The sequence below is a fragment of the Malaclemys terrapin genome, chromosome 4 (assembly GCF_027887155.1).
Source record: "Malaclemys terrapin pileata isolate rMalTer1 chromosome 4, rMalTer1.hap1, whole genome shotgun sequence".
NCBI lineage: Eukaryota > Metazoa > Chordata > Testudines > Emydidae > Malaclemys > Malaclemys terrapin.
This window is the reverse complement of record NC_071508.1, coordinates 3,808,258-3,879,308: the sequence shown is the minus strand read 5'-3', so window position 1 is coordinate 3,879,308 and position 71,051 is coordinate 3,808,258. Positions and strand designations below refer to the sequence as shown.

General features: G+C 49.4%; 2 protein-coding genes across 4 annotated transcripts; both read right to left on the bottom strand.

Moving 5' to 3' along the window:
* Positions 1–14,903: 14,903 nt before the first annotated feature.
* Positions 14,904–51,198, bottom strand: LOC128836868 (NACHT, LRR and PYD domains-containing protein 1b allele 2-like). 3 transcript variants are annotated; one of them, XM_054027547.1, is made up of 13 exons: positions 50,889–51,198; positions 45,613–45,828; positions 44,455–44,703; positions 41,323–41,466; positions 34,765–34,830; positions 32,059–32,138; positions 30,550–30,614; positions 28,657–28,880; positions 26,269–26,528; positions 22,712–22,837; positions 19,219–19,260; positions 16,997–18,694; positions 14,904–15,968 (listed from the first exon to the last, which is right to left on the bottom strand). In XM_054027547.1, exons 1-12 carry the CDS (start codon positions 51,169–51,171, stop codon positions 18,671–18,673), a joined length of 1,779 nt encoding a protein of 592 aa, XP_053883522.1. In that variant the 5' UTR covers positions 51,172–51,198; the 3' UTR covers positions 14,904–15,968; positions 16,997–18,670. The 3 variants fall into 3 exon arrangements, with proteins under 3 accessions (XP_053883522.1, XP_053883521.1, XP_053883523.1); XM_054027546.1 differs by having other exon boundaries at positions 14,904–15,965; XM_054027548.1 differs by having other exon boundaries at positions 14,904–15,965; positions 32,059–32,135.
* A 7,518-nt stretch (positions 51,199–58,716) lies between these two features.
* Positions 58,717–60,814, bottom strand: LOC128835570 (apoptosis-associated speck-like protein containing a CARD). Its single transcript, XM_054025113.1, is given in 3 exon segments — positions 58,717–59,558; positions 59,753–59,818; positions 60,799–60,814. Coding segments are annotated over 3 exon segments (339 nt in total). The 3' UTR covers positions 58,717–59,301.
* Between the last annotated feature and the right edge of the window lie 10,237 nt (positions 60,815–71,051).

Here is a 71,051-nt window from a genome sequence, read left to right as displayed (position 1 = left end):
CAGGCTTGAATTTGGGAAATCACTTGTACTTTTAGAAACTTATCATCCTGAATAAAAGCTCTGTCTACCCCGTGGTGCAGTATGGAACCTATAAAGGGAACCCTCTGAGCTGGGCAAGGATTTGATCTTTTGCTATTCACAAGTAGCCCCTAGTCTGAGAAGAGGGTGATTGTAACTTCAGTGAGACTCAGAGCGTAGCAGCTTTCAGCCGCCAATCAGCCAAGTATGGGCAAACAAAAAATATCTTGCTTTCTCAGCAATGCTGCTACCACAGAAAGCACTTTGAAATTTTCTAGGTGCTGTAGACAGACCAAAATGGGAGCACCTGGCATTGGAAATGGCACTCTGCCACCATGAACCACGGGTACTTGTGATGACTGCCCTGGATAGGAATATGACAATGTGTGTTCTTTAAGTTGAGAGTGGCAAACCAATCCATAAGTGTAAGTGAGGAAATTGTAGACACGAACATTAGTATTTAAATCCAGAATTTTGGGATGTACTTATTTAAATTCCATCAGTCTAAGATCAGATGTAACCCTCTCACACACACACACATCTTGTTTCTGTATCATTATGCACACTGATCTGAGGGCAATCTGAACATTTAAAACCAACTCCTTAGTGTGAGTAGGAACAAACCTCTTAAACGAATGCCCCTAAACTTGTATCAGTAACTCTACCCCACCTCTATTATGGCATACCAATGTTCAAGATCATCTCGTTATCCACATAGATTTTATGGGACTTTGAAAATTATGATCAGCTCAGTGGTGACTGAGTAGGGGTGGGGGAGTCTGGACGTTTGGAAGCCCTTTAACAAACACCTCCAAATTTGCTCCACAACCTCTATCTTAGCTGCCATTGCAGAATACCAATTTACAAGACAATCTCCCCACGCAAGTGGATTTTAGAGCATCATCTCTTCATTGGGGGAGTGGCATATGAGGTAACCATTGAGTCGATGAGCCCAGACATGCACCGCCTACTCCACTAGCCTCAGAAGGCATATCAGTTTTCAAGACAGTCTGAGTATGTGTGCTTAGAGAGCTTTGAAATACACCTCTACCCCGATATAACGCTGTCCTCGGGAGACAAAAAATCTTACCGTGTTATAGGTGAAACTGCGTTATATCGAACTTGCTTTGATCCACCGGAGTGCGCAGCCCCGCTCCCCTGGAGCACTGCTTTACCGCGTTATATCCGAATTCGTGTTCTATCGGGTCACGTTATATCGGGGTAGAGGTGTATCAGCTCTTCAACACCAAAGAGCTCTGCTCTCAGGAAAACCTTCCCCAAGGAGCTGTGTTTTAGCCAAAGTTGCTGGGCCTATTCTTGTCTGGTTTCCCCGCCTCCCTTTGTTTCCTTCCCTCTCCCATGGGCTTTGTTGAGATTTTGTTTGTACAGCAGCTCATCTTATGACTATCGCGTGTCATTTTCTCACCCTTGAATGCTCTATATCGCTCCCCATAAAAGCTTATCTATGCTGATAAGAGATGAACAAACACGTTCTGTCTGGGTCGCTCCCGGCCCCAAGGGCCTCTGCTCAGCTTTCACTCTCGTTTCATGTGTTCTTTGGCTGAAGAACTGCCAGGTTATGATGAATGCTCCAATGTAATGCTCATGCAATGGATATTGTGCAGCCCCCTAAAGCTCCTCTTCCTTCTTCCATCCACCCAAGAGCGTCTCTCAGTAAGTAGCTCCCAACACGGGAACGTTCAAGTCTTTTGAAAACCTCTTCATCTGCAAAGAGTTCTGGTCAGACAAATATTCATTGATCAATACCTTACGGCGGGCTAACAAGTAATCAGCAGATGTTTTCGCTAACCAGTTGTGATAGATTAGAGTCCAATAGGTAGCCTATAACCATCTACAATACTGTCCATTGATGGCCTTATTGTCATCTATAACACACACTGCTCATGTCGAACATGCTTAGAGCATCTGTTAATGACTGATTAAGCTATTTCTACACGGCACCTTCATATAACGTGTGATTGAATTTTTAAATCTACCTTGATGTGCCTGTATGTACACATGGGGGTATATAGTCACTGCCCATAAAACTTCACTACTGCAGAGTTAAGGTTGGCCGGTTCTGACTTGTGTCCTTCCAGATCATCAAGCGCACCTATGCTTCAGCCTCTGAAAACCAGGAAATACAGGGTTACAGTAAGACAAACAAAACTTTGGAAACCAGTAAATAAAGAGTTAGAGTACACTGCAGCGTCCTTACTAACAAACGGTCGTCCATTGTCAGTCCTTGCTATTTTAGGAATCCCAAACCTGGCAATATTAACTCCCAGTCATGAAGGAGGACCCCATTGTGCCAGGTGCTGTACATGATTTATTAGGTGTATTACATAGCACCTAGGAGATCCAGTCATGAGCCAGGACCCCCAGTGTACATACAAGAGAAGAGACACCAGTTGGAGACAGATGTGGGAGCTCAAGGAAACAATGAGGCCATCCGGTCAGCATGACGGGCAGTGGTGTCAGCACACCAGCAGCCTCATGGATTTCTAGGTTTTTTGGAGAGTTTTAAGGCAGGATTTGAAGACACTGAAGTGGGTTTGCAGATGGTTACAGGGAGCGTCTCTCAGGAGTGAGAGGCAGCAGGGGAGAAAGCATGAAGGGGGCTTGTTTGAGGATTCAAGAAGTGGGAGATGGAGGCTGGCATCGTTGGTGGAAGAACTCAACATTGGGAAAGTGAATGAGAAATGATAGGTCAGGTGGGGATAGGCCGGGAAGGGCCTTGAAAGTAAAGACAAGCAGTTTATGTTTGATGCAATACAGAAAGGGGGTGCATGGAGAGATGCAAAGCGAGGGGTGACGTGGTCAGAGACAGGCTTGGAGAATGATGGGCAAGACTTCCCCAGCAGGGCCCATCTCGCCTGTCCCCACCTGGGCAGGACTGGCCCTGACCATCTGTTCCCCAGCAGAGATGGAGCTGCCCCATTAGGGCCCATCGAGGATAAAGGTCAGGAGAACATGACAAAAGCGGAGACTTAGTGGTGGACTTGGCTCTTTTTTCAGCAAGCTACCGAGGGGAGACATCAAGGAGCCCATGGGACCCACTGCAGTGGGCGTGGGAGCTTTTCCCTGCCTCACGGGGCTGAGATTAGAGCAGCAGGAGTCGCTGAGGAAGCAGAAATTGTCTATTCCCCGCACAGCCCTGCTCCCTGCCACAGCAGCACTAAACCCAGAGCAGGAACCTGCCACATGCATAGTAATTACTTTGGGGGCTTATCCCCATGTCTTCCGACCATCTTGCACACAATGACATGAGCCCCCCGGTGATGTAGGAAGGATTTTTTCCCTATTAGAAGAGGGCAAACGGTGGTACAGAGACGTACCCAGGGCCTGAGGGCAGAGCTGGGTATAGAACCCAGGAGTCCTGACTCCCAATCTGTGCCTTTCTCTGTTTTTAGTTGGTTCACTGTATGCAAATAGTTTGTGAAAAAGGGTGACGGTCCCACCCTACATTGTCTGGTGGTGACCCTCCTATGTCTTTCCTCCACCCACGCACGGGAGACACTGGGTGAAATGTTCAGAAGCACCTAAGTGACTAGGAGCCTAAATCCTGTCCTTGTCCCACCTTCCTTCAGTGCTGGGCGCTGCCAGAGACCAGATGTGGCCTCTGGGCCTAGTCCACCCAGTCACACAGATGAAATTTAATGTTGATAAAGTACAAAGTAATGCACAATGGAAAAAATAATCCCAACTACACATATACAAGGATGGGTTCTAAATTAGCTGTTATCATCCAAGAGAGAGATCTTGGGGTCACTGTGGATAGTTCTCTGAAAACTTCTGCTCAATATGCAGGAGTGGTCAAAAAGGCTAACAGTATGTTAGGAATTATTAGGAAAGGGACAGAAAATAAGACAAACTATATCACAATGCCACTATATAAATCCATGGGTATGCCCACACCGTGAATGCTGTGTGCAGTTCTGGTTGCCCTGTCTCAAAAAGGATATAATGGAACTAGAAAAGGTTTAGAGAAGGACAACAACGATGATCAAAGGTATGGAAAAACTTCCCGCTGAGGAGAGACTGAAAAGATTAGGGCTGTTCTGCTTAGAAAAAGAGGCAACTGGGGGAGATGATAGAGGTCAATAAAAGCATGAATGGTGTGGAAAAAGTGAATAGATAAGTGCTATTTATCCTTTCACTCAATACAAAAAACAGGGGTCACCCAATGAAATTAATCTGCAGCAGGTTTAATAGAAACAAGAGGAAAGAATGCACTACTAACCTGTGGAATTCATTTCCATGGGATATTGTGATGGCAAAAAGTGGTTCACAAAAGAACAGGATAAGTTCATGGAGGATAGGTCCATCCACTTGCCATCTAATATGTTAATTGCCCCTTCTTGCCTGCCTTAACCCCTTCTGGGCAAATGTGGGAAGGACATCCCATCATATTGGTCCATCAATGTCTATTAGCCAAGATGGTCAGGGATGCAACCCTGACTTCCGGAATCCAGGAGCGGAAGACAGGGGTGGCTCACTCTATAATTGTTCTGTTCTGTACACTCCCCTGAAGCTCTGGTATGGGCCACTGTCAGAGGACAGGGTACTGGGCAAGATGAACACAGTCTGACTCAGGAAGGGGACTCTCATGTTCTTAGCTATGGTCCATTCAAATCACCATTGCTACCATTAAGTATTACCCATTGTCCCTGATCTGGGGAAGATATGACACAACCTTGCCAGCTCATGGTGGATGCACATACAGAGGTTGTCCATGATACAGCAATTTCATGATCCAACTTCCTCATGTCAATCAGAATTAATCCGATGTAGACACAGCACTAAAATCGCCACACTGTCTGATTCAGAAAGTGCCTCTCAGACATGCCGTCAATACAATAAGATGAAGACCATCACCCCAGTGTGAGAAGAGGTCATTTGTTGTGAAACTAGCAACAGAGGAGCTTGGTGGCATGTGCAGTGGAGTGCAGAGAATAAGCCAGACAGGCTACCTAAGTAATGCCCAGGGTACGCTGCGATGGTCGTGGGAGGGCTGTTTGCAATATTAGGGTTATTACACTAGAACCTCCCTCTGCACTCTCTGGCACTGCACCATGTTGCAGGACTGCACAGTGACTGGCTTTTCAAAACAAGTCTATTGCAAGGAGTTCATTTAATGCCTGTGAACAATTGGGGGCACTTTTGTACATGGACATACAGCGTGTTACATATGATGTAGGGGGGGTCTCATAGTGTGTTAGCCTGGCAGATTTCTCTAGCTCAGGTGAGGAGAGAGAGAGACAGCTGTGATGGGCAACTTCTCCCACATCTCCAAGGTGGTCTGTAGTCCCACAGGGTGTTAGGGGGCCCTCAGGATGGATCTGTACCTAGTCTTTGATTAGATGAGTTCTCCATGGCAGATTCTTAGTGCCAAGGGAGGTCTTTATGCCTGACCCCACTGAGCTAATCAGAGATGGTTTTACTGAAATAGCTAAATTTCTGGGTTCAAGGAACCTAGTTATCAGATCAGGATAAAAGCTAAACGGGTTTCACACGGGAAATGTCGTTGCTGAACCAGCACACAGCGACTGTCAAAGCAATAGCACGGCAATAAACTAGCAGAAAATGAAACAATAACTAGTGTGACCGCTCTTTCTCTTTGTTTTCACAGGTATCTAGAGATTAGAACATGGTATCACAAGTAGTGAACCATGGGACGTGTCAGGTCACTCTCCAGCCCGATATGGTTATCAAAATCTCTCTCTTTCTCTAATCTGTATTTCACTCACGTTCTTTGTGCTGGTAACTCTCTGCTTTCTCTTTCATGTTTAATGCCCCTCGGCAAGTTTGATATGAAGATGACCCTTCTGCACACACCTCCAAGGAACCTCTGTCGAAGGGCCTGCTCCTTCCATGCCTGGCTGTGTGGGCAAGACTGAGTGTCTGTTAACGTTAGATGGCTCAGCTGCCCAGCCTGGAGGCTACAAATGCCTGACTCATTGGGACTAGTTCTGTGCCTGATCAGACAGGGTCGCAGACTTTTGGTGAGTCCCAGAGACCAGAGAGAGATTTCTGTGGCCGTTGTTCACTGAATGTGCAAGAGCCGGGCCAGACTGTTGTGTGATTTCAGTGGACAGGGAGGTGATGGGTGTGACATAGCAAGGTACAATCCAGACTAGTGAGAGTGGGCGGGGGAGGGGGTTGGGGGGGTTGGGCTGTGTCATCCTGCCCAGTAACCTTAGGTGCCTTACAATGCTTTGCTGAAGTAGCTCCCACCTGGGCCACTCACAAACAGCCTTCCAGCATTCAAAAAGTAATAGCAAATTTTTTTTTAAGTACATCAGAAGCAGGAAGCCTGCTAAATAACCACTGGGGCCAATGGACGATCTAAATGTTAAATGAACACTCAAGGACATTAAGGCCATTTGGGAGAAACTAAGTGAATTCTTTGCATCAGTCTTCACGGCTGAGGTTGTGAGGGAGATTCCCAAACCTGAACCATTCCTTTTAGGTGACAAATCTAAGCAACTGTCCCAGATTGAAGTGTCATTGGAGGAGGTTTTCCAACAAATTGATAAACTAAACAGTAAAAAGTCACCAGGACCAGATGGTGTTTACCCAAGAGTTCTGAAGGATCTCAAATGTGAAATTGCAGGACTACTAACTGTAGTCTGTAACCTATCATTTAAATCAGCTTCTGTACCAAATGACTGGAGGACAGCTAATGTGATGCCAATTTTTAAAAAGGGCTCCAGAGGTGCTCCCAGAAATTACAGGCCGGTAAGCCTGTCTTCAGTATTGGGCAAACTGCTTGGAAGTATAGTAAAGAACAAAATTGTCAGACACATAGATGAACATAATTTGTTGGTGAAGAGTCAACATGGTTTCTGTAAAGGGAAATCATGCCTCACCAATCTACTAGAATTCTTTGAGGGAGTTAAAAAGCATGTGGACAAAGGGGAGCCAGTGGATATAGTGTACTCAGATTTTCAGAAAGCCTTTGACAAGGTCCCTCACCAAAGGGTCTTAAGCAAAGTAAGCTGCCTTGGGATAAGAGGGAAGGTCATCTCATGGATTGGTAATTGGTTAAAAGATAGGAAACAAAGGATAGGTATAAATGGTCAATTTTCAGAATGCAGAGAGGTAAATAGTGGTGTCCCTTAGGGGTCTGTACTGGGACCAGTCCTATTCAACATATTCATAAATGATTTGGAAAAAGGGGTAAACAGTGAGGTGGCAAAATTTGCAGGTGATACAAAATTACTCAAGATAGTTAAGTCCAAAACAGACTGCCAAGAGCTACAAAAGGATCTCTCAAAACTAGGTGATTGGGCAACAAAATGGCAGATGAAATTCAATGTTGATAAATGAAAAGTAATGCACATTGAAAAGCATAATCCCAACTATACTTGGAGTCATTCTCTGATAACATCCACTCAATGTGCAGCGGCAGTCAAAAAAGTGAACAGAATGTTGGGAATCATTAAGAGAGGGATAGATAATAGGACAGAAAATATCATATTGCCTCTATATAAATCCGTGGTATGCCCACATCTTGAATATTGCGTACAGATGTGGTCGCCCCATATCAAAAAGTATATGTATAGGAATTGGAAAAGGTTTAGAAAAGGGCAACAAAAATGTTGAGGGGTATGGAGCAGCTTCCGTATGAGGAGAGATTAATAAGACTTAGACTTTTCACTTTGGAAAAGAGAAGACTAAGGGAGGATATAATAGAAGTCTATAAAATCATGACTGGTGTGGAGAAAGTAAATAAGGAAGTGTTATTTACTCCTTCTCATAACATAAGAACTAGGGCTACTAAATGAAATTAATAGGCAACAGGTTTAAAACAAACAAAGGGATGTATTTCTTCACACAGTGCACAGTCAACCTGTGGAACTCCTTGCCAGAAGATGTTGTGAAGGCCAAGACTATAACAGGGTTCAAAAAAGAACTAGATAAATTCATGGAGGATAGGTACATCAATGACTATTAGCCAGAATGGGCAGGGATGGTGTCCCTAGCCTCTGTGTGTCAGAAACTGGGAATGAGCAACAGGGAATAGATCAGTTGGTGATTACTTGTCCTATTCATTCCCTCTGAGTCACCTGGCATTGGCCACTGTCGGAAGACAGAATATTGGGCTGGATGGACCTGTGGTCTGACCCAATATGGGCATTCTTATGTTCTTAACCCACATTATGAGTTTCTGTGTTTAACTGCAGCCTAGCAACTACATTCTGACTCTGACCAGCCTGGGTTACACTGCAGGGTGACCCCCAACATAACCTCAGTCCTGGATTGCCCCCCAGAAATGTATGACCCCTACTGCCTCGCCCTCTCCTGGACAATACAAATATTTTAAGTCTATTATTCCTTTAGGGGAATAACAAACCAACTTATTATTTTAAATAGAGTTAGCAAGACACTTAACTTAAACCCACTGGATTAGGTAAAACATTAAAACAAGTTTATTAACTACAAAGAGATGGATTTTAAGTGAGTGCAAGTAATGAAGCATAGAATTCAGAAATGGTTGCAAGAAAAATAAAGATAAAATGCTTACTGGTGCCTAACAACAAACTATATTAGATTCAAGCAAAATTTCTCACCATAAACTTCTAGCAAGGTTATTGACCAAATTCTTCAGGGTAGAACCCCTACCCCCAAGTCCAACAGCTGTTTCCTTTTGTCTTCTCAGATGCAGAGAATGGGATGGGCAGAGGGTGTGTGTGTCTTGGAGTGTTTGTCCCTCCTTTTTATAGTTGTGGTCTGTGTTTTGAAAAACATTGCCAGCTGAGACCCAGGAGACAAAGAATTTATTTGGAAGGATGTTCCCTGCTGGTATTTTCACCCATATGAACTGCCTTTGTTTTCCCTTCCTGCTTGATGACTCTGGTTACTGATTAAATGCAAATGAAGGCAAGCACATATTCCTTTGTTCGGTGTGGGACTCTGGGGATTGTGTGTGGTTGATTAATTTCAGCCGTTTATATTGTCACTCTGTATTAGAGTTGGCATCAGGGAACTGGGTATATTAGTGTATTTTTAAAAAACTGGCAGAGGTGCCAAGGATGCTGCATGGGCCTCTCTTTTATTAGTGCTCATCTAAACTGAAATCAATCAATGAAACAGTGAGGAAGTCGGATGGGTGTGTGCGCACGTGTGTACATGCTGGGTATATTTTGGGGGGAAGAGGGGGTCATGTGCAGGTATGTGTCAGAGATTTATAGGGGAGAGAGAGAAGGAATGAAAGAAGATGAGAGGGTTTCCTACAATAATTTGAAAGTTTGCTAAAGCTGAATCTGATTAAAGTACATTGGTGCACCCACAGACCTGACCTGTCCCAATCAGTTCCCTGATTTTAGGAAACTGCTTGACTTCTGTGGCCACAGCTCTCATTCCCCTACGCAACTCTGTGTCCCAGGAGTCTGAGATAATAGGGCGAGGCAGGGAGGACGTGGGACAGGGGGAGGAGGGGGAACCAGAGGGGAAATTTCAGAGTGGGGAGGGCAAGGACACGGACAAGTGAAGAGAAAAGATATAGGAAAGAGGACAAGGGGGAGGGGCAAGAGAACAAGATAAAAAGAGAGCCTTGGTGAAGAACTCAGTTCCACTTTCAGCAAACAGCCAAGCCAAGATGCCTAAGACCTTGAAAGATGCCCTGCAGGAGGTTCTGGATGAGCTGGGGAAAGAGGATTTCGAGCGATTCAAGGCAAAACTAAACAACCTTCCGGAGGTGCCCCAGGGCTGTAACAGAATCCCCAAGGGGAAGCTGGAGGAGGCAAACCGCCTCGCTGTGTGTGACCTGATGGTAAATTATTACACCACGGCGGGGGCTCTTCAGGTGGCCATGGGCGTCCTCAAAGGAATCAACCAGAACGAGCTGGCCACAAAGCTTCAGACACTCGTGTATAACTAGAGCTGGTGAGTAGATTCCCTCTTGCTTTGGGACCTCAGGAACTTTACCTGTTCTTTGTCTTGTTAATTGTTCCCTGGCAGGACCCTGCCAGTCTCTCTCTGGAGAGAGGTGGCAACTGTAGCAGGGAAGCCTGATTTGCAGGGATCTCTGCTCAGAGTTTCTCCAGGTTAGAGAGAGCCCAGAGGCACCTGCAGGCACTAGGGGGCTGCAATATACAGCAGGTCCTTGGGGGCAGGTGGGAGACCAGCAGCCAAGTCCATCCCTTGAGTGACTCCGTGGGCCCCAGGTTAGAATTAAATGGTTTTCCAACCACATTTCTGTCCAGAGATCATGTAGGAACATGGGAATTGCCAGATTAGATCACACCAGTGATCCATAAACCAGCGCCGGGGTCAGCACCAGCTGCTTCAGAGAGCCCTCTGTGAGGAGATTATTACTCCTGGGGGAATTCTGCGCCACTGCAGCGAAGCAGGAAAATGTCCCCCCCCGCACCAGTTTCTCTTTACTTTCTGCAGAAAATGGTTTCTGTGGGGGTCTGGGGATGCCTCGGCCGCCCAGGGACATTTCCCCTCCCCTTCACTGCACAGAGCAGCGGGGGCTGGGTCAGATCAACCCCCCAAAACTCCCCCTGGCTACAGGAGGCTCTGAACCACAGGGAGGGGGAAGTTAGCGGGGGGTCTCGATACACGAGGTGAGGCTTGGTGAGGTGGGGGTTCCCAGTGTGTGTGGGGGTGAGGCTCAGCGGGGATTTTGGGTGTGGGTGGGGGGTCTGGGTGGACAGGGGGAGTAGCTCCCTATACAGAGACCCCTCCCCCCACTCCCACACCCAGAACCCCCCCCCCACACCAAGCCTCCCAAACTCAGGCTCTGAGTCAGGTTTGAGCCCAATTCCGCCTTCTGTCCACACACACATCAGTCTCACTCAGGTCAGCAAGCACTCAGGAAAAGGTCCCAGGACACTGCAAGGTGGCTGGGTCACAGCCCGAGTCCCACTGTGACTCGGGTCCAAGCCTGGCCATTCTGCAGTGTCGATGCAGGTGACGCTGCAGATGCAAATCAGAAGATCTACGTAGAACACTATGGACACATCAGCATGGCTGTGAGACCCGGGTCCAGCAATCAGTAAATCGTGTATACCCAGATTTACAGTGCTGTGTGGATGCTCAAGTGCAGATTTGGAAACACCGAGTCCGCAAGCCCGGGTCCCACAGTCCTGGGTTTACAATGCAGTGCAGACATACCCATAGTGGGACCCAGTCCCTGCCCCACTGAGCTCACAACCTACACGAAGGGCGGGATAAAAGGATGTTACACACAAACTGATCCTTGGCAATGATTATAATTTTGGGGGTTACTCTAGTTATGCAGGATTTTGTTATTTAAACACAAAGATACACAAAGTTTACATGTGTGTGTAAAATACACACACAATTGGTCACCCTGGAGGGCAGGAACAATACTGGACATATGGCATAGAAATGAGCGAAGTAGTCATTCACTTGCAGCCATCAGACAAGGCTCCCTGTAGAGGCAGGCAGCTACCTACTCAATTGTGAGTTTCTCACAGTGTCACTTTGAACTGGGGAGGCAAATGTGGTTCTGGTGTGTGGGAATTGATGCAAATATGCTAATGTCTGCAAAATGTCACCCTAGATGGGCATCATGTGGCATTGATGACAGAGTGAAAGGACACGTGCTGCTTCTCTCCTCATCGAGCTATGAGAAGATGCAAGAACTCCCCAAACCACCTCTCACCCACCTCTGTGTCCAGCCCACAGCCCGTACTGAGGAGAGAGTCTCGCCAAGGACATCCTGATGTGCATGAGACACCTGACCCTGCTGTCTCTCCAGAGCCTGCTTCACTGTGACTCATGTCACCTATCGTGCAGCCTTCCCCTGTCCCAGCACAGCTCTGTCCCGCCTGCTCTGCTATGGGTCTGTCAATAAAAACCTTTGAGCGTTTGAGCCCCATGCTGTTGTGTGCTCCTGATTTGTGTAGCTCTGCTGGGGGTCAGACTGCCAACCTCCACCCCACATTGCTATCGACCGTGGGTAGGGCACTGTGTCCCCACATGCTGCCCCACACCAATCTGCCCTAGAGGGGACCCAACCCTCTGCTGTGAGCTGGCAGAGCAATATCAATGGCTTCTTTGGCCAGCCTCTGCCAGTGTGCAAGGGGTCTGATGGGACCAGTCGTATGGGGCTAGGGGACCCTTCTGCACTAGGACAGCAAGGCAACCTTCCAGACTTATCTCCATTGCGGGCTGTAGAACGGCCAAGGGACAGTAACTGCTATGGGTCACAGCAGCGGGGAATAGATGTCACAGCGGGGTCACAGCCGAGCCACTGGGCACGTGGTAGCTGTGGGCTGGGCCAGTAAGAAGTCTGTGGCCTGGAGCTCCTTCATGAGCGCTCTACCTAAACGTAGCCAAGGGCTCAGGGCTTCTGGGCTTTGGGCTCAGTAAACAGTCAATAGCTCAGGCCCCGTGGCCTATGGGTTAGTGCTTGTCCAGCCCCGAGGCCCACCCTGCTGCACTGGGTCCTAGCCCACTCCAGGCCCTAGCAGCGACAGGGGATCCCGTTGCGGGGCTGGCGGGGAAACGTGGGGTTTGCTGCCTTGCCTCCTGGCAACACAACAGGCCCAATATCTCCTTTCCCTGAGCCGCTGCCTCCTGGCACCTGGTGGGGTTGCTCCACAGCCAGGGGAGCCTGGTTCCCCATCTCCACGCGGAGCGGCTCTCTCTCCCCTCCCGCTCTGGGTTCCTCTGTCTCTTGGGGCCACGGCTGGCCTTTTCTCCAGGCCGGCTTAGGATCATCATTGTGCCCCCTCCATGAAGGGCTGGCTGGGGGAGTCTATCCCCAGCCCCGCCCCTTCTGCCCGAGGCCCCGCCCCTTACAGAGGCCCAGAGCTGCCCCATCCCCCAAGGACGCCGACACCGGGCGCACGGGTAAGTCTTCCCATTTACTTTTATGCCTGGAAGTGAGTATGTTTCCAGTGGGGTCCTGCAGGGATCAGTTCTTGACCTTACGCTATTTAACAGAGAGAGAGAAGGAAGGAAAAAGAAAGAACTTTCTCCCAGCAGGCAGCTGGTCTGCCACGAAATGTCTGTACCTATTGCAGGCAGATTTGCGATTCCAGGACCGGACTCCTGAGTCATCTCAGGACCCATATGTAAATCCGTGGTAGAGATCATCCTCGAATGGAGGGATCACCAATGAATGAATGATTTAACATTTTTATCAATGTGCAGGTGACACAAAAATTGGATGAGTGAAGAGGACAGGTCACTGATACAGAGTGAGTTCAATTAGCAGGTAAATTGGGCTTAAGCAAACTATACATTTTAATAGGGCTAAATGTAAATGTGCCTGGAGCTACAGACAAGAGGCCCCCACAGCTGAGAACCTGCCTGAAGCTTGGAAGGGACAGAGCAGCTGACTGGGGACGCCCCAGGACAGGAGCCAGGAGGACTGTGCTGGGGAAGAATCACCTGAGGACAGGCCGGAGCTGGACCCAGTATCACGGCTGCCCAGAGCTGTATGGGGCTGAGAGTACTGGGGACTGTGACCTTGCATTGGGAATAAGGAGGGAGGCGGCAGCTAGCTAAGTGGGAGGTGGTTGCTCGGTGTGGGTTTGCAGAGAGTGGCAGAAGAGGGCACTGGAGCAGTTTACTGGCACCGGTGACCAGGAGCATCCAAGACCCACCGCTTGACTGGAACTCTGCTCAGGATTCCTGAACTCGGAGTGCAGATGTGTTGCTCGGGGTCTGTCCTTTCAGACTGTGGTACCACTGGGCATGTGGGGCCTCGCATTCGATGTAACCCTGTTTTATCGCTTCCCCATCTTTCCCCTTGTTGTTTTTCTCCTTTCATCCCTCTGTACATTAATAGTTCCCTGTCTTATATCCATTGTACTATTCTGGTGTGTGTGTGAATATGACTGCTCGGGACAGGGTGGGTGGGGGGTTGGAACAGGTGCCCCTGGGGGAAGAGGGAGTTTTCTTGCTGCATTCCTGTGCATGCCTTTTCTCAGCCAGAGTGTAGTGAGGCAGCTGCCCCACTCTGGCATGGAAGAGGTTAAAGCAGGCCAGAGAGGCTGCGCAGAGCCCCAGCCAACCAGGAGCTTACTGACAGCCAATCAAGGGGAGGCTTCAAAGCAGCCAATCAGGGCCAGGCTGGGCCCTATAAGAAGGCTGTAGGGTGGCGAGGCGCTTGTTCTCTCCCTGGATGGCAAAGGGAGAAGAACTGGCTCTTAGGGAAGCACCTAGGGCAGGGCAGGGCAGGGCAGGGCAGGGCAGGGCAGGGCAGGGCAGGGCAGAGCAGGAGCGGCTGAGGCTGAGGCTGAGGCTGAGGCTGAGGCTGGTAGAGATCTAGGCTGACAACTACCAGACTGGGGCCCTGACGCAAAGGGCAGAGAAGGTGCTGGGGCTGTGGGGAAGTGGCCCAGGGAAGCAGGTCATAGAGGGGAGTTGGAGGAGGGCAGTAAGTGGCTGCTACTAGAGGGTCCCTGGATTGGGGTCCAGAGTAGGGGGCAGTCCTGGTCCCCTACTTGGCCAGTGATGAGAGTGGCTAAGCCAGACTGCAGTTGCCCTTGGAGGAAGGGGCGAGATTGAAGACTGCAGTGAGCCACTGAGGCAAGTGATAGAACCAGAAGCTGCTGCTCCCCTGGAATGGGGGTGGGGGAGAGCCAGTGGAGAGGGCCCAGCTGGAGGGCAGTGTCCAGCAGTGGGCACTGTGGTCTGGGAATGATGTGAGTCCCACTGTGAGGATGATGGAGACGGAGTAAGGGTGAGTGAGACACCACTAGCGAAGGCACAGTGCTGAAGGAGCTAATTCCCAAAACAACCAGCAGGAGGCGCTGCAGCAGTAAAACCAACCCCAATACACAAAGCCACCTGTGCAGCAGACTCCATCTTCTCCATGAGGGCACTATAGTTACGTTAATATTATATCATTATATATTTGTAATCAAAATTTTGTGCAGTATCATGTCAAATGCCTTACAGAAGTCTATTGCATTAACACAATTACCTTTATCAACCAAACCTGTAATCTTGTCAAAAAAAAAGCTATTAAGTTAATGTGACAGTCTTTGGTTTCCATAAACATATGCTGATTTGCACTAGTCTCTTTACTCTCCTTTAATTATTATAAATCGAGTCCTGTATCAGCTGCTCCATTATCTTGCCTGAGATCGATGTCAGACAGGCCTATAGTTACCTGGGTCATTCCATTTACCCTTTTAAAATACTGGCACAAGATTTGCTTTCTGCCAGTCTTCTGGAACTTCCCACTGCTCCAAGACCTATTTAACACCACCCCTGCACCTCCCTGCCCCATCCTACTGTGCATGCACAAGTTTACATGGGGGCAGACCCCCTGAATATTTGCATTGTGAATGTGCTCCCCCCCGCCCCACTTCTCCCAGTTCCACCACCCCAGTTCCTGCCATGCTGTCACCTGTTCTTCTGGGGGTATAGGGAGCAGAAACGATGGAGTTTTCCACGGGATGGAAAGGCTGCTGTGTCTGGAGTCTTTGGGCATTTAGCTCCATAATCCTCTGGACCATTTGCATCCATCGTCAATGTTAGTGACAGGTGTGGTTGGGTGAAGGGAACACTTGCACATATGTTGTGAGGATCTGCCCCCTAGTTGAGTGAGTTTTTGATTGTTAACGGCATTGATGTCTTCTCAGAACGTATACTGTTCTGAGTCATCCTCGAAGATGATGCATGTGGAGTCTTACATGCTTTATAGCAAAGGTGTCTGCCACCATATGCCCCAGTAGTTGGAGACAGGTTTGGGCCTTCATGTCCTGATGCACTTCCCACTGCACCTCTTGGTCCCTTTGCCTCTCCTCCCGCATCCGACCTCTCCATCTTTGTCTTTCACTCTGCTCTTGATCATTCAGCCCCCTCCAATCCCTGTGTTTGCAGTCACAAGCTGCAGTGGACTGGAGAATCTTGGAACATCTCCCTGGACTGCTTCTTTCTTCACGTGAGCTGGATCAGGTGCTCAGCGGGCGTGGAGGGGGCACCTCTCAAGGGCACCCTGGCAGAAGCTGCTGATAAAAACAGACTGAATCACTGTTAGATTTACAGTCGGAGCAGAAGGGGGAAAACTCCCCTTATGTTATTCCCACAAAGATCTTTATTTAATAATGCAAATGGTCACTTTATCCTATCTCCTAGAACTGGAAGGGACCTTGAAAGGTCATCAAGTCCAGCCCCCTGCCTTCACTAGCAGGACCAAGTACTGATTTTGCCCCAGATCCCTAAGTGGCCCCCTCAAGGATTGAACTCACAACCCTGGGTTTAGCAGGCCAATGCTCAAACCACTGAGCTATCCCTCCCCCTCTTTAGCTTTGGGACAGCCCATCACAGTGCGGCTCTTCAGCTCAAACCAGAGTACAGAGGAGTATGGGAAGATGGGAACCCATTACACTGGAGGTTTTCATGCCAGCAGCCCCTGGGTATAAGTAAAGGGAAAATGCAGTGAATTGAATATTGTCACTATTTTCACAGGCAGTGGTGATTTTGGCGGATATCTCATTCCTGAGGTTGACCAAAGCTCAGAGAATGCAGCTGCTGGTAGCGTCCCTAAGCTGCCCAAGCCTATGCTGCTAGCCCACTTAATGCAGTGTGCCAGTGGATCTCCCTGCAGAGTGGCATGGGAATGTCTCCTACCGTGGGGGAAGAAACAAGGCTACCATCCCTCACAGTGATTTGGGGAGGATTGTACAGTATCTCCATGAAAGTTTCATTGAGATCTCTTGACAGTACAAGGGCCGTCACTGTATGGATGAACATAGTACTCTGCACGAGGAAAACTGTCATCCTCCATGCCTAGCAAAAACAGGAAAAAGGAAAGGTGAACACGGCCTCCACCTCTTCTTTCTACCTCAATTTGAGCACGGGCCAGGGATCTGTTGTGGATTGCGTAATTAGGACTGCTACAATAATCTTTTGGAATTCATTTCCTAGCATATAGCAGTTGATTGAAGTGGCAACGATAATGTATTCCAGAATATTAATTTTAATTGTATTCCCGGTGCTCTTCTGAATATGAGGAGTAATGTACCGATACACGTACCTGAGCTCCCTTCACCGTCATCCCCGGGCTCATCCGTGCTCGTGTGATGGGACTGGCTCAATTCCGGCAGAGTTTCAAGCAGCTCCTGGCTCCCAGCATGTTTTGTATTCCCCTCTGCTGCTCATCCCCTTCTCCTCCTCACTGTGCATTGTGGGGGATCCCATGCCTAGCTCTTGCAAAGTGGCCCTGGTCAGATTTCGGGTGCTGGTAGGGGGTGTAGTTCATTGTAGAAGTGGCAGGTCTGCAGGGGAGCCCTAGATGTGGTGGTGGTCTCCCTGGCCTGCTGCATGCTTGCCAAGGTGGACAATCAGGAAAAGGCATTTCCAAAACACAATGAAGTTTTTCAAGGGGACGGAAGGAGACTTCTGGTGTCTGAGACCCCTGGGCAACGGATTTCACAATAGCGACCAGAATGGTCACTGTCACGGGGGCAACCAGGGCATTGTGGGACAGCTGCCGGAGAACCGTTGGGATCAACATAGGTAATGCAATGTCTAGACTAGAAATAGGTCAGCTCTGGCTTGGTCATCTGGAGAGGTGATGTTATGTTAGCAGGAGACTAATGCAGGTGTGGACACATGTAAAACTAAGCTAAAACAAGCTGACTTACGCTGACATAACTTTGTAGTATAGACAGGTCTATGTATCCTACATCTACACTATTACCTTTATCAGCCAAACTTGTAGTCTCATGAAAAAGAGTATCAAGTGGGTTTGACAGGATCTATATTCCACAAACCCACTGTGATTAGCATTAATTTTATTACCTTAATTACATTTTTTATGAATCGAGTCCAATCTCAGCTGTGCCATTATCTTGCCCAGGATTGATGTTAGGCTGACCAACCTATAATTACCTGGGCCATCCCATTTACCCTGCTAAAATACTGACACAACATTCCCTTTCTTCCAGTCTTCTTGAACTTCCCAAGAGTTATTGAAAATCAACATTAGCACTCCTCTGCCAGCTCTTTTAAAACTCTTGGATGCAAGTTACCTGGATGTGGTGATTTAAAAATGTCTAACTTTAATAGCTGCTGTTTAACACCCTGCAGAGTTACTAGTGGAATGATAAATAGAGAACAAATGTATTCAAGTGGGTAGGGGGATAAGAAAATCAAAACTGCAGGTTGCAGATAGGAGTGGGGGGTTGAAAAGAGTTTGGGGGAAGGGGGGGGGACTGAGAGACAATTAAAGTGAAACCTGATCCTAAAGGGTCAGAAAAACGTGAACTCGGAAAGGAATTGGCTTTGTATGCAGTTCCCAAGGGCTCTGACTTACAAAGAGAGGAGTATATTCCGTCTGAGTTGTGCTTAGAATTCAGAGAACAGGGAGGATGCAGAGATGAAGACGCAGTGGGATCCCCTGTAGAGAGGAGGTTGATCTTCCCCCCACTGGCTCATTCCTGACCAGCCACTGTTGCCCTGCGAAGTCTCTCTGTCAGGTCTCTCTGGTTGATAGCTTCCAGCACCATCGTGGTCACCCTCACTGCATAGTGCTCCCCGTAGTGACTGATCAGCAGCTCAGTGAGCTCCACCGGCTCTGCTTTCTCCAGGTCACCTCGAGGTATGTGGCTGTGGTATCCCTTTTCCAGCTTGATGTCAGCCAGTTTGCTCTTGAACTCCTTCAGCTTTGCCTCTAGGAGGTTTTTCAGGGTGTCCAGGAGGTGATCTCTCATTGTCTTCCCTGTGCCACCTCCTAGAACATGGGCCAACAAAGTACAGTCCAGCCACTCCCCACTCAGGTACCATTCCCCGCTCTCCTTCACTCCCAGGCTCTCCCCCTTCATGTAACACCTCTCTCCTCTACAGCAAATGCTTGGTACCTCCTCGCAATCCCAGTGCTCTGTACTCCGTGCCTCACTGCCTCTGGTCCAGTCTGTGTGGTTCCCCTTTGCTCACCCCTCCCCATGCCTCTGCTGTCCCCTCCCACAGATACCTCCCTAACTCAGTTACCTTGACTGTCTTCCCCTCCTCGCTGGAATACCTCCCAATGCCCAAAGCCTCTCTTCTTTCCCCCCCATCCCCCCTTTGCTGCCCACTCACTCCCTGAACCTGCTCTGAATTAGAATCCTGGGTCAGGGCAGGACTACTGCCTAGTGGTTACAGTACAGGGGGAGGGTAGGAGTCCTGGTTCTGCCATTGACTCGTTAGGTCTTTTTTCTTCTGTAATTTCTGTTCTACTAAAATAAGGCCTCTGTAAATCAGGGGAGATGAACTGACCTGTGTGGCGTTCTGTTGATGGTGAACTGTGCGTAATGTCACCTGGAAGGGGGGAGGGAAGAAGAATGAAACAAACTTTTTTATCATAATTTTCTGTTTACTCTGCTCGCCTCACACCACACAGGGCACTTGCAGATCTGATTGGGTAAGCCAGTCACATGGCAGTGTGATTATCTTTGGAGCTGAGAGAATGATACACCAGTTAATGAGTTATTCAGAGTCCCCTGAAGGATCTGTTCCTGGCCACTGTCAGAGACTGTACCCAGATATCAGACTCAACAGGTGTGGCAATGCCTGTGTTCTTAGACAGCTGCTCTGTGTCCCCCCGCAGAACACCAAATAGAAATTTACACACTGAACACACACATACACACTCATCTGGCATCTGGTGAGTGCAAGTTACCGTGTGCACCCAGTGACATGTCTCTGTACAACAGCACTTATGTCACCGCTGACTCTGCCCAAGGTGCCCACTAAGCTCGTGTTTTTAAAATCTTTTTCCTTATTACTTTTTCAAGAAATCTACGAACAAACCCACTGTAACAACGAATGTGTTGTAATTAAAACAGCAGTAAGTGATCTCAAGATGACAAGCACACACAGCTGTACCTTCAGGCTTTTAGCTTCTGGTTATTATTATTGATACATCAAACGCCCAGTACAGGATGATAAGCTCAGCGCATTGTAAATGTCTGTAATACTGTTGCTCCGTTGGCTGGGCAGAAAGCTGTAATTTTGAGCCCTGCAGGGTAGTTTCAGTTTGGACGAGCGATCAGTGATAGAAGTCTGGTATACTTTTGGTGTCATCTGTTTATGCCCAGAAACAGACACCGCGTCCTGCTTCCCTGACCAGCAGGAGGAACGTACAATTCATGGGCTTTAGCAGACATCTCCAACCAGACACACAGCCTGGTTCCCAATAAGCAGCTAGCTCGTCTGCCTCTGCTTCCTTCTAGGGTCAGCCAACCACTGCCTCTCTAATGGCCGACCCACTGCGACCCCCAACCACCCAGCACCAGGTCGGCTTCCGGCTCAGATTGCCAGCTCTTTGGGACAGGGACAATCCCTAGCACAGTGCAGTCCTGGTCCCTGGATAGAGCTCCTGGACACTACTGTAATACACCTATAAATTAATGTACTGCACCTAGCACAATTGGGTTCAGGGTCATGACTGTGGGTCTCAGGCCACACAACGAATAATAATGGGCTTGCCCTGCAGGCTCCCCTCTGCACTACAAAGCATTCTCAATTGCTCCTGCTGTTAGGTAAGAAGGCAAATGCTTAGCTGCCCCCATTGGCCTCTGATGGTCCTGCACCCCTGATGGCAGCCATTAGCACCTCTCAGCACCACAGTAAGTTTTAGTAATAATATGTGAAACCCATTGTACTACAAACATAGGAATGGCTTGTGGGGACACCCAATTTCAGTGTATTTCCCCCATTTTCGTATTTGTATTGTGGTAGCACGTAGGAGTCAGATGGATGAATATCTTCAATACCAGGCAAATTGGTTGAAACTACAGTAAAGAACAGAATTATTAGACACACAGATGAACACGATTTGTTGGAGAAGAGTCAAGATGTTTTTTGTAAAGGGAAATCATGCCTCACCAATCTACTAGAATTATTTGAGGGGGTCAACAAGCATGTGGACAAGGGGGATCCAATGGATATAGTGTACTTAGATTTTCAGAGAGCCTTTGACAAGGTCCCTCACCAAACGGTCTTAAGCAGAGTAAGCTGTCATGGGATAAGAGGGAAGGTCCTCTCATGGATCAGTATCTGGTTAAAAGATAGGACACAAAGGGTAGGTATAAATGGTCAGTTTTCAGAATGGAGAGAGGTAAATAATGGTGTCCCCCAGGGGTCTGTACTGGGACCAGTCCTATTCAACGTATTCATAAATGATCTGGAAAAGGGTGTAAACAGTGAGGTTGCTAAGTTTGCAAATGATACAAAATTACTCAGGGAGTTCAAAGCTCGCTGTGAAGAATTACAAAGATCTCACAAAACTGTGAAAGGCAGATGAAAACAACAAAATGGCAGATGAAATTCAGTGTTGATAAAAGCAAAGTAATGCACATTGGAAAACATAATTCCAATTATACAAACAAATGATGGGTTCTCAATTACTTATCACCCAGGAAAGAGATCAGGGATTAGTTATAGATAGTTCCCTGAAAACATCTGCTCAATGTGCAGAGGCAGTCAAAAAAGCGAACAGAATGTTAGGAACCATTAGACGAGAGAGAGAAAATAAGACAGAAAATATCATAATGCCACTATATAAATCCATGTTATGCCAACACCTGGAATACTGCATGCAGTTCTGGTCACCCCATCTCAAAAAAGTACAGAGAAGTGCAACAAAAATGATTAGGGGTATGGAACAGCTTCCATACAAGGAGAGATTAAAAAGACTGGAATTATTCATCTTAGAAAAGAGATGACTAAGGGGGGATATGATAGAGGTCTATAAAACTATAATTATTGTGGAGAAAGTGAATAAGAAATTTTTTTTACCCCTTCACATAACGCAAGAACCAGGAGTCACCCAATGAAATTAATAGGCAGCAGGTTTAAAACAAACAAAATGAAACTTCTTCACACAACGCACAGTCAACCTATGGAACTCGTTGCTCAGGGATGTCATGAAAGCCAAAACTATAACTGGGTTCAAAAAAAAATTTGATAAGTTTATGGAGGATCGGTCCATCAATGGCTATTAGCCAAGATGGTCAGGGATGCAACTGCATACTCTGGGTGTCCCTAAGCCTCTGACTGCCAGATGCTGCGACTAGCCAACAGGGGACGGATCATCTGATAACTGCTGTTCTGTTTATTCCCTCTGGCACATCTGGCACCAGCCACTGTCAGAAGACAGAATATTGGGCTAAAAGGATCATTCTTATGTTCTTACAAACTGAATTTGAGTCAACAATGTGGTACAGTTGCAAAACAGCATGCTGGGCATATTAACCGGAATGCCGTCTGTAAGGTACAGGAGGTAATTGTCCCACTCGACTTGGCCTTGTGAGGCCTCAGCTGGAGTCGTATGTCCAATTCTGGGTGCCGTACTTTAGGAAATATGTGAACAAATGGAAAAGAGTCCAGAGGAGAGCAACAAAAATAAGAAAAGGTTTAGAAAACCTGAGCTGTGAGGAAAGGTTAAAAAAAACATTAGAGATGGGAATCAACAGGGCAGAGGATATCCCAGTTACCAGTAGAACCTAGCTCCAGGCTTCAGTCATCTCTTGCCTTGATTATTGCAACCTCCTCACCTCTCTCCTTCAGTGCATCCAAACGTTGCTTCAAAATTCCTTGAGCACATCATCCTGCAGCACTATACAGGGGCACTGGGGCCAACAGCCCCCTACTATACCTCCCACCCTGCTCCCTGCACCACAGTGCCCCCTAGTTGCAATGATGACTTCAGGAGAGGGCCCTGATATTTTTATGCCTTCATTGAAGCACAGAAGATAATTTCACTCACCTCAGGTGTTATCTCTACATCTGATGTGCTAGATACAGCATAATGGGAGCCATAGGTCAATGGTTTAGTTGTAGGAGGTTTGCGCACACGTATTGATTTGTACTTTCTTTCATTGTCATCAATTACCTGTAAATAACAAGCACAGTCATTTCTGAGATACAGGCAGACAGGGCCACAGAAGACACATTGTGTAGGAACTACCACAGGGGCAGGAGAGCCAGTGCAGGGTCCTAATTCCCATTTTCCTCCTACACAGCAATCCTTGGAAAGAGGAGCCTATTGTTATGACAACAAGGGGAAACAGTGTCATGAGAACGGCAACTGAGGAGCAATCTTGGTACAATGTTAATTGTTTATAATTAAGGCTTTAATTTTGGCACAGGTATTTTTATTAAAATCACAGACAGGACATGGGCAAGAAACAATAAATCACGGAAATGGAGCTGACACCCAACACCAAAGCCAAGCCCTGCCCCCCTGGGGTTGAAGCCAAAGCAGACATCTCTTAAAATTATGGACTCTGTGACCGATTCGTAGCCTTATTTCTAATGAGGCTTGGCAAAATTCAATTTTTAATTTGGACAGAAAATATTAATATTTATTTTTAAGCATTTTCCCTCTATTTTTATCTATTTAAATTTTCACAGTTGTGGGACATTACGGGGACATCAGGCAACGATGGGGCTGGTCAGATAACAATTATTTAATGCCAGTAGCGGTTGAGATTCAAAAAATTAAAGTTTAGTAAGTGGTAAAACAACGTGTCCACAAATACAAAGTCAATAGCCTCAAATCAAACGCTGAAAACTTCTTAATCAGCATTTCTCTTGCTTGGCCTATCTGTAATTTTTGAAAATTTTTCATCAGTTTGTGTTTATATCGTGAAATCAACGTTTACTGACGTATATACTGATAAAAATTGAATCCTCCCAAGCCTAGTGATGTTTGCTCTCCCCCATACGAAAAGATGGATCTGTTCCCACCTGCCCAACTGCTTCTTTGTTCAGTTAATGCCTGCATCCATAGAAAATTTAAATGAGGGCAAAATTTTGACAAGCACCTAGGTGACCTAGGAGCCTAAGGCACATTTTCGAGAGTGAGTTGGGCGGTTAGGGCCAAATTTACACAGGTGTTTAGCTGCCTAGAGAAAAGTGCCAGGTGGGACTTTCAAAAGGGTCAAAGCAGGTTAGGCCCTGCCATGTAGTTAATCTTCAGTCTAGCAGACAAAGGTCTGACATGATCCACTAGCTAGAAGTTGAAACTAAACAAATTCAGACTGGAAATAAGGCATACATTTTTACCACTGGAACAATTTACCAAGGGTTGTGATGGATTCTCCATCACTGGGCATTTTTAGTTCAAGATTGGGTGTTTGTTTTTTAAAGATTTGTTCTGGATCAACCAGGAATTATTCTGGGGAAGTTCTGTGGCCTCTGTTGTACTGGTGGTCAGATTAGATTATCACAGTGGTACCTTCTGGCCCTGAAATCTATGAAAGTCAATGGGAGTAAGGCACTTTGATAAATCCCACTATGTGCCTAAGTGAGTTAGGCACCTATCTGCATCTTGAGGTGACTTTTGTGTATCTGGCCCTAAGCCTGGCTTTTCTGCAAGTGGGACGTAGGCTCCTGTCACAGGGGGGAAAAGTTCCATTAAGGAGAGTCTAAGGTCACCCATGACTGAACACGAATGCCCTGGCTAGGCCTGATTAGGGGTGGTGAGCACCTGGGGTCAAGTGATAGAGAGGGAGGCTTGGGTGCCAGGAAGGAGGGAGGCCGACCAGAAGTAGTGAAGCCTGAGTGGTGGAGACTCAAGCCAGAGGAAAGCCCTGGGGAGCCCCCGCTTTTGCCACTGTTCTGCATAAGGAGAAGTGACCTGGAGGAGAACCCAGGAGGGATGGGTACTTTCTATGGGCCCAGGGTGGGAGGACATTGTTTGTGTTGGCCCTTTGTATGGGCGCTTTGGACTCTAGCAGGGGACTCCTGGGGTAAGAGTGAGAGCCCTCCAGTCTGAAGGAAGGTGTAGATTCATAAAGAGCCTGGAGTCACAGAAGGTGGTAGAGCTGGAACCAATGGCATTGAACTTTATTTTGTGATTTGAGACATCCATATTAATAAGTTGCCCCGTGCTGTGGGTGTTACTAGCCTCAGAGAGTGCTGGAGAAGTATTCTGAGAAGGGGAAACTGAGGGTGGAATACCTGCAGGGCCAACCTATGCCATGGGGGGTGCTCTGAGATGGGGACCCTACGACAATTCCTAAGCCACTTGGGTGCTTCTGAAAACTTTACCCCAAGATCCTTACTCCTTTGGGGTTTAGATAATCTTAATTTTTCCCCCTTTCCAGCTAAAATTCTGGTTAGAGAATGAACCCGCAAATCTCCAACAGATATAATGATGTCATCGGATTTTTCCCTAATTATTTTACAGCTCGATCTTACATTAGAGATGTAAACCAGGTCTCAAATTCCAGGAAAGAGTTGTCTCAGTCTGTTCTACAGTTATGAACAGCACAATACCAGCTGTAGGCTGCTGTCTTTCAATCTGTTATCTTCAATTTTTATTCCTTTGATTGTGCTGTCTGGTCTTAATCTGAGGTGCCCTTAATATGCCCTCCTGACGTAAGAAGGCAGAAAAATTCTAAAGCATATGTGAATGTGTCAGATTGAAACATTACATCTCTAAACTAGTGAACAAACTTATTTCAAAATGGAATTGATGTTTAAGAATCAAAATGTACAAAACAAGCCATTTTTTGAAATTCTAACTTTAAACATTTTAGTGTTATTGGAATAGAAGGTTTGCAGGCATAATTCATTCACTCCATTTTTTTTCAATTCAAGGTGACCTGCAACTGGAGGGGGAAAAAATAGGTCTATTCCCCTCCCCCCCTCCGTTATGATTGCTAACAAAGGCCTGAAATGGTTTATTTAAAAATTTATTTGTTTGGGTTTTTTATTCTATGATGACTGGACAGCAAGTGTAGGTGATGACATCAGAGTGAAAGTTGAACGGTTGACAAAAAGTTTACCCAAATGATTTAAAAAAAAAAAAAGATTTACTTTGAATGACTAATTTTTTGAGTAACCCTGTGTTAAAGATTCAACACACTCCTCTTTTCACTTAAGATAGTAGCAGCTAACAACATGCACAACTTAGACCTCCCAGTGATCCTCCAGCAAAACCAGTGAAGACCAGACTTGACATTTCTGAAATTTGTAAGTTATAAAACAAACAGGGAAAAAATTGATAGTAAATAGTCTTACAGGAATTCTTTATATGTCATTAAACACCTCCCACTGCCTCCCTAATTTTTTTAAAAAATCTCTCTCACGGGTCACCTTTAACAGTCCACACATATCACTTCCTAGATAGAATATCATATTTCAGAGAGTAAAAAGCATATAGAATCACATGGAATTTAGAAACAACCTTGGCTACACTTCTCTTTGTGCAGCTATCTCACAACCGTGCATGTTACAGGATGTTCTGAGTTATTCCAGGCTATGTGCTGTATGGTAAATGGTGAATCTGGCTCACTCTTGTTGAGTCTCAGTTACCTTTCTCAATGGAAGGATGTCAGGTATCAAGTAGAGGTGGAGAGTTATATTTTCAGCCCTGAGTGCCCGGTAAAGCAGTGTGATACCGTGGATTGGACTAGATAGCATAGATATTCCTATTTTCAAAATAGCTCCCCAAAAGGAGAAACGGGGGTCCTCCAGCACAGCGTGGAAAGGCATCACTCGCGTTGGCTCCTCCAGCGTCATCCTCCCATCAACAAAATGGGCCATTCGCATCTGGGAGACGCCAGCCTCTCCCCCTGGGAATGGATGTCAAAGAGAATGAGTAAAAAGCAACAGAAGGTCCTGTGGCACCTTTAAGACTAACAGAAGTATTGGAGCATAAGCTTTCGTGGGTAAGAACCTCACTTCTTCAGATGCAAGACAACTTTTTACAGATTCAGACTAACACGGCTACCCCTCTGATACTTGACACCAAAGAGAATGAGGTTCTGTTTTACCTGTTACATGACAGCACTGCCCAAGGTTTAGAGCAAGGGGCGGGGACCCAGGAATCCTAGGCTCTCTTCTCAGTTACGCGGGGGGGAAGGGAGCAGGAGACTAGGAGTCAGGACTCTTGTTTGTTGTATAACTACTCATTGGTGCATGGGGGACTGAGCTGCTGATGGTCGGGTGAGCTGGCTTACAGGAGAAGTGATCTGCACCGAATATAGGCCCGACACAGATTTACTTCCCCCCTCCCGCCCACCATGGAGCAAGGGTGGAGAGGAGGGACTGAACAGTGACTGAGTCCCAGTCTGGTTCCTGATCCTGCCCCTTTATTCATGTCTCACACACCCTCACTCTGAGACCTATAATAAAAATATTATAATATAAAAATATTACTTGCCTGTAATATTTTTATGAATTATTTGTGTGGTAGTCCAATTATTTGGCTTGGTGTTGCTACCCAGAGGGTGCAAAGAGTTAAAGTCCCTCCTGGGGGAGAGCCAGAGACGTGTGGAATTTGGGTCATGTAACTGTCTGGGGTGGTATGAATGAGCCATTAGGACTGGCTGGAACATTCACATATCAGTCAAGGATCCGGGAAGACAATGGGAACCCCAGTGACTGAACGATTAACGCTTAGCAACGGGAGGCTCAAATGGGTGGAACATGTGAACGTGGTGGGGTTTTGCTGCAGCGGAGAACAGTGGACAGAGGTGTCATGTACCTGTGCTAAGCGTGGAGCTCAGAGTCACCGACCACTCACCTGGACTGGGACAAAAAAAAGGGACAAAGAAAGGAAGTGAAGATATTTCCTACAGCACTACGGCTCAAAGGGCAGCCCTGGCTTTGGTCCGTCTGGACTATGTCTTAATTTTTGCTTCTCTATGTCAGTGGTCCCCAAACTTTTTACCTCGTGCCCCCCATACCTCTGTCCATGCCTCCCCTGGAGCCGGGGCCAGGAGTGGGGCCATGGCCCTGGGAGGTGGGGGACGTGGACAGGGGTAAGGGAGCCAAGGCTGGGACCACAGCTAGAGGCTGGGGCAGGGCTGGGAGCAGCACCTCAGCTCAGGCCGGCAGCCGGGGCCAGGAGCAGAGCTGGGTGGCACTTCGCCCCACCTCCCATTGGGGCTGTCCTGAGACCCAGCCATGCCTCCTCCGAATGTTCCTCCGTGCTCCCTTAGGGGGCTGCACCCCACAGTTTGGGAACCTCTGCTCTATACTAACCCAAGGACTTCCCCATGCTGTGTTCCACTAGACTATTCCAACCTATTCCCTTGTGAACAGGCTGCCTCGTGTCACTGCAGATACTTGCTGACCTACACTGGTCCCTGAAGAGGGTAAAGGTCTCTGAACAGAGTCTACCTCAGTGGGACTCGCCAGGCAGAGCTCACGGTGCGGAACAGGAGGGCTGGAGCCCAGAGGCCCAGTTTTGGAGGCACTGGGGCCACATGACCTACCCTTTTGGAAAAGTGTGACCCCTTGGGGGTCTGGCACACTGACAGGGTTCCTCTAAGGGACAGCTTACAGGCCAGGGCATAGCACAGACCCTGTGTATTAGTGACGGTCCACATACACTAACTCCTGGTAAATGGGAGCACAGGACAGTCCATATCAACAGAGCTAAATCAAACTACCTCATCCAATTCTTTGTAAAGTGTCATACACGGCTTTAGTGCGCGTGATCATGACTCCATGATCATGCTGGACCCATCAACTACAGTAGCTTGTTATTTACCAAGAACCAAAGGACTCAGTCCTTCAGCTCTTTGACTTTTGCCCTAGGTCTGTCGGCCCCCCGCCCTCCGGTGCTGAAAGTCTTGGATTCAGTCTCTGCTGATACTTATGGTGTTTGTGGGCGTTTGCAGTCATGGTTTGTTACAAAATCACTGAGATCTATGGGTTTATAGAGCTTTTATAGTCATTATTTATCTGCCATACCTGCAAAGCACATGAAGTGGGGGAGGTGCAGAGCTGCCACAGCTCCGGCCGGTTCCGCCCAGATGTTGAACAAAGGGCCAGCGATCATCCACTGCTGCATGTCCAGTTCTGTCTGATGACAACGCCAGGATTCATAATTGTATCTGAGAGTCACGGCTGCCCACACCTCGAACCCCAGTTCAGTTTCAGAGCATCTGAAGGAGCCTGCCTGGGGGAAATGAACCCTGCACATCAAAGAGAGAGGGAAGAAGAGAGTTAAACAACACTAAATGCAAAGTGCCCATCAGTTTTATCATTCCCATGGTGTGATTCATAGACTCATAGACTCATAGACATTAAGGTCAGAAGGGACCATTATGATCATCTGGTCTGACCCCCTGCATGCTGCAGGCCGCAAGACCCTTCCCTGGACTCTACCGTTGAAGTCCCCAATCCTGTGTTTTAGTGACTTCAATCGGCTGAGACCCTCCTGCTAGTGATCCCTGCCCCATGCTGCGGAGGAAGGCGAAAAACCTCCAGAGGCTCAGCCAATCTACCCTGGAGGAAAATTCCTTCCCGACCCCAAATATGGCGATCAGTAATACCCCGAGCATATAGGCAAGAGTCTCTAGCCTGACCCTTGTTGGCCATTATGCTATTTACGTACCATTGCTTGGTTTTCCTTGGCTACTATGTTTTATCATTAAACCATTCCCTCCATAAACTCATCCAACTTAATCTTAAAACCAGACAGGTCCGTCGCCCCCACCGTTTCCCTCGGAAGGCCGTTCCAATATTTCACCCCTCTGATGGTCAGAAACCTTCGTCTAATTTCAAGCCTGAACTTCCCCACGGCCAGTTTATATCCATTCGTTCTCGTGTCCACATTAGTACTAAACTGGAATAATTCCTCTCCCTCCCTTGTATTAACCCCTCTGATATATTTAAACATAGCAATCATATCCCCCCTCAGCCTTCGCTGATGGGCTGGGAACAGAGGCACAGAGACTACAGGCCCAGCAGAGTGAGTGGTTGGGTGGGGGCAGAGGACAGGATAAAAGGGGTTATTTGCCCTATTTTAAAAAATATATATATTTTACTATCCAGTTGAGGTCCCCCCAGTATGGGTACAGGGCTCATGCACTGTAATTCTCCACACACACTTAATTTTTATTTGAGAGAAATAAACTTACCAAAAATTGCATTGCTGGGTATAGAACACAAGAGTCCTGACTCCCACCCCCATAACCACTAGACCCTAAACCTCAGAGCCAGGGATAGAGACCAGGACTACCCCCACCCCCCCAAATCTTACCCACTAGACCCTCCTACACTGATTGTCTAAAAGTTAACTTGGAAAAGACACTGATTTTAGCTCTTAACAAGTCCAACGGCAGAATCAGATCTAGACAATGTACAGCTAAACATACTAATTCTTCCATCTCCGTTTTGACTGACCTAAACAAACATGTCTTATGGGTCTGAAACATCTCCTACCATTTTTATAAGTCTAAACAGACCCTCCCCCAATAGAGCATGTCTGACCTGTGATTTTTTCATAGACGTAACTTGGGCCAAATTTAGGTGGATTTTCAAAAGAACAGAAAAAAACCCCTTACCAAATTTCGAGTCCATGCTCTAAAGCATGGAGGTGCTAGAGCTTCTCAAGGAAACAGTTGTAAGAATTTTTTAACATGGACTAAACAACACTTGCCCCTACTTTTATTTTCAGAAACAAATGAACCATTTATCTGAAATTTAGCTCAGGCAGACACCCAGGGTGGAAAAATGTTAAACTTAAATTATGGCAAAATTCTAAGCAACTGAAAACAGGGTCTCATAATGGAAAGGGTCAGGAAACCTTAATTCTATGTGTTACTACCAGCTCCACTTAAATAACGCCCCATCTCTGACCTGTACAATTTCGGATTCTCCTCTGGGCCGGGCAAAATCTCTGGTTTTACTTCTTCTGCAAAATCCTAAAACAAACACATTTGTATTAACTTGGCTCCAGTAAGGATTTTCAGCTGGATGGTTCTCATGAGAAAAAGGTGTTAGCTAAAGGCAGCGTACTGTACAAAACCTTCAGCATGCAACCTGCCCACACTGCCAAAACTCTTTTCCAAGCCTGGCTCATCTTGTGTCTTGACTGCGGTAAACTCATTCCCTCTGGTCCATTCAAAGTGCTGCTGCTAAGTGCTGCATCTTCCTAGTTTGTTGCTCTGACTACCAGGGGCATCATTTGCTATGGGGCACTGGGGGCAGTTGCCCCTCCCCCTGACTTTTCATAGGACTATAGGCTTCATTCTGGCTTCCTCTCCTCCCCTCAATGAGAATGAGGCTATGGAATGTCCTTCAGCAAAAGCACCCTCTTTCAAGATGGCCACCACCTCCCATTTTTCCCAGTGGGAATGAAAACTGTCCTTGGCAAAGATGGTGGCCCCTGACCTGCAGTGACACCATGAGTGATAAGAAGATCTGTGCCTTTGAAATCAATTACATTTAATTTAGAACTATAAACTCTTTATAACTAATTTATAAACTATAAATGTGGGAAGTTTTCTTCTAATTAATTAATCACAATTGTATTGGTATTCTGTGGCATCACTCCAGGGCTCCGTTAAGGTTACTGGGTGCCTTAACTGTGCATTTTCAGATCTTAATATGCTTGGCTTTCTTGTAGATATACAGGGCCGCCCAGAGGGGGAGGCAAGTGGGGCAATTTGCCCCAGGGGCCCCCATGAGAATATAGTATTCTATAATATTGCAACATTATTTTATGGAAGGGGCCCCCGAAATTGCTTTGCCCCAGGCCCCCTGCATCCTCTCGGCGGCCCTGTAGATATAACCTTAACTCTGAATGCCCTGAGCTTGTAGTGTTTGGTTTTGGGATAGTTGCAACGTCTATTTTTTTTTTGCCCTTAAATTACTAATACATACTTAACATTATTTCTATCTAAAGCAGTCTTTGTCTGGGAATTTTCAGTGGGGTTTCACTAATTGGCAATTTAATAGCAATTTAGTGTCAGTTCTGTTGATGATGCCAGAGCCAGATTAGACTCCTCCTTGCTCTCTCTACACTATGTTGACTTTACAGGCTTAACAGGAGCAAAAAGTCGTTACTCCAGTCAGCAGTTCTGGCTCCGATATACATGGGGACCAGCTTTGTTAAGGAAGAAAGGGCCACTTTTACATAGTCACTTTTGACTGGAACTGCGGCTAACTTCTCAGCTTCTTCTTCTATTTCCTCATCCCTTGAGCTTTGATCCCAGAAAATAAACACAGGTGTGTGATTTCCTCTGAGTTAAACAGTGTCCCATCTGGGGGCATCCACACAGCACAGACACACCGACGGTGTGAGATAGTGCCCAGACACCACAATGATGGGGACAGAACACACAGAGAACAAACACAATCCCCTACCTTCTCTCTGTGACACAAGTCACATCTGTCCTTTCCCCAGGAGCCTGAAGTGGCATCTTCACTCCTGCGTCTCACTCCTGCTGCAGAAGGGAAAGTATTGGGTCAGGGCAATACATCCTGAAGGCAAGACTGTCCTCAGCTCTGGGGAGATGTGGGGGGCAGGCCAGACACAACAGAATCCTTCCACTCCCAAGTGCCCAAAGACTGAGGTTAGCACCACAGCAGTGTTACCCATCACTCCATAGTTACCCCTCGTCTGGTCCTTTCCATTCCACAACTAATCCCTCTCCCTCCTACTTCCCCGTCTCCAATGCCAGTTTCTGCTCAGTGAGCTCGTCTCACACGGTCTGATCCTGGGGAACATCCTTAGAGCATGGGAGCAGACGCCACCACCAACAAAAATAATAATGGTCGTGGGTCACTGGAATTGGCTTCTGCAATTCATATCCTAATCTCCATGCCTGGAAGGCCTGAGTCCATACTGAGAAAGTATTTAAGAGGTGAGTTAAAGCCCATTTCACCAGTCCAGTCCATGCAGTAGCACATTATATCTATACAGATAGATGGGCACAGGTGACTAGTGTTAAAATAATGGCTAAATCTGTGAGGTCATGGGACACTTGAGACTTTTTTGGGTGTCCGTTCAGATGGAAGCTGTTCCCATATTCATCACGTATATAACAGACTGAGCAAAATATTGGTGGGAAATTCCAACATTTCAACTTTTTTTTCCCACCCTGAATCAGGACAAAAGTTGAAACAGCAAAACTTGGTGCAGAACAAGTTCTGAAAATTTTGATTCAGAAGAGGTGAAATGTTTTCCTTTGGCATTTTCAATTGAAACTAAACATTTCAATATTCCTGAATTGAAATGTTTCATATCGTCTTGTTGAATTGACCCAAAACACGTTGTCTGGAGTCAGTTCAATGTTAAACTGCATTTCCCTGTGGTGATCCATTGCTTCATTAAAGCTAGTTGTCCAATGTCCCCATTTTCCCCTTTGGGCTGGAATCCCTAAGTAGGCTACAACTCCCATGATGCATCAGCTGCGATGTGACTCCCATAATGCAGCATGCTGCAGGATCAGCAGGGAGATGGTGTGGCATCATGGGAGATGTAGTCCAGCCAGGGAGCCCAGGCCACAGGATGAATGGGGGCCTGAACTGCCACTCCCATAAGGCAATGTACCACAGGAAATGCAGCTTAATGTTGAACTGACTCAAAACATTTTGGGTCAATTCAACAAACCAAAATATATTGATTCAGGTCAAACCAACTCAAACTGAAATATTTTGTTTCAATTTTCCCAATGGAAAAATCAAAACATATCAGCAAATTCAAAATATTTCCCAGGGAAACTTTTTTCAACAGAAAATGTACTCTCTGAAAAATCAAAAATAATTTTAAGAGAAAATTCTCAGCCAAATCTAATATATAAAAGTTTCTCACCCTTGTGGATTCTCATATGTTTTGTGAGGTTGGAGCTGTCACTGAAGCTCTTCTCACACGTACTGCATTTAAAAGGCTTCTCTCCGGTGTGGATTCCCTGATGGCGAATGAAGTTGGCATTCACATTGAAGCTCTTCTCACAATGCAAGCAGCGATAGGGTTTCTCTCCAGTGTGGATTCTCTGATGTATCCTTAGAGATCCATTGGTCGTGAAGCTTTTCCCACATTCAGCGCATTTAAAAGGTCTCTCTCCAGTGTGGATTCTCTGATGTATCCTTAGATATCCGATGGTCCCAAAGCTTTTTCCACATGTGAAGCACTTATAGGGTTTCTCTCCCGTGTGAATTCTCTGATGGCGGATGAGGTTTGAGTTCAGACTGAAGCTCTTCCCACATTCAGAACATTTGAAAGGCTTCAGTCGCAGGTGGAGTTTCTCATGTTGATTGCGATTGGAGCTGTCATTGAAGCTCTTCCCACATTTACCACATTTGTAGGGTTTCTCTCCCGTGTGGGTTCTCTGATGCCGAATAAGGTTTGACTTCTGACTGAATCCCTTCCCACAATCAGGACATATGTAAGGTCTTTCCTCGTTTGGGATTTGAAAGGTGGAGAATCCTTTCTCGCGGGCCGAGGGATGTGCTGGCCACAGCTTCCTGCCACCCCCATGAGCCCGGGACGGTGAACCGTGGCGAGTGGGGGCCGCGATCAGCCGAACCTGCCGCGTCAGCAGGTAAATAAACTGGCCCAGCCCGCTAGGGTGCTTACCCTGGCGAGCCGCGTGCCGAACATTGCCGACCCCTGATCTAGAGTGACCCCACTGATGACAATGGAGTCAGAGCTATATTCTGATCTCAGGTACAGTAATACAATTCTGGAGTGACTCCAAATGGACTAACCCCAGGGTCACTAAGATCAGAACCTGGTCCTAACTCTGCTGACCTTAGTGGGGTCTCTCAAGATATCTCCAAATCACCTTAGCTCTGCACTCAAACAGGAGGAGGTGATTAGCTTGAAAACTGGTATTTTAAAAAGTTAGAGATAGTGAAATCCAGGACACTGCCCATGTCTAATCCAGGCTGGGGAAAATGGATCCAGTCCCAGCACCATGTGGCACCTTCCTTAGGGAAAAGTCCAGAAGCCCAAGCCCCTGAAGCAACAGTGTTGTGACACCCAGGCCTGGAGCTGTTTTTGTCCAATCCTGCGGTGAATTTCCACTGGGGCACATTTCAACCCCCTGGGCAATTGTGCTCACTCACCTGATGCTGATGTCAGTTCTTCAGTGGAAATTTGATCATGAGGAGCTTCCATGTGACCGGAATGTCCTATGGATGAGAGAAAGAGCAATACAGCATATTTCCTTAGTAGATCTCATAGCACTTTATAAAGGAAGCCGGTGTTTTTTTCAAACTGGGATTGATGTCTGGATCTCAGCGAGATCTACAATACAAGTCAGGTTTAACATTTTTGCTTCAGTCATTTTGAATTCAGCCAGTCAAAAATCAGGAGAATAAAATCGCAAAAATGGTTCAATTCTCCTCCAGCTTCTTCATTAAAATTCAAAATTGTTAGAATGTGACACATTTCCACCAGCCTTATAGAGACCAGTCTCTGATCTCTGTAGGTGCTTTCCCAATTCTAATAGTAATAACTTCAAAAAGAATTGTGGGTTTTTTTCTTGACATATTTTTTGCTAGTCCATGACTTTTAAAAAAAAATTCCCACAATTTCTGGAGCTTCATGTTGCTTGCAAGGCTTTCCCCACCCTTTTTCTAAAGGGGCAGGAGAGAGAGGTGCCCTGTACCCACGAGGGGTTCCTGGTACTTGCTGGGGGTAGGTACTCATCATGTGGCAATTGAGGAAGCCTTCTGCACCCTGCCGTGGTAGGGTCGTCTCGGCTGTCTACACTCAGCTCCCTGCCTGTCCCCTCACCTGCCCCTGTGCACATGGGAAACAAACAGCTGAGCTGAAGGGCCAGGGTCATGGGGGGAGCAGACAACTGCTGAACAGTTCTCTGCTCTCCCGGCCCTTGAGCGCAGCCTCGTTCGCTTGTCCTGTGCAGGCTCTTTCCAGCAGAGGACAGGGCTCTGTGCCCTGGAGCTGTGGTGAAGGGCTGGGGTCGAATGTGTAAGATATCGCTCCATGATCACATACTGAATGAGATCAGAAGGTATACAGAGGTGACCAATATAGTGCAGGTGATGTACGACGCAAAGCAGAGATGGGCAAGTCATGTAGTCCGTAGGCAAGACAATAGGTGGACAACCCGCATTAGTGACTGGATCCCCAGAGGCCACAAGTCACCGCTGGGCAGCCCAAAAACGCGCTGGGCTGATCCCATGACAAAACTCTTTGGCCAGAAATGGAAAGAATCTGCTTGCAACAAAATGGTATGGCATCAACTTGCGTTCGTGGAGGGACAGATGAGGACACACTGAACAAAAGTGACCCATTGATCACAAAGTCCAGCACATCTGGGTGGCAAGACAGACTGACGTGTCTAAAGGGACTGTCTGTGACTCCGTTATAAGACTACTGTGGTACTTTGGGAGTTCACATTTGGTTCTGGATGGGTGAGATCTAATCATAGAACATACAACCAGTTTGGAGTGTCTGCTCTCCTTTTCACAGTCTGCCCTGAGGTAGGCACTCTTGGTCTTGAGCCACTCCAGACACCATGACACCCACGTGAAGGAAAACTTGCACTTCCTGCAGTAGAATGAAGTCAAGAGACTGGCCCCAAGAGGGACAGGGAAGGAAGGTAAGAAATGGGGAGAGAAAGAAACTGAAGGGTGTATTCCACTTCCACCGTTCTTAAGACCAGTGACCTCTGGTGATGTGGCACCAAGCACTTAGGAAGGGGGATAAATGATTGGCAAATAGAGGGGGAAATAGAGGATGGTACACTGGGGACTGGTAATCTGTCCTCAACCAATGCTTGAAAACAATTGTTTAGAAGAGCCAAATCAGTCTAGGTAAATTGGCCTCTCCAGATGGGGAGGGAGGTGTCAGATATCTCTTGTAAATTCTACCCCTCTCTCTCAACAGGTCTTGGGAATGAGGAATAAAAAGTGGATATCAGTGAGATTCCTGCAAGCAAAACCACTTTCTTTTTGTCACAGCCATGTAGATATCGAGAGACTTAAGCGTTGCTCTCAAATCCTTAAGGCTATGGAGCCTATTGTCCATTTTCTCTGAAGAGAACAAAGGACCCTCAAAAGGGAGCTCTGGAATAGTTTGCTGTACGGCTGGATGATGAAGACTGGAGGCCTGCAGCCACAAACAACACAGCATGGTGATGACAGAAGACATGGCCCGAGCTGCAAAGTCAGGCAGATCTAGATTGATTGCTGAGCCAGTCTGGCAACTAATTAGCCCTCATCCACCACTGCAGTGAATTCTTGTTTCCCCTTGTCAAGTAGCCTCTCTTTAAACTTTAAAATATTATCCCACAGGCTAAAATCATAATGACCCAGCAGAGCCGGCTGGTTCACAATTCTGAGCTGTAAACCACCTGTGGAATAAAGGTTACTTCCAAATAGGCCCAGCTTCTTTGCCTCTTTCCCTTTCGACATTGACACCTAGTGCTTCTGTCTCTCTCTCTATCATTAGATGACAACTACCAAGGAGCCTGGAGGGAGATGGTTATCAAAATGGTCAAACCCATGCAAGGGTACGTAGAATCTCCTCTGCACCTTTTTCACCTTATGGGGAAGGGAAGAGGGGGTCTATCAAAGCACCTGTGGTAAATGAGGGGGACGGTAGCTCCCTTTTATGGGCATCCAGCCTGTCAGTTAGCTATAAAAATCCTTCTCAGCAGCTGTTCTCTACTTGCCTTACCTGAAATGCTTAAGTAAGAGGAAGTGGGTGGGCACCTGTCCAAAAGAGCCAATGGGAGGGCTAGAATCTTTTAAAATTGAGAAAAAAACTTCCCCTTAGTCTGTGTTGTTGCTGTTCTCTCGTCTGCAGAGACAGGGCAGCAAATATGCTGTAAGGCTTAGGCCAGGTATGAAAATCATCAGCCTCATACCTAGAAACTGCTCATTTGGAATCACAGATATGTAAGCAGATCAGGAAATGTTTAGTTAGACGCAATCAGAACCCTAATAGGTAGAGCCTCCTCTGATTCCAACAAGGGCAGATCCTGAGAGGGAATTTCCTCTTATACACACACAGACAACCTGCAGGGACAGGGCACAATGTAGTTCTTCATAACAAAACATCCCTGTGGTGCTTTTCACCCAGATCAATGCCCAAGTGCTTTACAAGCTGTAGAGATGAGGATCACGTGGCCTGCACCCAGGTGAGGCACAGCTCTCAGAGTGGGAGGGGGAATTTGTGCCCTTCATGGGGATCCCCAGAGCCCACACGCCTTGAGGGACCAGGTGCCCCAGGAGTGAGGCTGCCCATGGGGAAGCATTGTCTGCCCCAGCACCTCCTGCTGGCTCTCTCCAGGCCCTCACTGGTGCCATTGGTTAAACTCAGACAAAGCTCCTGGCATTCTCCAAGGCCTGGCTAGAGACATGGGAGCTCAACACCATGGGAGCCACAATGCTGTTGCCCCCACATAGCTCCCCAACATGGAGGATAATGTGGAGGAAGAGAGAGGAGGGGATAAGGCAGTGGCATCTGTGATTTGGTGTCCTGTCCTCCAGCTCGCCCGGTGCCTTAGCTGACCTTCCTCAAGAACGTAGCTTGGGCCTTGGAGGGATTAGACACGGGGTCCTGGTGCTTCATGGGGCCTAGAGAGAGCAAGTGAAAAAGAGCACAGCTCTCCCCCCCCCCCCAGACTGGATCCCCCGATAGCCCAGTGCGAGGGACTCCTGCTTGGCTCTGAGTGGGACAGTGGGGAACAGGGCCTTGGTGTGGAGGGGGACACTAGAGGGCACTGTCCCATAGACCCTATGTTCTGGGATCCCACCCCCTTTGTCATGGATTAACCCATGAACACTGTTACAAGATACGCGTCCTTGGGGAGCTGGGATTAGAACTGGCCCGTCTAGCCTGAGATCCCACCTGCTGCCTGCCACAACAGATCAGACTCATGGGCCCCAACTAGCCCAGGATCTGCTCCCCACCGAGCCAGATCAGAACAATGGGCCCATCCAGCCCTTATTCTCCCACCACACACACACACTTACTTTTAACCTGTGGCTGAAATGCAGCCACTTCTGGGATGGGACGTGGCAGCTGACAAACAGCGACACTGCGGAAAAAGGAATTTGGGACAGAGAGTGAAAGCCAATCATGAATCGACTGGACTTGGAGGTTGAGCACAACCCTCATTACTTCTGTGGAACTGTAGTTGGGAATGAAGAGCAAATACAGTGGCCCCAGCGGTATAGTGAGGGAAGAAGCAGTTAGTGCCTGGCAAACGGGTATAAAGCTACAGCACATTAGCCTGCAACTCTCTAATGTAGAGGTTCCCAAACTTTTTTTGTTTTGCTGAGCCCTCCTCTGGAGATTCATGTTGCATTCACGCCCCCCTTTTTCTAAGGGGGCAGGGGTGCCCTGTACCCACGAGGGGTGTCTGGTACCTGCTGGGAGCAGATACTCCCCATGTGGCAGTTGAGGAAGCCTTCTGCTCCATGCAGTGGCAGGGTGATCTCTGCTGTTTGGACCCAGCTCCCTGCCAGTCCCTGTCCCCACGCACCCCTGTGCGCATGGGAAACAAACAGGGCTGAGCTGAAAGACCAGGGTCAGGAGGGGAGCTGACAGCTGCGGAACAGAGTTCCCTGCTGTCCCCGGCCCTTGAGCGCAGCCCCATCTGCTTGCCCTGTGCAGGCTCTTTCCAATAGAGGGCAGGGCTCTGTGCCCTGGATCTGTGGTGAAGGGCCGGGGTCGTCAAAAGGCTCTGGTGGCAGGAGAGTCACTAGTCCCATGTGTCACTTGCAGAGTCCCTGGTGGCCTCCCCAATAGGGGTGGTGGCTGCTGCAACTGCTAGGGCAGGGCCAAGGCCTGCCCCTCTGCCCCTCCTCCCTTGCGTTTTCAGGGTAGGGAAAGGCCCATGCAAAGGTCTCTGGAGGCAGAGCCAGTGTGGGGCGCTGAGGCTGCTGGAGCAGAAATCAGTGTGGCTGTGGCAGATGTTGACACTGACCCACAGGCTGGGTGGCCGCTCAGGTGAGTCAGGGGATGGAGGTGGCGCTGCCTCCTTGTCCCCTCCGAGGGCTGGCTTGGGCCCTGCCATGTGGGGCTGGCACAAGCCACCTGGCATTGCCACTCACCCCTAAATATTCCTCCACACCCCACCAAGGCACCCCACAGTTTGAAAACCTGAAGAGACTTTTTTTTAAATTACTGATTTTAGTGCTCCACAGACCAGTGGAGGGTGGGGGGCCACACAGAGCCAGAGCTCCACCTCCTCCCTGCCCTTTAAAAACTATGCCAGGATGAACTGTGCCCATCTTACACACACACACACACACACACACACACACACCCCGCCCATGCAACCTGCACGGACAGGGCATAATCGAGTTCTTCATAACAAAACATCCCTATGGTGCCTTTCACCCAGAGCAATCCCCAAGTGCTTTACAAGCTGAACAGATAAGGATCACCTGCCCTGCACTGAAATGCAGCTGCCTCTAGGGAGGAGCATGCAAAGCATTTACCATCACTACACAAACTTTGAGCAAGATATGAAGGCAGCAGTTTTTGGCAGCTGGGAACGAGGATGGGACTCTGGATTGCGTCACTCGCTGGATCAGAAGGGCACAGAGCAGTGGTGTCGAACCTACAGCCTGAGAGCTGGATTTGACCCCCAGATCCCTTCCTTCTGGCCACTGCTCCCTCTGCCATCTTTGCAGGGATCCAGTCTGCAGCTGAAGCCGGCCCGAGGGTGTCAGAACCAGAGTGGGAGGAGCTCAGGGTGGAGCTTGGGCCTGATTGGGCTCAGGCACCGGAGCCCCTCCTCCTTCTGCTGCTGCCCAATCAGCTCTGCCAACAGCCAGGGGCTCAGCAGAGTGGCTGCTTCCCCTTTGGAACCACTGCAGGTCTGGGCTCTCTCTCTGCTCCCAACCCCTTCTGCTTGACCTGACACAGGGCAGCTCTGCGGATCTATGCTGTCATCGATTCATCCTGCCCCCCATCGCCATAGCATCTGGACACCTCCCCTGTAACATCAGGAGCAGCAGAGAAGTGCTCACTGGACTTCAGGGAGTCTTGGGCACTTTTCAGAGTCACTGCTATGGCCAGTGAAGGGTTACGGCTGCTGGCGATTTATAGCCCACCTGCAGCTCCCGCCCTGGCACTACCCAGCTGTTTTAACATCGGTGTGCAGGGCTGCCCAGAGGATTCAGGGGGCCTGGGGTCTTCGGCGGCCCGGCACTTCAGCGGCGGGTCCCGGGGCGGAAGAACCCCCCCCGCCACCGAATTGCTGCCGAAGACCCAGTGCGTAAGAAGCTCCAGGTCTTTGGCAGCGGGCCTTCACTCGCTCCAGGGGCCTGGGCCCTGCAAGAGTTTTCCGGGGCCCCCGGAGTGAGTGAAGGACCCCGCTCCAGGAGCCCCGGAAAAAACTCTTGTGGGGGCCCCTGCGGGGCCCAGCGCAAATTGCCCCACTTGCACCCCCCTCTGGGCGGCCCTGTCTGTGTGCAGGCCCCTGTACCGTTGTGACGGCTTAGGGATAAAACCCAGAGAGCAGAGCTGGCGGCTCTGTCGGGAGGCGCTTGGGGTGCAGCCGCCTGGGGGTGCAGTGGGAAGTTATTTCCCGTATTTGATTTTACCCTCTAGCTCTTCAGTGAGGCTTTTGTTTGTTGCCTTCAGCACCAGCTAGGGCTGCTTCTGGAGCCACATACCACAGCCCCGCATCAGCTCACCTTCCATCCACAGTTCATTCTGTTCAGTTTTTCTCAACTGTTCATCATATCGCAGCTTGTCCCTATGAAGCATATCCAGGATTGTGTCAACTGAGGAGGCGCGTTGAATCAGCTGCTCCCGGTGCCGCTCCACAAAATGTTCCTCTGAGGGACATAAAAACACCCCACTGAAACACGGGGTTTGGGTGCCAGGCTCCTTCAGCTTCTACCTAGGGCCATTTAGCCAGAGCCCTGAGCTGGGGTTGGGGCAAAGCTGCCCTGCCCCGGGGGAGCTCCCGGGCAGTCTGTGCCTCGGGACAGGGCGGGGCGGGGGGCTGAATTCCTGGTCAGTCAGGAGCCAGGCTGCACTTCCTTAGGCCAGCCTCTGCAGGGAAATAAATGGGGGTGGGCAGAAGGGTCAATCACGAAGTATCAGGACTATCTAGCACTCACCCCCGCCCAACCCCTCCCACACTATACCCCTCCCCCACAACCCTACACAGGCGCGCACACACACACACACACACACACACACACACACACACACACACACACTGCACAACCCCTCACACAGACTATACCCGGGGGACAGACAGGAGCAAGCAGTGGGCAGGACTCGGGGGAAGCGGTGCAGCAGGGGCACGGAGAGGCAGAGCGAGGACGGGGCCTTAAGGGCAAGAGGTGGAGTGGGGGTGGGGCCTCGGGGCAGAGTAGGGGGTGGGGACACAGTCCGGGCACCGGTGGCCCCCCCAATTCTAGGGAGCTTCTGGCACTCCTGGGCATAACCTCCCCAGACAAAAGACTCACATGCCACCTATGGTCCTTTCTATAACAAAGGGAGGGACCGCAGGTGATGGATGGGCCTGTCTTGTGGGTTACAATTATCAGAAATGGATGGCGGGGGGACGGGACGGCAGGAATGGATGGGTCCACTGGAGCAAGGGAGTGAGAAAATGTGAGGGAGGGAGGAGGGATGTAACAGCGAAGGAAAAGAAGCACAGGGGGACAGAAAGACAACTCAGCAGTGGGGACAAGACTCTGATGGGGGGATAGGGTGGGGCAAAGAGCCAATTGGCAGAGAGATCAGCAGCATGATGGTGCGGGGGACAGTGACTGGCTGGGAAGAAAAGGCAAACAACCAATCAGAGGAGAGGAAAGAACATCCAGGATTTGAATTGTAGCAGGCAGATTCTGCTGACATCTGGACATTGGGGAGAGCTGGCCTTGGGAGGGGGGAAATGGCTGGGGATGCAGGTGGGATGTGCATTTCTATCTCCAGAGTGGGGTGCCCAGCTAGGCCTCACCCCTTCCAGCCACTTACAGGACAGGAGGGGGAAACTGGGCCCTAGATGGGAATCCCCAGAAACCTTATAGATCAGGGACCGGATGCCCTAGGACTGAGGCTGTCCTTGGGGGAGCATGGTCTGTCCTAGTGCCCCTCACAGGCTCTCCCCAGCAATTCATCAGAGCCATTGGTTAAGCCCAGACAAAGTCCCGTCCAGTCCTCAACACCTGGCTATAGAGGCAGGAGCTCACTGCCATGGGGGCAATGATGCTGCTGCCCCTGCATGGCCCCCAGTAAGCTGGGCCTATGCAGAGATGGAGAGAGGGGGGGATGGGCCATTGCAATCTCTCGTGTGGTGTCCAGCCCAGCAGCTCGCCTGGTGCTTTGGCTGCCCTCACTCGGGAGCATAGTATGAGCCTTGGAGGCGTGAGACATGGGGCCCTGGTTCTTCCTGAAGCCCAGAGAGAGAGAGAGAGAGAGAGAGTCACCCACAGCCCAGAGCCCCCCACGGGTGAATCTCCTCATAGCCCAGTGCGAGTGACAGCTGCTGAGCTCTGCACGGGGCAGTGGGGAAAAGGGATCCTGCCCTCTTTGTGATGGATTCACCCATGGACACAGTTAATAGATATACAGCCCTGGGGAGCTAGGACGAGAACTGGATCAGACCAATGGGCCCATCTAGCCTGGGATCCCACCTGCTACCTGCCACCCCAGATCAGACTCATGGGCCCATCTAGCCCAGTATCTGTTGTCCCCACCCACAAAATTGCTTTTAACCTAGTTCTGCAATGCAGCCACCTCTGGGATGGGACGTGGCAGCTGACAAACAGCCACACAGCGACACTGCACAAAAACCAATCTGGGACAGGAAGTGAAAGTGAATCATGAATCGACTGCTGTGGAACAGCAGTTGGGAATAAAGAGCAAATACAGTGGCCCATTGGTACGGTGAGGGAACAAGGATCTTTGGCTGCAATGGGCGAATACACGTTAAAGGGCTTGTCCAGATGGCCAGTTAGTGTGTGGCAAACCGCTGTAAACCGACAGCACACTAGCCTGCAACTCTCTAACGCAGAGGTTCCCAAACATTTTTATGATGAACCCTCTTCTGGAGATCCAAGTCACATGCCCGTCCCCGTTTTCTAAGGGAGCAGGGGAGGGGGAGCCCTGTACCCACAAGGGGTATCTGGCACCTGCCAGGGGCGGGAACTCACCATATGGCAGTTGAGGAAGCCTTCTGCTCCCTGCAATGGTAGGGTGGTCTTGGGTGTCTGGACCCAGCTCCCTGCCTCTCCCCGCATCCACTACTGTGTTCATGGGAAACAAACAGGGCTGAGCTGAAAGGCCAGGGTCAGGAGGGGAGCAGACACCCAGGGAACAGAGTTCCCTGCTGTCCCCGGCCCTTGAGCGCAGCCCCATCTGCTTGCCCTGCACAGGCTCTTTCCAGCGGAGGACAGGGCTTCGTGCCCTGGATCTATGGTGAAGGGCCGGGGTGGGCAAGGGGCTCTGGTGTAACTAGACCTGTGGTGCCACTTTCCACTTGCCGAGTCCCTGGTGGGCTCCCCAGTAGAGAAGGTAACTGCAGCTGCTACGGCAGGGTCAATGTCTGCTCCTCCCCGGCTGGGTTCTCAGGGTGGCCATCGCTGGACGAGGAGGCCGGGAGCAGAAATCGGTGCAGTCATGGTGGATGTTGACACTAACCTACAGGCTGGGTGGCCCGTTGAGGTGAGTAAGTGGGGGGCTGGCATTAGCCACCTGGCATTGCCACTCACCCCTCTGAATGTTCCTCCATGCCCTCCCAAGTGGGGGGAGGATGTGACCCATAGTTTGAAAACTCTGCCCTGAGGAAAGATATTATAGTTATCTACCTGCAGACTCAAGAAGAAGGGCTCCGTTTGTTATATACAGCACCCGGTAGAGTCGGTCCTTTTGCTCCCTCCCCCAGCTCGGCACCAGCTCGTACAGCTTCTGCATTTTCTCCACATTGGATCTCCTGGTGCTGATGCTCTTGTATTGCTCACGGGTTAGCGTGTGCCCGCGAAGTAGCTTCAGGACTCCGTCCACTTCTGAGACTCGCTGGATCAGCTGCTCTCGGTACAGGTCAACAAAGTGTCCCCCTGGAGAGAGACATTTCATTAAAATAAATGGCAATTGCTGATTTTAGTGCTCCACAGAGTAGTGGGGGGCATACAGGGCCATGACTCCACCTCCTCCCTGCCCCTGAAAACCTCTCCCAGGGTGAATTGTCCCCCAGGGTCACACACAGAGTGATTCAGTGATTCCCCACCCCTGGGCAGGCCCTGCCCCTCTCTCTGGGACCAAGAGTTCCTTCTCTCCCCTCACCTGCTTCTTCTCCACAAGGAATCCAGACCCTGAAAGAGACATGAGCAGCGATGGGGGCAAATGTCACTTATCCAACAAAGAAGGTAGGAGGTCCCAGGAAGAGAGGAGGGGGAAGGTAAATACAACCACACCAGACTCTAGACACCAGCCAACGCTGCCTGATTTAATTCACACCCTTGCCCTCTTTGGATAAAGAGATTGGATCTGGGGTTTTGGCATGAGCCAAACTCCAACCCCTCCCATATTCTGGAGGTGTTAGAATCTAACTAAATGTTACAAATACGCCAACCTACATAACAAGCCAAAGCAACCCCCGGGGACCCAATCCCCCCCATCAGGAGTGGGTGTGTAGCTCCTATGGATGGGAAGGGGAGCAGAACTGAGCCCCAGCCAATAGGGGAATGTGCAGCCCAGCTCTGCTCTGTGCAACCAAAGCCGGCTCTGTCTGGAATGGACCCGACAGCACCAAATAATCTCATCCCAGGGGGCAAACGCTCCCACAGGCTCACTGCACATTATACAGTGTCGTGGGGGTGGCGTAATAATCCGTGCCCAGCTCTGATGCTGCAGTGATGGGCGAGGGATAAACAGCCAGAGAGGTGATCTAGTGTCGCCCTCGAGATGGGATCAGGGTTCATGATGGGGAGCAGGGGAAGCGGATTTCCCTGATGTCATTTATTTACCCTCCAGCTCTTCAACCAGGTCTCTGTTTGTTTCCTTCAGTGCCTGGTAGAGCCGGTCCTTCTGCCATTTGTTCCAGCCCGGCACCAGCTCGTACAGCTTCTGCATCTTCTCCTGGCTGGTTTTCTCAGCTCTGATTGTCTGGTACTGCTCATCGTTCAGTGTGCATTTCCAAAACATGAAACCTCCTCCCACGAAGGGATGCTGCTTTTGTTTCTCTGAGGAGTCATTACAAATAAATCCTGAACTAATGATTTTAGGGAACGTGTGTTACGTGGCACAGGGCAATGGATGGGCTAGTCATGTCCTCCCAACTTATCACCCCTTTCCGCCAACTCTGCCTCCTCTGTGGCTGGGGAGGAAACAAAAGAATTTTTCCTCTAAAGCATCCTCCTCCTGTTGTGAATCCCCACTTAATGCTCACCTGAACCAAACCATTGTCTGTTCCCCTCCCCCCACTGCTAGGGCTGGCTCCTGGGATGTGGCAGGGATCAGATCCTGCAGGGGAGGAGGAAGACCAGAGACTGCAACGCTACCTCCTCCTGGTGGGTGAGCACAAAGCAGAGAGGAGACACATATACACACAAACACACACACAATTAGGCAGACATGCACACTTTTAATGGGGTTGTGATGCAGTACGGAACGGGGCGGATCGACCTGGGAATGTCGTCTAGTTTTACTGGGATTGTCTGCATGGGGGATGGGAGAGCAGGGGATGACTTTAATTGAGGAAGGGTACCTGAACCCGTAACCTGAGCCAGGAAGGGGGTGGGGCGAGGCGACACCTTTGCCCTGGAAATTGGACAAAGGGAGAGGGGGAGAGAGCCTGCTGGAGGGGTTTTGGTTTCAGTTTTGGGCTGGCTGGGAAGACGCAGGGAACCCCAAGTCAGGAGTCTAAGATCCTTGCCCCCCAGAGGGACCTGGCTGAGGGATCCTGGTTGTACCTACAAGCCCCGCTTGGGACTGTGTTCCTGTCATCTAATAAACCTTCTGTTGTACTGTCTGGCTGACAGTCACAGTGAATCACAGGAAGTGAGGGTGCAAGGCCCTGACTCCCCCGCACTCTCTGACAGGGGTCTTTCAGGAGTGAGGGAAGTCCCCTGTGGATCCTTGTTTCTCTGTGTGCCCCAATCTAGCTTCCAGTGCAAACATGACTCCTCTGGTTCCTGGACCATCCCCACCCTCACCTTTTTTTGGTTGCTTTTGCTGCTGTTTAGCTAGAGACCTGAGCAGGGTTTGGGGATGGATTATGCATTGAGGAGTCACCGTCACTCCCCCAGCTCCTGACCACATAGATCCATCCTCTTTGGAACCCCCTTTCAGGTAGGGGAAAGCAGCTATCAAATCCCCCCTCACTCTTCTCTTCTGCAGACTAAACAATCCCAGTTCCCTCAGCCTCTCCTCATAACTCATGTGTTCCAGCCCCCTAATCATTTTCGTTGCCCTCCGCTGGACTCTTTCCAATTTTTCCACATCCTTCTTGTAGTGTGGGGCCCAAAACTGGACACAGTACTCCAGATGAGGCCTCACCAATGTCGAATAGAGGGGAACGATCACGTCCCTCGATCTGCTGGCAATGCCCCTACTTATACAGCCCAAAATGCCGTTAGCCTTCTTGGCAACAAGGACACACTGTTGACTCATATCCAGCTTCTTGTCCACTGTAACCCCTAGGTCATTTTCTGCAGAACTGCTGCCTAGCCACTCGGTCCCTAGTCTGTAGCAGTGCATGGGATTCTTCCGTCCTAAGTGCAGGACTCTGCACGTGTCCTTGTTGAACCTATTCAGATTTCTTTTGGCCCAATCCTCTAATTTGTCTAGATCCCTCTGTATCCTATCCCTACCCTCCAGCATATCTACCACTCCTCCCAGTTTAGTCTTGTAGGTCGAGGGCTGAAAATCAGTCCGCCTGTTCCAGTGCCAGAAAAATCGTGCCTAGAGTGACCATCTTGAACCTCTGGGATCGGACAAATTTGTTGTGTTTCCTGAGGTCGAGAATGGGACATTATTCTCCATTTTTCTTCTGGGTCAGAAAGTAGTGGGAATGGAAACCTTTCCCCCTGTGTTGCAGAGGTACAGATTCCACAGCACCAAGCTGGAGAAGCTGGTTCACTTCCTTTCACAGCAGATGCTAGTGAGACAGGCCCCTGAAGAGGGACGGGGTGGGGGGTAAGGTAGGTGGGGAGGAGAGGAAGGGGATAGCATAGCCCAATTGTATGGACCTGTAAGACCCAACGGTCCATCGTGACTGACGTCCATGCAGAATAGAATGGACATAGTCAATGGCCAAATAGTAGGGTAGCGTCTGTAGATGGTGCTGTCTGAAGGGGGAGGACGTTCAGACCCTCGACCAATACTGCCCTTTATACTTGCACATCGTTGTGTGAGGTGCCAGAGGGCATTTGTGCCACCCCGATGGGTACCAGTGAGGGGAAAAAAGTCTCCAGCAAAAACTGTGCATTGGGGGCACACATACCTGTTGTGGTTTGGGGACATGCAATCACTCAAACAGATGCCAACCAACAGATGCCAAGCTCTAGGAACACAGAAATGGATAGACAGGATCAAAGCCTAGGTCCTACCAGTCCAGTGCCCTGTCTCTAGGAGTGGAAAGGACCAGATGCTGCAGAGGAAGGTGTGAGAACCCCGCAATAACAGATGTGACAGAGGGAGAACAGACACCCCTTATTACTGTTCTCTATCCCCTTCCTTGTTTTGTAGAGTGATCAAGTCACCTCTGTAAGGTAAACAGTCCCTGTCCAGTCTTCCAGAACCTTGATCATTCCTATCACCTTTCTCTGAAGCCCCTCGAAGTCTGCAACCTCCCTCTTGACAAGGGGTGAGCAGTACTGCACACCACGTTCCAGATGAGTGTGCTATCACAGGAATCAAAATGAGCAGAGAAGTAATGTGCAAGAGCAATGCATCTGCTGGGGAATGTGTGTTTGTTTTCCTGTCCCTTTTGCTGGTTCTGCGCAGGAAAGGGCCCAGGAGATTGCAGAGCTGGGAATGGGAGGAAGGGTTTCTTTGTTAGGGATCCCTGAGTTGGAGGTTCTGTTCTTTCCCTTCCCACCGGCTCTGTCTTGACTAGGAATTAAAGGTGTGTTAGAGCACGTTAGCTAGCTCGATCTGACCAATGCCTGCTGAAGTTCTAGTCACGTCAAGGCAAGGTGTACTTAGCATGTACTAAATTGATTGAATTAAAGGTGCCTTTGTGTGTGAGACACAAATGGAGTGGGGACAGGAATTAGCTCCCCTCCACCCTTCTGTAAATCACTGCAGCTTTTCCCCAAAGCAAAGAGAAAAACTATTGCAATTTCCCCACTGAGAGGTTAAAGGAGAGAGGGCAGAGAGGCAGCCTGCTTGAATCACACACCGCCCCACGGAGGAGAGCTGTGGGGCTCCTCAACCAAGGAGGAATTGTGAGAGCCGAGTAGGAGCAGATCTGTGGGAAAGACTCTCCAGAGAGGCCAGGAGCAGCAGTGGGATTGGCAGATCTCGCTGGCTGAGAGGGAATCTGAGGGGAACTGGGAACCTGAAGTCTTGGAAGAAGGGTGATTTGGAGCTCTAACTTGCCTCGTTCCCCAATAAAGACCCCAATTCCAGCCAAAATGCCCCCACCTCTCTATCCCTCTCCTTGCCCTTCCCCCACCCACACACCCACTAAAGCCCTCCCTGCCCTACCGCCACAATCACCTCCCTCAGTCTCACTTCCTTAGTGCTGGGCTGGAAACTGTTTCTGTGGTTTCAAAAGTTTCCTGTTCTGCGTCAGGATGAACTGAGACATTTTGAGGGATTTCAGCACAAACCAGGGCGTGGGGAGAGAGCAACCCATCCCAGAGTAGCCAACAGCCAGCTGGTCAGGCCGCTCACCTGAGAAGGGGGAGGCTCATGTTCAAGTCCCTGCTCTGCCTGACTCAGGTGAATGCCTTGACCACCTGGCTATTCTGGGCTGGGTCTCTCTCTCTCTGTGCAGAAATGCCAGGCTGGACTTGACAAACCTGCCCTGAGGAAAGTTTTATCAGACTCAATCAGCTCCTGACAATTTCAGTTTTGTGACATTTTCCTATTTAAAACAAACAACCAAACAAACAAAAAAAATTCCTGACCAGCTCGAAAACGTGCACCCTTAACTGTCCCCCTGCAGTTCCCTGACCAAACTCCCTCCTCTTCTAACTCTGCCCACTCTCATTACCACTACAAAAGTTAACAGTAGGATACCAAGGGAGGAAAATTAATTGAATTGTCTCCTTAGACTGACCTCACACTTGGTAAGGTAACTCCCATCTTTTTATGTATTTATACCTGCTCCTGTATTTTCCACTCTATGCATCCGATGAAGTGGGTTCTAGCCCACGAAAGCTTATGCCCAAATACATTTGTTAGTCTTTAATGTGCCACAAGGACTCCTGGTTGTTTTTGCTGATACGGACTAACACGGCTACCACCTGAAATCTTTCCCCAGGCAGAACTCCACCGGCCACAATCAAAACTTACTTTACTAGGGATCTGTCGATACTTTAATTCAACCTGTTAAGATTGCAAATGTTCACAAAAAGGAGAAATCTGCATGAGGCACTTCCCCCACCAGTATCTGAGAGGGTGGTGGGTAAACCAGGAAGGTTTGGGAGCCATCCCCCCCCCTTTACCATTCACGGAATTTGTCCCCTCCCCGCTTTACTTGTAAACAGAAATAATCCCTTACTTCCATGTCACTGCTGGCAGCCCCGCCTAGCTCTGAAGGCAGCTCCCAGGCCGCAGCGGCTGCTGGTTGGGGCGTTCATGTTGTTTGCGGCACAGGAGGGCTATTCGTTTAGTCCCGCCCCGTAATACCCACTCCAGTTTTATCCCGCTCCTGTTAGTATGGCAGCAGGTCCTGTGGGACCCACGGGATCCCAGTTTCCTTGTGCCCTCCCTCCCCCAGAGCCTCTTTTGCTGAGAGGGCATCTCCCCCGCCCACACACACACACAGTTTGTGCACCATTGCTCTAGCTAATGACAGAGACAAGGTGGGTGAGTTAAGATCTTTTATTGGACCAAATGCTGCTGCCAACTAAGTGAGACCAGCTTTCAAGCTCCGCAGAGCTCCGTGCAACTCACAGGCTGGTCTCTCTCATCAACAGAAGTTGGTGCAATAAAAGATATTACCTGACCCCCACCCTTGTGTCTCTAATGTCCTGGCACCAACAGGGTGACAACAGCACCGCAAACAGCTCTAGCTAGGATCCCACCGCGAACAGGGAGGCTGCAGGAGTCTCCCTGGCTCATTCCTTACCACATTCCAGTGCATCAATGAGTGTCTCAATTCTCTCTGCTAGGGCTCCCTGGTCAATAGCTCTCAGCACCTCCGCAGCCACCTCCGCCCCATAGTCCGTCCCATAGAAGAGGAGGAGCAGGTCCGCGAGGGCTGGAGGAGCCGCATTTCTTAGGCTCCCAGAGGGGAGCTGTTGGTATCCCTCCTTCGGCTGGATTTCACTCAGTTTGTCCTTGAATCTCTGCAGCTCCCTTTCTCCCAGCATGGCCAGGGTCTCCAGCAGTTCTCTCTCGGCCCTCTCCATGCTGCCAGCACCACTTGGGATGGTTCATCAAAGAGACAGGAACTGCAGGGACAGAGAAGGGCTGTGAGGCAGGAACCAGCAGCAGGAAATTACTCATTGCTCAGTTCCCCTCCTGGTTTGCTGGAGTGGTCTGAGCAGACCCAGCAACAGCTGCAAACGGTAAGAATTTGCTACTTAGGGTGCACCCGGCCTGCACAGGAGCTGAGCAGACTCAGTCACATCTGCTAAAGCCACTGCCCTTCACCCTCCCTTCACTTGGCGTGAAACTCTGTGCCCTGCTTTTTACAGGGGTTAAAAAAGGGCAAAGGGAGCAAATCGGAGGTGGGGGTGGCCAGGGTCTGAGCGGGGGAGGGATTCAGTGGCCAGGGGGTCAAGCAGCTGGAGGCTGGGTGGGGATAGGGGCTGAGGGGCAAAATCAGGGCTGGGGAGGATGTTTACTCAGGGGGGGTAAATTCTAATTTATGAAGCCAGACGTGGGGTGAGGGGGACGGTTGCTGTGGGCAGGAGAGATTCTTGGGGCCAGATTCTCCTCCCCCCCATTGTAAATCAGGAGGAATCCGCTGAAATCACCAGAGGGGATCTGTGATTTGGGGCTGGGGTGGTTGTTGATTTTTTCTTTCTTTCATGGTTTGCAAAGAAAGGGGAAATGGTCCCTTCTATTACACGATGTTGCTGGCATGAGGCAGGTTTGCGAGGAAGCCTCTAATGCAATTGGCAGGGGAGGAGGGAGGGAAATACACGACTTCTCTTATGCAATCTCTTATCCCAGCACCCTGTATCCCTCTGCCCCTGGTGGCAGCCGCCACTGTTCACCACTAGCAGTACTGCCAACACCAGGTGTGTGAAAATAATGAGTCAAGCTCCAATTTTAAACCACAGTAATACATTTGGGGGTCTTTCTATTCAACTTCTGGCTTTTGAACTTTTAGGTTACACTTGGGTCATGTTTTCTAGTTTTTGTCTGCAACCCTGAGGGCTAGACACTTACTTTTTTTCTTCTTAAAAAAAAGTAAGCTAAAGTTCTCACATCTCCACAGGATTCTAGGAACTAGGGCTTTGAGAAACACACCAAATATGATGAGATTCATCATAAAATCACAAGAGTTGGCAACCTGTTATCCACCTCTCCCACAAGCCCTCTCCCACCTTCTTCCATGCTGCTCCTTGTGCCTGGAACACCCTCCCCAAAGCTATTCACACAGCAATTAATTCTCCTATTCCCCTTCCAATTCCCTCTTAAGAATCCTTCGACTGTGACACCCATGGTGAATTGACTAATGATAAAGCTGAGTGTAGCGGGGTGATTATCCCACTCCTGCCCTGAAGGGCTTAAAACAGCTCTGGGAGAGGGCTGTGGCAGGGAAAGCAGCTAATAGGCTGATTGGGGAAGCAGCCACAGCTGGGCCATGCCCCAATCAGGCCTCAGCTGGCTCTATATAAGAGGCTGTGAGCCAAGAGCTTGGCAGTCTCTCTCTAGCTGTAGAGGGAGATGGACTTGGCTGCAGGGACCTGAGCAGGGCTGGGGAAAGGCAGAGGAGCGGGAAAGCCCCAGGCTGCGGCCTAGTGCTGAGAGTTTGCAGGATGGAACCGGGGTATAGAAATTGGCGGGGGGGACAACGCCATGCTATCGTAAATATCACAAATATGGGAGGTTTCTGTTTTCACTGGGCTAAATCCTGACATCCACCTCGCTGTTCTTCCTCGCTCCTTGCTCAGGCAAAACTCCCATTGAGGTCAGTGGGGACCAGCTGGGAAATTCCCTCAGGATCAGGACCAGAGGGTTTAAACCACATTTCCCCGCCACTACGCAGGGTCCAGCTTTCACTTTCGTTTCTGTCTGATCTCACTGCTGAGCCCAGCTGGTCCACAGCCTGTTTGCTCTGTTACCTGCACCCCGCCCCTCGGCGATCTGCAAAGCTGGGTTTCCCTAACTGGCTGTTTATATATGTAACCCTTCTGCCCATCTAAGTTGGCAGCAACAAGGGCCGGGTTCTGTATCTAGGGGTTCCGCTTCAATAACACAGTGCAAAACCGGCTCGAGCCCCCACCCAGTGACCTGGGACAATTACATACCACCCCCTGGGTGCCTCTAAGAGGCAATACTTCCCCTCTCGCAAGCACGGAGTCTGAGTGTAACAGAAAATGTTTAATAACATGAGGTAAACGACATCAGCATTAAATTGGAAAAACACCACAACTAGAGTTCATAGACCAAACCATGAGCGAAGACCCACCCCAGCAAATTGGGCCGTGTCCTCTCCCGTTGGTTCTTGAAACCAGCGACCCAAGAATCACCAAAGTCCCAAAAGTCCGACAACCCCCCAAAGTCTCTGTCCCTGATCAGTGCAGCCCCAGAGTTCAAAAGGGGGGTGTGTGAACAGGGTGTTAAGGGGCACCTTACGTGATCCGAGGCCAACCGGCTGCTTCTCCGTGGGGTTCCACCGCAGCCTTCACCACGAACTGCTCCACTCCACCCGCAGTCCCACTCCTGCCGTCCCACGAACTGCTCTGGCAGCTGCTCCGCTCCGCTCACCGACCTGTGAGCCGCGCCGCTCCGCTCCGCTCACCGACCTGTGATCCGCGCCGCTCCGCTCACCGACCTGTGAACCACTCTGCTCCGCTCCGCTCCGGCCGTCCCTTGGGCCGCTCCCACAAGGCTCTGCTCTGCTAGCTGCTCCTTCAGCCGCTCCACTCACCGACCTGTGAGTCGCTCAGCGCCACTCCAACCGTCCCACAAGGCTCCACTCTGCTAGCTGCTCCACCAGCCGCTTAGCATTATAGCTTCAGGCTCCCCCACTAGTTAACACAGCCTCAGTGATTTCAGCTCTTAGCAATTTCAGCTCATAGTAGGGGAGCTCCAGTGCTAGTGCACCACTGGCCCAAAATGAATTCAGTTCAGCAGTCTGTAATTAGACTTCTAATGGAATCAAAGTTAGCTCTGATATTCAACAATGGAGAGAGGAGGTAGTGCAATTGGTGTTTCAACCCCTCAGAGAGGGCCCATACCATCAGGTACCAATACCTGTCCCCATCCTCTCTCCCTTCACTGGGTTTTGTAACCCATGCCCCTTGACAAGCAAATGCTACTTAGGTAATGGTGAATGACTCACTCAGTCCTTCTGTCATACACAGTTCCACTGGCCTTGATTCACAGAATCAGGGTAATAAAACTTTATTCTTCCTGCCCCAATAACAGAGAAACTGGGGATCCCACACCAGCCAAAGTAACCACTTTGAGTTGCTGTTGTTTCCTGCCAGGCAAGTGGGTGTGCCTATGCAAGCAAGATCAGCCCCTGGAGTTCTTTTCCACACTCGCCATAATTCACCACCAGATGTCAGGGTAGAGCTCATCCTGACTCTGCTTACATCTATATATATTTTTTTTCTAAAACGTCACCTATACCAACAGGAACAAGGATCCCAGCACTGACTGACTCGCTAACCCCAGTCAGGAACCTCCCCCTCCTCCCACCTCTCTCTGCCCCGAGGGAGTGGGGAGGAGAGAGAGTAGGGTGTCCACGAGCAGTCCCCATCCCTTGCCCCTGTCCCCTGGGGTGCGCCACCCAGAGTAGGTCGGTGGAAGGGCCGGGGGTAGTGGCCTGAACTCCCTGGGCAGCTCTGGGGAAGGAGGAGCAGGGACTGGGCCAGAGAGGGGGTGTGGCTTTGTGCCCCCCCCCCACACTTCTACCGAGGTTCCTGTGCTCCTGATTTGATCCACCACCGTTGCCTCACTCTCTCTCTACACCCCTTTCCTGAAATCATCCCAATGCTTCCCCTTGTCTTCCTGACTCCCCTAGCCTGCCAGCTGCTATAGACTGCCTGCCAATCCCCTCCTTCCTCTAAAAATCACACAGGCTCCACTTCCTAGCTGCTGGGTGTCACCTGATCAAAAGCACAAGTTAATTCTGACCTTGGAAATACAAAGTTCCCCCAAACAACCTTAACTCTGCACCTGCCCCTTCCCTCCCCCTGCCACCCAAAAAACACAAAAAGGACCCCACCTTCCTTGTAAGACTGGGACATGTAATGCTTTTGATATCATTTGCACACACAACATAGCCGTGAATGGGGAATTCCGGCTTGGTACTATGTTACTGCTGCCTTGCACAGGTGTAGATGACAACACAAGGGGCAGGGCAGTGGAGAATCAGGCCTATTATTATTTAGATCACACCATAGGTGTGTGTGATGTTTTACAAACAAGACCCCTATTCCACAGACCTTACCATCTAAATGGACAATGTGCAGATGCTGACTAGAGTTTATAAACTTATCTGAAAAGGTGAGTTTCATGGGACGAGAGAGAGAGAAATGCCTGAGTGACTGAGGCGGGGGTAAGCCCCTCTGAGCCGGGCACTCCCCCAGCCCTGACCCCCAGCTCCAAGCCCAGCCCCTCTGACCCCATCTCTCCCCCCCCCAGCCCTGATCCCCAGCTCTGAACCCAGCCCCTCTGAACCGGACACCCCCCCCGACCCCATCCCCCCACAACCCTGACCCTTAGCTCCGAGCCCAGCCCCTCTGAGCTGGACACCCCCCTGACCCCATCCCCCCCACAGCTCTGACCCCTAGCTCCAAGTCCAGCCCCTCTGAGCCGGGCACCCCCTGACCCCATCCCCTCCAACCCTGACCCCTAGCTCCGAGCCCAGCCCCTCTGAGCCGGGCACCCCCCCGACCCAGAGCCCAGCTCCCCACCCAGCCCTGGGCAACAGTAGCGCCACCCCCAGGCAGTGACAGCCCATTGGCACCAACCAGCACCATCACTCAGCGACAGCTCATTATGTAATTGCAAATGTATACATACCATTAAAGTATTTAATGTTTTTAATAATGTATTTCGTGTATTTTCAAATTATTAAAAATTAATTTTTGAACGTATTTCACTGGTTATTTTTTACATTTCCAAATACATGTTACTATAGTATTGCAACTTTTTTTAATGGAAGGGGCCCCCTAAATTGCTTTGCCCCAGGCCCCCTGAATCCTCTGGGCGGCCCTGGGAACAGGATATATAATATATCAGCTCAGATTCCATACAGTTTGCTATTTGATAGGGTTTCAGGCCTAGACAGTAACAACAGTAAGAGTCTTTATATCATAGCGGCTATCCCAAGGTGGAGCCAAGCCCCAGTTAAAGTACATGATGCTAATAGTCTGGGAAACATGATAAACAATACCTATGTGCAACATTATCCCACTGTGCACCTGGTAACTGAAACAGGTTTGGAAATTAACCAGGCTTGCGGCACCAAAAATAATGGGTGGTGACTATGTGAGTGCTATGCTACTAGAGACATTGATAATAAAAAAGGGGATTGGTCCAAAAAGAATTGGTCAATGAGGCGGTACGAATAAAATATGTGGTTTGCGCGTTGGGATATAAAATTTCACCATGCACGGACAAAATTGTCCTGGGGATACTACAGGCATTTTTTGTGTACAGGTAACCAGCACAGTCCAGATTGAAGCTTATGATTTCTGGCCAACAAGTGGTGTGAGCACTCTGTCAACTCACCACTCCTTCTAGGTGACATAAATGTTTTATTGGTCAAATTGGTCGTCGTTCTCCCTCTCCTCCCCCCCCCCCCACACACTTGTGCAATTACCATTGGATAGGCATGATTTGGTAACAAGAACCAAAGAAGCTTTAGCTAATCTAACCCAACAGCAAATCAAAGAACTAACAAGTGTACAAGTGGAAACACCCTGGTGGGCAATTCTAGAGGCTGTTACCCTGCACCCAATAGTTAGAACTCTCAGCCTACTGTTCATGGTAATACAGGCAATTACTGTAATTGCCCTAATGGGAATGTGTTGCTAGCCGCAGGCAGGTCTACACTACCGCTTAAATTGATGCAACTTACTTAGCTCATGGGTGTGAAAAAGACACCGCCCTGAGCAACACAAGTTACTGTGTCCATACTAGTGCTATGTTGGCGGGAGACGCTTTCCCGCTGACCTAGCCTAATTATGCTGATGGAAGAGCACTCTCTCGTCATCATAGTGCGTCTTCACCAGATGTGCCAAAGCTGCGCCAATGTAGTACTTCTAGTGTAGACTAAGGCCAGGTCTACACTAACCCCCTAATTCGAACTAAGGTACGGAACTTCAGCTACGTGAATAACGTAGCTGAAGTTCGAAGTACCTTAGTTCGAACTTACCTTGGTCCACACTCGGCAGGCAGGCTCCCCCGTCGACTCCGCGGTACTCCTCTCGCCGAGCTGGAGTACCGCAGTCGACGGCAAGCACTTCCGGGTTCGACTTATCGCGTCCAGACTAGACGCGATAAGTCGAACCCAGAAGTTCGATTGCCAGCCGCCGAACTAGCGGGTAAGTGTAGCCAAGGCCCAAGTATCAGAGGGGTAGCCGTGTTAGTCTGTATCCACAAAAACAATGAGGAGTCCGGTGGCAAACTTAACACCATTAACTTGGGTTTCAATAAAGACTGGGAGTGGCTGGCTCACTACAAAAGCAATTTTCCCTCTCTTAGTATTGACACCTCCTCATTAGTTTTTGGGAGTGGACCACATCCACCCTGACTGAATTGGCCTTCAACACTGGTTCTCCACTTGTAAGGTAACTCCCTTCTCTTCATGTGCCAATATATTTATGCCTGTATCTGCAATTTTCACTCCATGCATCTGAAGAAGTGGGTTTCTTACCTATGAAAGCTTATGCCCAAATAAATCTGTTAGTCTTTAAGGTGCCACTGGACTCCATGTTGTTTTCATGAATACCTAGTGTCTAATACTTCTTAGGAGTGTCTGTGTTTTAGCAACACCAGCCATATTCTTAGCAAGTTCATGTACCCGACCGTGAACGTGTGAGGTGGCATTTGCTTTAGAGCAGGGCCTGACTCTTGCTCATAACCTCACTCTTGCTGATTTTGGTTCAGGCTTTATGTCTTGAACCAGGCCATGTGTTTCAGGCTCACTCTCTTCTTTAGATGCATGGAGTGAAAATTACAGATGCAGGCATTATATACTGACACATGAAGAGAAGGGAGTTACCTTATTCATGTAAACACAATCCAGAAGGGTAGTACCCGATACAAAGTTGTGGTATAAACACACTCCCTGAAAATGGTACAGGGACACACTGACCCTCCTGAAGAGAAGGTCAGGATGGCAGGATAATGGATGGGGATGTTTTGATTGAACCAACAGGTACAAGGTGTAAGGTGATCATTAACCACGTCAGAAAGTTACTAGGTAACTTGTTTGTATCTGTATAAAAGAGGGGTCACAGAAGGAGTGTCTTTGTCCAGCTGAGGGGACAGTGGAAAGTCCTACCTAGCCTGAGCTGAGTCTGTTGTCACGGACATCCATGTATTAGTGGCCCTGTAGACTGCCAGGTGCTAGTTCCATGCCTTATTGGCAATAAACCTGGCCACACGCCTTCGCCACTGAACCGAGTCTGTGGTCTTTCTGGGACTGAGATCTGCTGTGCCGGCGATCTGGCCACAGCCAAAAAAGCACACAGGGAGAACACACGCATGCAGCCAACGGACAACACTAGGCTCAGCGTTGTGCTGCCTGATTCAGGACCCTAAACCACTGACGTGAGCTGGGAGGCATGCTCCCAGCCGCAGTGCAGACATACTGCTGGTTCCTCACTTTCCAAGTGAACTACGTCGAGTTCTGTTTAATCGGCTTCCGTGACCGATAAACCCTGCCACACAGAATGTCCCGAGGGCGTCGGAGGTGGGGAGGAGGTGGAAGGCCCAGGGAACTCCCAGAGCACGCGCCGTGTTCCGGCTTGAGGCAGGTGCCCTTACACAGCAGAGAATGGAGATGGTGCTGCTGGTGACATTGCTGAGGAAGGTGAGCAGGGAACTGGGGCCTTTGATGGAATCTCCACCCAAGTTCAGCCTGAGGCGAGGCCGGGGGGAGGGGCACGGATGGAGCCCCCCTGTCGGAGACCCAGCTGTGACGACGGTAAGGGATGTGCCTAGTGGGGTGGATAAAGACCAGACAAGCACTGATTGACAGGTTGAAGGACCAGAACCGGATTCCAGAGGCTCACCACAATGGATCCCGGGTGAAGAGGGAGAAGAACCAGAGCTGGACTCCCGAGTGCCATGGAATGGACTCTAGGCACAGCCGCTCCAGGAGGAGGGACGGCTTATTGCGTTCATTTCCCCTCGAGCTCTTCAATGAGGAACTTGTGCTTGGCCTTCAGCACCTGGTAGAGCCGGTCCTTGCAGCCCCGGTTCCAGCTCGGCATGAACTCATACAGCTTCCGCATCTTCTCCAGGTTGCTTCTCTCGGCTCAGATGCTCTGGTACTGCTCATTATCCAGCACGGTGCCACACAGCATGTCCAGGACCCCATCCACCATAGAGACCCGTTGAATCAGCTCTGCTCGGTGCCGGTCCACAAAATGTCCCCCTGCGGAGGAGACACCAGAAGGCAGTGAATTGATACAGCGTCTCATGCTATTTGCTTCCTTGGAGTGCCTAAGCTCCAACCAGGATGCATGGGAACCCCTCCTCCATCTCTCCCCTGCCTTTTCCTGCTTCTTCTCCCCAAGGGGTTTGCCTGTTATAATCCAGAGATGTTGCACCTTGAGCCCCGTATCTCACCTTCAGCACTGACTGGGCCTCCTGACTGTGCTCCGGGCCTGGGGATAGCCACATCTGCTTGGAAGCCTGTAGGAGGAGACCAGAAGAAGCCATTACAAAAACAGCTGATGGGCCTGGTCCCCCTTGGCCAGCACCATATCAATCAATGTGGCGACCCTGATCTCTGGATCCTCCAACCGGTTCAGGGCGAGGTACTCTCCCTGTGTGAGGTATCTAGGGATTTAATCACATAACGAGTCATTAGCCATGAAGTGAGGTCAGGAATTTAACACGATTCACTAAGGGACTGGCCTTTTAGATAGATAACAAGAATATCCAGAGAGACAAGATGAGCGAGGTAATATCTTTAATTCGACCAACTTCTGTTAGTAAAAAAGACAAGCTTTCGAGCCGTAGAGAGCTCTTCAGGTCTTGTGAAGCTGAAGGCTTGTCTCTTTCACCAACAGAAGTTGGTCCAATAAAATATATTGCCTCACCCACCTTGTCTCTCTCATATCCTGGGACTACAACACCACTGAAATCAAGAATATCCAGTTATCATAACTGAGAACAATTTTGGAAGGGACACCAAACCCTGTGCGTCAGGACTTAAGCTGATCTCTCACTATTACAGACCAGGATGAGACGGAAGGTCATGGGTAGATTACTCCGCATCTATTATTGTGGGTTCTTATGCTTTCCTTTGAAGCATCTGGCACCAACATGCTCAGAGACAGGACACTGGACTAATTGGACCTCAAGTCTGATCCATTCTGGCAATTCCTATGTGGTGGAAAAAATTCACTGTTTTTTTTAAATCTGACCTTAATATTTAAATTTTCCAGCTTTCCAAGAGAAATTTTACTTTTAGATTCTATGCTCATTCAGGATTTCTACCCATCAAGAAATTGATAAATATTCATTCATAGATTCTAAGGCCAGCAAGAACCCTAATCAAGATAATCTAATCTGACCCCTGAATAACACAGGCCATAGAACGTCCCTGGATTAATTCCCATTTGAACTAGAGTGTTTTGACCCTCTTACACTCTATCTAAGGTACTTACCTGGCACCATCTCCATAGTATCTGAGTGCCTTATAATCTTCAATTTATTTATCCCCAGTGGCGCAGGGCAGGGCTATTTATCCCCATTGAACAGATGGGAAACTGAGGCACACAGAGGCTAAGTGATTGGCCCAAGGTCATGCAGAAAGTCTGGCAGAATAGGAAATTGAGCCTGGCTCCTTCCTTGCCATCCGTGCACTGTGGCTGGGCACTGACACTAGACAAATGCAAATGGGAAGCGAAGTGCAATGTTTTCTAACAGGAAAGGGAATTCACTCTTGGACCCTTATGTAGATGGTCAGCTGCTCTTTGGGAAAGGAAGATGTCCCAGATTTGTACAATCCTGAGTGCACTGGGCTCCTGGTCCGTAACCAGATGATCAGGAACGTTTTGACAAAATGTTTTTTTTAATTGAAAAGTGCTGATGTGACAGATCTGGCTATTTCCTGCACTATCTTTGGGAGAGTTTACTGGTCTAAGTTTATGTGGCATTGTGGACCAGAGAATGTATGTAATTCCATGGGTGAGGCTAACCACAGCCCTGCCAGGAACTAAGAACAGTGTGTGTGTTGGGGGGGCAGGGGAGGGGGGAGATTAGGCAAATTTTATCAGGTTGAAACACCTCCAGTGAGGCACCAGCACCTGGAGAGACTGGCATAGACTAGTTCAGACTGGATTCTCCAGAGACCAACAGACAAAGAAAGGGCTGTTGGATAAATAGCCTGAGTTCAAACTGACTCAGGGCCTTCTTCCTGATCCAGCAAACAGACAGGACCTTCAGTCCAAGGGGGCCCCAATCCTTCCTGGGAGAGGTTGGAAGGATTTCGGCCTACTGAGGCCCCATAAGACTGATGGGTAACTTCTGGGAAGCTTGTAGCCTGCATATAGGAACTCGGATTGATTTTAATATGTCGGTGCAGTAATGCTTTCACCTTAAGAATAAATGTGCTTGCTTATAAAGGGCTGTGTAGTAACTTATAACTGCTGGCAATTACGTTGTTCATAGCCTCAGAGGAGAAAGCAAAGCACAGAAGCTGGCCTGTTTAGGTAGCCAGGCTTGCTGGGAATATCACAGTGTGGGCAGGGAACTGTGCAGCCTGGAAAAATCCTGCTCAAGAGGGAGAGAGACACGGGTCTCTGCCCAAGAAGGTGATGGCTGGGGAGCTGGGAGCCTAGGGCGGGTGCCCTTAAGGGACCATGTTGGGGGCGGGGGGAATATGGATGCAGTTGCCCTGAACTGTGACAGCCACATCTTTGAAACTGAAACTTTTTGCGGGAACATTTTTGAATGACTTTTAGTGACTCGAAAAAAAATGTCAATGAAAAGTGTTGAAATTGTTGAAACATTTTGTGTCAATATTTTTTAAAAGAAAAACATTCTGGTTTTCTGGTTCAACATGACATTTCAGTTTGAAACTGAAGATTAGATAGATAGATAGATAGATAGATAGATAGATAGATAGATAGATAGATAGATAGGGTGTAGGAGGATAGCTAGCTAGAGGCACAATTGAAACAAAGCATTCTGGTTGACCTGACCAGTATTTTTTTTCAGATTTCCGGTTCTTGAAAATTTTCAAGACTTTTCATCCTGATTTGGAATGGGGAAATTTGCTGCTATCTTGACATTTTTTACAAGATGGGAAAACCATTTCCCACCCAGCTCTACTCCAAAAAGACACATAACGGGTTTGCCCAGCACCTCATGCTATGTGGGGTGGGCCATGGCTGAGCTCCTAGGTCCAACCACAACACCAGTTACAATTGGGGCCAGTCCCTATGGGCTGTGGTGGATTCTCCAGCACCTGGAATCTTTACACCTATCTGTGTAGTCTCTTACAAGCTCTCGCTCAAACACTGGAGTTAGAGGGCTGGATGCAGGAATCACCGGCTGAGATCCTGTTGGAGGTCAGACGAGAGCAGAATGGTTCCTTCTGGCCTATAAATGTAAAAATGCGGAGAGAAGGGTTTCTGAGGGAGCCATCACCTTTCCCAGGGATAATAACTTCATCACAGGAGCAGCAGCTCTGTGGTTTCATAGATAAGGCCAGAAGGAACTATTCTGATCATCTAGTTGGACCTCCTGCATAGCCCAGTTTTGGGTGTCAATTTCACCCTCGTCTCAGCTGCTCATCGCTCACTCGTTAGCCACTGTCCTGAGTGTAGCGCTGCTGCCTAGCTCTCCCTCTGCTTCCTCATCCACAGGCCTTGCCGGTGAGCTCCAGGCAGCTGCAGGCGACAGTCTGAGCTCTCTCTGGCCGCATAGTCCAATAAACCCTTGTTTCAGTTCAGGGAGCAGTTTCCGAAGCCCTGGAAAACTGAGGGTTAAACTTAATGTGACTAGTTAGGAGATCTGTCATTTAAATGAGGTTTCTAAGCTCCCCCTCTAATAGGCTCTGGGAAGGGAGTGGGGTCTAGTGGTTTAGAGTGAGTGGGCTGGGAGTCAGGATTCCTGGGTTCTACCCCTGGATCTGGGAGGGAAATGGGGTCTGGTGGGTTAGAATAGGGGGATTCCCCGATTCTCTTCCCACTTTTGCCACTGATTCACCCATGGGTCTTTCCCAGAAGAACTGACCCTTGAACTTTTCAGAGGAGGAACCCGAAAGCATCACGTCCTCTAGGAGAGAAACAAAGATAAGGTCAGTCAGCCTGTTCATCAAAATCATTTCCCATTTATATTAGACACTTTACATCACAGCGAGCACTTTCAGGTCTGAATGGCTACATGTGATGGTGCAGAGGGCCCCAGTGATTGGAGTACCAAGGGGCCTTACAGCTGGAATACCTCACCCACTGAAAGAATATTCTGTTATTTATCATTTGTGTCACCATAGCACCTAAAGGCCAAGTCAGGGTTCAGGACCCCATTGTGCTTCACGTTGTATAAACACAGACCAAAACGACGGTCCCCACCTGGTCTCACCAAGACCTTCCAGACAACTTCCCCGTAGCGTTTCATCAGTACGATGAGTTTGAGTCCCTCCCTCATGTCCTTGGTGTAGATTTCCATGAACGGCTGCTGGTCCTCTGGACTCATGTAGCGAAAGTCCACTTCCTGGTATAGAGACAAGAAATTCCTATAGGGGAGACCCCACCTGAGTCTGGTGTCCTGGTTCCTTGGACAAAAACCCAAGCAGGCAGCAACCTTTTGCAGATTGCCTTAACGAGGCCCCTCTTCCCTGTCCCAAAACCCAGCCCTCTGCCTTCTGGGCACGTCTATGCTGCAGAGTGAACTCAGATGACTGGCACCTGGGTCTGAACACAGGGTTCACCGAGCCTGGATGTGAGCTGCCACACTGCAATGCCCCACCCGGCTCCGACTCCTGGCTTCTGACTCCGGCTCTGACCTTGGTGGCTGATTTTCTGCTCCGACCACTCAGCCTGACTCCTGCCCCAAGCACTGGGCCTGGCCACCCTCTGGCACCAAGTGGGGTGCTTTTGGAGAACAAGCCGGTGGTGGAAATCTGATGTACAAGGGAAGTTAAAAAGAAAGAACTGTTCCAAGAGTTTGAGGAAGCAGCTTGTGATAATGAGACCATCAAAACTGCAAACGCAAAAAAAGGAGGCTAAAAGGGCAGTTGCTAAATCAAGAATAAATGCTGAAGAGGAATTTTACAGAAAACCGGAGGAAGAGGATGGCAGGAAATTGGGTTTGGGGTTGGTAAAAAAGAGGAACAATGTAACACAAGATGTGAAGAAATCTTTCGGCGTGAAGGATAGGATCTGTGAGGTGATGACCCCTAAAGAGGTACAGGAGCTATTTCCAAAGGCTGTTACATGAGAAGAGGTTGCTGGGAGGGCAAGCACTGCCAGCAGCTATGGGCAAGCTTCAGAGGGTATCAATCTCTGTAGAGGAGATAGAAGCAGCACCGCATAAGGTGGACAATGGTAAAGCAGCTGGTGAAGAGGAGAGAACTATGGATATGATCAAGGCAGCTGGAGGTACTGGAGTCAAGTGGCTTCATAGATTACTCTGTGATTACTGGGAACAAGCTAGGATACCAGATGACTGGAGAATGGGATTGATTGTGCCTTTGTGTAATCATCCAAGGGTGTAGAACCCAAGGGCTGCACAGACTCCCTGCTGCTGCCGTGTCGAACCTGGGTCTTGTCTGCCTCCTACAATCAGCATCCAACCCTCTTCCTGACTGCTCCCATCCTGCCTCACCCCTACCCTTGTTCCTACCTACCACCTTGCTCCTTCTCCATAGAACCATAGAATATCAGGGTTGGAAGAGACCTCAGGAGGTCATCTAGTCCAACCCTCTGCTCAAAGCAGGACCAATCCCCAACTAAATCATCCCAGCCAGGGCTTTGTCAAGCTGGGCCTTAAAAACCTCTAAGGAAGGAGATTCCACCACCTCCCTCGGTAACCCATTCCAGTGCTTCACCACCCTCCTAGTGAAATAGTGTTTCCTAATATCCAACCTAGACCTCCCCCACTGCAACTTGAGACCATTGCTTCTTATTCCATGCCTGACCCTTGCCTTTCCTTTGGTTCCTGCCCTTACACCTCCCTCCTGGCCATGACCTACCATTCCTGGCTCTGATCCCCAGCTCTGACTTCTGACTCCGATCCTAGATTGACCCTTGGCTCTGACCCCCGCTTCTGTTCCCTCATCTGGATGCTGCATCCACCCACTAGACCTGACTCCCGCTCTGACCAGCAGGCCAGACTGCCTACGTCTCTATTCCCAACACTTCGGAAGGGTACGGATGAGGCACATAATCCAAAATCTACTACAGCATCACCCTGCTAAGTCAACCGCTTAAAGTCCATGAAAGAGATTTGGAGGCAAGGTTGAGGTGGAAGGTGGAGGAAAATATAGAAGAGGAGCCGCGTGGCTTTAGAAAGGGAAGGAGATGCAACATTTGCAATGAGACAGACGTCTGAAAGAACGGTAACTAGAGGTCATAATTGCGATGTAAAATGTATTGGTCTTGAAAAGCAGGACGTGGTTCCACGGGAGATGGTGTTTGGAGTATTGAGCTGGATGGGAGAGGTACCTCAAAAAGCAGAGTACTAGGGGAGCTGTAGGGAGGGTCAGGAGCTAAAGTGGTAACTCTGAGAGTTTTGGTGTGAAATTGAGACAAGGCAGGGCACTGGGTCCACTTCTCTCCATTCTAGTTGTGGAGTTAATCAGTAGGAGAACCAAGCTTGTGTAGACACAAAGCCAACGAACGTATGCTAACAACCTGGCCCTTCTCGCTGACAGCAAATCGGAATTGATAAATATGGTATCAGGATGGGCATTGGTGTTTGAAGACCCTAGTTTGAAGGTAAACACAAAGAAAACTGAAATTACTCAGGGAAGGTGGAAGCAAGAGCTGTTGATTGAAGTTTCAGGGGAGAAGCTGAATCAGAAGAGTTTGTGTACGTGGGAAGGACACTTACTGCCATTGGAGAGCGATCTCAAGCTTTGAAAAGAAGAACCCAGTGTGCATGGGCAGCAGTGAAAAAAGTGGCAGGAACACTGTGGGACCAGCAGTGACGTAACAAATGCAGAGGAAAAGTGTATTCTGCGTGAGTTTGTCCCTACCTGCTCTATGGTTTGGAAATGGTGGATCTTATGGAGATGGAGGACAAGAAGATAGAGGTAGTAGAAAATAATACACTGAGGACAATGGGAGCCAAGTGGAGGGTAGACAGGGTGCACATGGAAGAAATAAGGAGGAAGATGAATTTGGGACTCTCAGCGATAGGCCGCAGAGCACACGTTTCAGGTAGGTTGGACATGTGATAAGAATGGGAGAAGAACAACTAGCAAAGAAAGCATGTTAGGAAGAGGACAGCAAGAAAGGACAAGAGAGGCTGAGGATAGCTGGAAAGACTCTGTCTAGAGACATCTGAAGAGAAAAGGAGTGGAACTCCATGACCTGCAAGCCCGTGCCATGCAAAGAGTGCCGAAGAATTTCCCTGTGTAAACGGGAAAAGGAGTCAGGAAGGGACGTGTGAATTTATTATAATAATATAATATAAATTGTTAAATGAAAAACATTTCAAAATGAAAAATCAAAATCAAATGTTCTGATGTTCTAGAAAAGAATCATTACAATGATATGTAATTGATATGGACATATCCCCAATTTCGTCCAGTCAGCAGCCGCCGATGGACCACTGCTCCACTAGAACATTTTCAACCAGCTGTAGCAAGGAGGGATCTGGGGTGAGATCTAACAACATGCTCTTGTTAAGTCTATTAATCCTCCAGGCAGTGGTTTTCATTCTTTAGACTTATAGCTAAATGTCACTCACCTCGGGCGTTACCTCTAAGTCCAACGAACTGGACACGGTGTAACAAGAGCCGACGTAGAGGGGCTTCGTCTGAGGGGGCTTGAGCACCTGTATGGACTGGTGCTTTTTCTCCTCTTCATCCACTGCCTATAAGAGTTCAAATACAGGTGTTTCCAGGAGATACTGGCCAACAGAAAAAATATGGGAAAAGGCCCAATTCTTTCCTCCATGCTCCCACTGGACTGGGAAGTCCTGCATCACCCCACACAGCAGAAAGGTGCTTGTCACCAAACCAGGGAAGATAGTATCCAGGTGCCAGCACTCAAGGTCTCTGCATATGCTGGGCAAGGATTGTGGTTCTTAAGAGCAGGATTTTACGAACACAAGGGGATCTAAGAGGACCCATGAGGCAACCAAGTCATGGACCCTCCTTCACCCTCAAAGATGAAGGGTGAGAGAGAATCTCCTGATGGAATTGCAGCGGGTCCTGGAAATGGCTGCAAAGACCATCTAGCAACATAGGACTTGGGTATTGTTCACCCTTGAAGATCAGAGGGATCCTGGAGGACTGAATACAGGAAAGGATTTTCCTGAGTTCCTAAGGGATTTAAGAGGCTACATCCCATTGACTTCATACGGGAGCAAGACACCTAACAGAGAAGGCTAAAATGTTGGGGGTTCCGTTTGCGAAAAGTTTCGGTATTTCAGAATTTGGCTTCATTCCAAATCAGCTCAAACCCAAATTCACTGAAAAGCTTTGTGAAGGAACAAACCCTCCAAATGTTCCCAAAATGTGTGCAATTGACATTCTTGTCGGTTTCACCACTGCTGTGGCTGAATGGAAATCTGCTGGTGTTTGGATGAACCAGTCAAGGAATCTGTGATGGACGCCGGGAAACATTGCACTCTGTTGAACTGGTATCGTTTGACAAAAGTAAACTGTGTTGGAAAATTTCCAAGCAGGGCTAGTGCCTAATTCACTTACGCCATTCTGAAAATCCCGAGATGAGTGCTTCTAAGTCACTTGGGCACTTTGAAATCCCCACCCACAATTTTCAGGCTCACAGGGTCTCAGGAATTCGGGGCCTGCAGCAGATCCAGTCTGCAGGCGACCTAACGAGCACAGCTGGCCTGAGCAGGCTGCTGGATTGGCTACACCACCTGATTGGCGGGAAGAGTCAGCAGACCGGTGCTGAAGCCCAGCAGCAGTTCAGTGGCTGCTCAAAGCGTTTCCTGAAGGCTGCAATAGCTCCGTTGCCTGCTTGATCCCAGCCCTGCTCTGGCAGGGCCTCCAGCTTTACCCTATTCCAGGTAACTCAGTCCTAATCTGCAGCTGCGATTTCTGAATTCAGCTCTGGCCCAGGCTCTGGCATGTAGCCTCGGACTCCAGTTCGGACCTGAGCTCTGACGCCTGATTCCTGACTCCAGCTTTGACCCCTGGTTCCGATTCCTGGCTATCACTAACCACTAGGCCTGACTCCTGCTCTAACCACTAGGCCTGACCGCTCACAACCCGGTCACTGACACAGTGGACAGATAACATGGTCAGGAAGCTGGACTCCCTCTGGGTTTGAATCAGCTGAGAGCTCCAGATGTCTGTTTAGCTGCCCCACAAGAGCAGCCTGCCCCGCTGGGAGTTCTCGCTCCCTGGGGGCCCTGCCATGGCTGGTGGCTCTGGCTCCCCCAGGTGTGTGGTCGGTTCCCGGTTACCTGGATGAGCGAGCGGTCGTTGGGAATCAGGTAGAGGTGGAGGGTGATGGCTGCAGCCTTGACTACCTGGTAGATCAGCACCACGGAGTGGATGGGTATGAACGGAAACACGGCATAGATGGGTTTCCAGAGCACCCCGATGAAGGAGAAGCTGGGGTTCTCCAGCACGGCGTGGAACGGCCTCACCTGTGTTGGCTCCTCCAGAGTCATCCTCCCGTCAGTGAAGTAAGCGATTCGCATCTGGGGCAGAACAGCATCTCTGCCTGTCACAGGAGGAAAAGGAGGCTCCAATTTGCTTCACCACTTCCTCACACACACAGAGAGCAGAGCAGAGCGTGGGAGCCAGGGCTCCTGGGCTCCACTCCCAGCTCGGGTGGGAGAGGGGGATCTAGTGGGTTAGAGGAGGGGGGCTGGGAGTCAGGACTCCTGGGTTCCATCCCTGACTCTGGGAGGGTTATAACTGAAGGTATCTAGATACACAGACAGAGAGATCACAGTGTCCTGTGTCTGCACTGAGCTCTGTCTCCAGCTCCTTCGTGTCTGTGTCTGCCATGGGGATCGCAGCTGTCAGTCAAAGCTTAGACCCCACTTACTGCTCTTGAGTGCTGTACCTCTGAGACACAGGATGTGCGGGAGGTGAACGGCTGCCACGGCCCCTGCTGGTTCCACCCGGATGTTGAGCAAAGGGCCGGCCACCGTCCATTGCTGCTTCTCAGATGTGCTCAGATGCCGATCCCAGGAGTCGTATCTGTACTGGATGGTCACAGCTGCCCTCACCTCGAACCCCAGTTCGGTTTCAGAGCAACGGAAGGAGCCTGCCCCGGGGAGGTGAACCCTGCATGGTGCAGGGAGAGGGGGAATTAATCAGTGTGAGATGGAACTCGCCAACCTCCTGCTCCCACTGACACCAGCTGGAGTCAGGTCTGTTAATCCCCATTGTTTGTGTGGGCCTTGATCAGATCAGAACTGAGTCCCCATTGTGCCGGTCGTCACACAAACCCCAACCGAGATCAGGGCCCCATTGTGCCAGGCGCTGCACAGACCCCGGCTGAGATCAGGGCCCTCTGGTGCCAGGCGCTGCACAAACACATCACAAGGGACAGTCCTTGCCCCAAAGAGTGAATAGTTCTCCTCATTTTACAGATGGGGACCCGAGGCCCGGGGTGGATTAAATCAGTGGTTCTCAACCTGGGGCTCCCTGGGAGGCGTTTCAGGAGCTCTGCCAAACTAAACCAGAGAGCAGGGCTGGCGTTAGACTCGCCGGGGACTGGGGCTGAAGCTGAAGTCTGAGTCCTGCTGCCCGGGGCTGAAGCCGAATCCTGAGCAACTTAGCTTTGCGGGGCCCCCTGTGGTGTGGGACCCCGGGCAATTGCCCTGCTGGCTACCCCCTAACAGCTGTTGTGGCCCAGGTGGGCCCTGGAGTTTTAAAGCACATTGCGAGGGCCTCCAAAAGAAAGAAAAAGGTTGAGAACCCCTGGATTAAATGATTGGCCGGAGGGGTCAGGGAGTCGGTGACAGAGGCAAGCATTAAACTCCAGTCTCCTACGTCCCAGTCTAGTGTCTTACCGAGAAGGTTCCAGGTTCACCCCAGCAGGCTCTTACCTGTAGGATCTGGGCTTCCCCTCGGACTCCAGCACAAGCTCTGGCTTCACTTCTGACAGGTCCTAAGACACAGGAACAGGCGTTAAGGTGGCTTTGAGGAGGGAACCCGGGTGGCTGTGGGCAAGTGTTCAGCTGGGGGCTGTTTCCCTGGCCTGAGACCCTGCCAGTGTGGCTGGCAGAACGGACTCCTGACCAGCTGGATTCCAGCCCCACAGTCAGCCATTGCCCTGGGAGAGGGGTTCCCAGGTGACAGAGACCCCCCACCCGCCCCGATCTCGGAGCCAGGAGCTCAGGGGGAGAGTTCTGCAAACCATTGCTCTTGTTCAGTTGGCTAAAGAAGGTACTTAATTTCAGCTGGGAATAGAACCCAGGAGTCCTGACTCCCAGCTCCCACCCTCATCCCCTAGACCCCACTCCCCTCCCAGAGCCAGAGCTTGAACCCTGGAGTCCCGACTCCCAGACCCCTCCATGCTTTAACCCATAGACCCCATTCCCCTCCCAGAGCTGTGAATAGAACCCAGGAGTCCTGACTCCCGTTTTAACCCACTAGATCCTGGAATAGGAGGGTGACGGAAGAGGTGGGAGTTACCCATGCGGAGATATGGAGAAGGCATGAGTAGCAAGGTGAGAATTGTTAAAGTGCTTTGAAATCAGTGAATGAAGGAGCCACGCCCGTGTGGATTTCCTCTCTCCCGCAAACACCCTA

What these genes read in the sequence shown, in the direction of transcription:
- LOC128836868 (XM_054027547.1), bottom strand. Translation starts at nt 51,171, where the DNA reads ATGGAGAGGGCCGAGAGAGAACTGCTGGAGACCCTGGCCATGCTGGGA. An exon ending in GAATGAACTGTGGATGGAAG is followed by an intron (nt 34,831 to 41,322) that starts GTGAGCTGATGC and finishes TCTCATCCATAG; the next exon opens with GACATTCCGGTCACATGGAA. An exon ending in ACATCCTTCCATTGAGAAAG is followed by an intron (nt 22,838 to 26,268) that starts GTAACTGAGACT and finishes TGTTATTTACAG; the next exon opens with GTAATTGATGACAATGAAAG.